Here is a 72,089-nt window from a genome sequence, read left to right on the forward strand (position 1 = left end):
ACGTGTTTCCAAATAATGCAGAGTAAGAATTCCTTTGATCACATATAGATGTCTACATTTGAGCTAGTCTCCATTTTTATGTTGTGATTTTTATAAGCAACGGAGAGAAATATGGTCTACTATATCAAGGTTAGTCTGACCAGATAGAGGCATCTGCTTCAGATGAGATGAGTCATGGTCTAGACATGCCAATTTATGACCATTGCCTAAAAAGAGAAGTAGGGTGACTAGCTCAGATATAAGTGTTGAGGTTAAAGGTTTTTCATAGAGTACATCTTTACCTTGAAGGAAATAGAGGAAATTTTAGGGATAGTTTTATGTATCTGAAAATAAAGACTATTTATAGCAACCAGAAACAAAATAAGGAACTCCTACTCAAACTTAATGGTCAAAATCACTGATTGAGGAAAAACTAAGGACAGATTCAGAGAAGATGCAGCTGCCTTTATTAAAAACCTCAAAAAAAGGACAGTAGTAGAAGGTAACAACTCTAACTTTTTCCTACCCTCCTTTTCTGCAGCTTTTATTAGAGAGCTTTCCTGAGAGCTGGGAAGGAAGCAGAGAGAGATTTTTTTCCATTATAAAAAGCCTGCAACACAAATCAATACCATGTTAATGGTGGTGGATAAAAAGACTGCAGATACCTCACACATTCCTTCTACAGTTTCAATTTATAATCCTTCATGGTTTGTATTAGACACTTCAGGTGCTGTGGCAATATCTTCAGGAATACCTTGGGCGGGAAGCCATGTTTCAGGCTCACTGGTTTTGAAGCTTGGTTGCAAGTATAAAAATAGCATATAAAAATAGAGTTCCATCAATGCCTATCTGAACAGAGAAACTCCAAGGCTTTTAAGTTTGTCTCATCATTCATACCTACTTACTCAAAATGCTCCTTGAACCATTAACAATATAAACGAACCTAGTGAAAAATTGATTGACTACAATTCTAGGGGGAAAGGGAAAACATGTCTGTAAGGAAGCCCCTGAACATCTCACAGATTAAGGTAAAACAAAATCATTCACTTAGGGATGTACTTTCATATTATACCCTGTGGGGCTATAAAAGCTAGGAAAAAAATTCTTCTGCCTCAAAAATCTCTTCTTTAGATATGATTTCATTAGCAAATACCATTTTTAGAATGCTTTAAGTGCTCTAAGTACTGTTGAAATATGTTTGGCTGGAAAATCTATCTCCATGAAACAAAATGTTTCAGCAACATGTGGAAACTAACAGGAAAACAGTAGTTTGGGTCAATTTTCAGTCCTACTTCTTTTCTGCACCTCCAAACTCCATAAAAAGGTGAAAACTGAACTTCATAATTGTCAGAAAAGAAATTTATATTTTTCCTAAACTAATAGTAAGGTGATTCTGTTCACAAATAGTTTTAAAATTCATTTTCCTAGAAGGTAAAAAGATTAAAATACACCTTCATCAAAATAAAATAATAAACAAATAAAACCCCCAATTTATTCAGTCCAATTTTTATCTTTAAGATATCATCATATTTTGAACATTTTCAAGATTGCCCTTTTCACTCTGATTCAGGATCACTAAAGAAAATGTTTAGAATCCTCAGAAACTGTGAGAAAAAACTATTTTTCATCCACCACTGAAAATGACTTTTTTTGCCTCACTGTCTAAGTGGAAATATACATTCAAAAGTGGGACATATTCAAAGCAGTTAATAATAATAAAAAAAGAATGTGGATTTTTAAGCTTTTAGAATTTAAAAAAGTTGTTCAAATAATAGTTTATTCTCACATAAAAATAGTTTTTAAATGGTAATAAAGCATGTTTAATATACCTTCTTCACTGTGTGAAAAATAAATAAAAGGATGAAATATTGTTTACCCATTCCTTTTTTGTAATTCTTATTTATTTCCTCCTCTTCCTGGAAGGAAAAAGAGTGGAAAACTGGGGGTGGGTGGGAGAAAGAAGAAGAATCCCTCCACCAAACGGACTTCTGAATTATTTTACTTTTTAAAACAAAACCATAAAACTAAACCCAAGACAAAATCCAGGTAAGACATCACAGCGTAAATCTAGATGATCTAAACTTAATTTAAGAATACTTTAAGCATGTATGTTGCCAAAAGCAAACCAAGATGCACATTTGCATGCCATCTAATCTTCCTGGCACATCCAACATAAACCTGCAAACATATGTAGTGCATATCTTAATTCAATATTCTGTATAATTCTAGTAATCTAGTAGTTAGAGTTCATATCTAGTAGATGATATGCTTGAGTCTTAGCCTGACAAAATGTGGACTTTGGAAGCTAGGAGAATTCTTTCAGCACAGGTTGTTGTAATAGGTTAAGAGCCAGCGGTGAGTGGATGGGGTGGAAGGATATTCATCTTTTTTTTTGAAAGCAGGTCACTGTTCAAGCACAAATGTGAGGCTCCAGGTGTGAAAAGGAGTGGGACAATAGCAAAAAGGTTAATAGTCTTTTGAGACAACAGCAAAAAGGTTAATAGTCTTTTGAAAGCACATATTTCTCACAGTTGATTGTGAAAGCCTAGACTGCTGTCTTAGGTTAGACAATTAATTACATCTGGAGAACTTCATGTGATGCTATGTTGCATTTGCATTCTTCATAAGAAGGATTTCACTTATAACTACTGTAATAAATGCCTGTGTCAGGAGACCATCTACCACTGACTGCTTTCTGTCTCATTTACTTTCTGTAATAGGCTGATTTCGGTAGTATATTGTGTTTGACTGGGAGTTAATTTTCTTCACAGCAGCCCGTAAGGTGCTGTGTTTTGGATTTGTGACCACAACAGTTTTGATAACACAGGGATGTTTTAGCTATTGCTGAGCAATGCTTACGCAGAGTCAAGGAATTTTCTGCTTCTTACACTGCCCTGCCAGCAAGGAGGCTGGGGGTGTGCAAGAGGTGAAGAGGGGACACAGCTGGGACAGTTGACCCCAGCTGACCAAAGGGATATCCCGCACCATATGATGTGGTGCTCAGCAATAAAACCTCAGGGGAAAGAGGAGGAAGGAGGAATATTCAGAGTTAGGGTGTTTGTCTTCCCAAGTAACCATTACATCTGATGGAGCCCTGCTTTCCTGGAGATGGCTGAACATCTGCCTGCCCATGGGAAGCGGTGAATTAATTCCTTGTTTTGCTTTGCTTGCGTGCACGCCTTTTGCTTTGCCTCTTAAACTGTCTTTATCTCAACCCATGAGTTTTCTCATTTTTACCTTTCTAATTCTCCCCTTCCTGTTCTGCTGGAAGGGGAGCAAGTGAGCGGCTGTGCGAGCTGCCTGCTTGGCTTAAACCACAAAAAGTAGCTTAACTCTACTCTATGTGATGCTACTCAAATTTCTAAGAAAGGAATTGTTCATAGTTCTAAACAGCTGCCTAAAAATAAAAGATTACCAGAGTATTCAGCTGTTTTATCCTACATTACAGGATTCTTATTTAATAACTAACTTTAGTGAGGTTGGTAAGCTAGATCTCTCAGGTCTTAAATGGCATTCAGAGGTTTTTTTTTTTATGTAAGCAAGATGCCTGATGGGGTTTAGCAGTCTGATATATCATTTATCTTTTTAAAGAAAGGCATCTACATGTCTGTGTGATGAGACATGCTGCATAAAATTGCAAACTTCCATTAATTCAGATACATTTTCTAACTTAAATGTCCTTCTTTGTCCTCCTTTGTCCTGTCTTGAGTTTGGCCTGTAAGACTTTGTTCTCTCTTCACTACATCAGTGTATATTCCCTAAAAGAGTCTTAAGTTTCTACATCGTTATTTAAGTTGATATTGTAAGATAGCATTTCATGTACTAAAGGGAAAAAAGAAAGCCAACAAAAAAACCCAAAACAAAGAACCCAACCCTCATAAAATTCATATTAAAATTCACCAGCAATAATTTGAAGGTCTTCAGCAGATATACCATCCAAGTTGATGTCATTCAAGATACTACCAATGAGCAAGTTTACCACCATGGGTGCAGCTGCAAATATAACATACACTAAAGAAATGTCTTTACAGTTTACTTTACTTCTATGCAAACAATGCATATCTAACTTAAGACAAAGTCCTCCTTTGAAATGCACTCTTTTCTAAGGAAAAAATAAAATTGGATAGCTTATGAAGAAATACATCTTTAAATTACTTCTGTTCTTTCTCTTGAACTATAATTACCAAAGGATTGCCATGAAAAGAGCTAAAGGCTATAATTAATACTGTTCTCTTTTTCTTGGATGAAACATTTAAATACAGTGCATTATTTCATTGATCTCCCTGCAGACAAAGTCATGCCAATCCTTTTTTTAGAAACAAGTTTCCTACCCAATTTCCCCTCCTCATAACTTTGAACAGCATGTTCTTTTGCAGTTCCCAAATGTTCAGAAATACTTTCAGAATAACAATGAAATGGAAGACATGAAGATTGCAATCTTGTTAACATTTTTCTCTGCATTTATTTTTCACCGTTAATGATTAATAATTATTTTCTGATTCTTCTTGCACTGATTTAATGCATCAAAATTGGCCTGCAGAGGGTTCCAGAGATTTTCTCTACAACAGCTTCAGTTCTCTAAGGATGTGGAGCCAAATTAACTAATCAACCTGCAACTCAAAGTATCCTTTTTTTTCCTTTTGCACAATTAAAATGAAGAAGAGAGAAAACAATTCTTAAAGAATAACAAGGAGTTAGAATGTTTTCAGATCAATTTTACTTAACCGTATGTCCTTCCTCTTTGTGGTAGACTCTTGATTAAGGAGCTGTTCAGTATCGTGGGGTGTTGTTTGTTTCCTAAATTTAAAAGATTTATATGGGTCAATTTTCTGAATAAATTTGCTGTTCAAGACTTTTTTTGTCTGAAACAGAAAGATAAATCTCAGGAAAATTAAGTAACATCGGAGAGTCATCACTTAAGACTGAACTGTTTTCTACAGCAGCAACCCTTTCTTTTCCTTGTGATATCCCTCCAAAATAGTGTTTTTAACTGAGAATACCTGCCTACTTAATTAGAAATAATTTTAATAAATTAATATTTTCTCTTGTTTATCTATTTCAAAATGCACCTTTGTTTCACCATGGTTTATTCACTGATCTGCAATAGCTACAACAGCTTAATATATTGTATAGGGGTTTTTTTGTGTGTATATACATGTATCATAAATATACATGAGCTCATCCAAAACTCTGAAAACTGGGAACAAAACTATTGCTAAGTATAAAAGGAGTAGGAAAGATAGGGTGACACCAATAAATAAATAAATAAGTTATCTTCATCTGACTTTTGTAAAAACATTAGTACTATAAAATTGTTTAATGTGTAATAGTTTAATGGATGATTCACCTGGAAAGAGGGGATGTATGTGTGTATGTATGTAAATATATGCATGCATACATATAAGTACTTACATTTCAAAATATCATTTATTACTTAAACAGAAGGGCTCAATATTCTTTTTTGGAAGTTTAAAAACTAGTACTTCTTTTCAGCTTGTGTTTACAGAACAGGGCCCAAAGCTTGTTAACCCAGTAAATTTCAGTTATGAGTACACAGAGTTTAAATGATCTAGTACAGTGCACTTCAAAAAATCGATTTTCTTAAGAGTTATTTTAGACTGAATTAATTACTCATGATTTCAGATTTTTTTCTTGCTACTGCAATTCACAGAAGACACAGAAACAAATTGGTAGAGCACTGCATTGAAAGAAAGAAAGAAAGAAAGGAAAGAGAAAGAGGGAAGGAAGGAAGGGAGGGAGGGAAGGAGGGAGGAAGGAAGGAAGGAAGGAAGGAAGGAAGGAAGGAAGGAAGGAAGGAATAGAAAGAAAGAAACCCCACACCAGAACAAGAATGTGCCCTATGGGCTTGACCCTGATCTCAAATAGACAAGCATACATTGCTGAGCATTTTGTTAAAACAGCTACTACACTCATACATACTGAAAATCTAATATCAGAAGTAAGCCCTAGGTTTGCTGTCCTAGTTTCCAGATTTTTTAATGATGAAAATTATATTTTCAATATCTTACATACCTGAGCAAAATACCATATATTGCAAATACAGTTAATACAGCCTGGAAAACAACCAGGCTGATTTAAGAAGCTGCTGAGCTCTTTTGACATTAATTGCTATATTCCTGAAATGTCTCTCACACTATTTTCTGTTATTAACTTCTAGAAATGAAAATGTTAAATAATCTTGTACAACCTTAACAAGACTTTGTATAAACACACAGTCATCTTAGAATTAGTAGTGCATGACTGTCATGACATTATTTTATTTTGTTCTACTTTTCCATTCAAGAAATAAAGACTTTACACTACATTTTTTTCCTTTAATGGTTTATTAACATCCTTGTAAAATTAAACAAATGAAAAATAAAATTGTCATTAAAACCCAGGACAAGGTTGATATTTTCAGGAAACAGGCCTTGTGCAAGAACAAATTCCAATCTCTGTATGATTAGTTTTCTGTAAATATTTTCTTAGACAATCAAAATAGACAACTTCATTAAAATTCAATTTCTTCTTCAGTTTGCTATTATACATTTCTAGATTAATATTCTTAGAGTGTTGGTTGAAATTCCTCATTGATATGCCTTGGCACTCTGACCTTGGGATGTTAATCTGAACACAAACATCTATCTCTGCCTTGTCACTGTTTTAGCTAGTGTCTTATGATCAAATCCCTTAGATGGGTGGGTATCCATCACTTTGCTGCCATTGGCCTGAGTTGATTTATGGATGACAACTAGAAGCAATAGTTATTTTGAACAGTTTAATGCTTCATAAAATAGAGGAAGAAATTTCATAGTACTCCTGTGCTCTGGTAACTACAACTATTCAATATTTCTCAGTACAATTTATCATACTGTGGAATAATACTCATGTTGACTTCTCTCCTCTTTTTCCATTGCTTAAGGCTTGTATTAGCCAGTAAGATGCCACGTGGTAGCTATATACTTGAAAGAGAAAAGAATCCAAATAAAATGCAAAGTTTCCTTGACAATGTGGGAAGTAAATTTTATTCATGCTGTTATGCTTTGGAAGCTGTGAATTTTTAGCACTGTTTTGTAACATTCTACCCAGCAAAGCGGAGAGATGTAAGCCTTTTCAGTTTTCAGAAAAACAGTAACTAATATCATAATAGAATAGATATAAAAATATATTTGAATATGAAGGACAGTGAATTTATTTTTGTACATATATGATTAGAGAGGATCAAAGGGAAATTATATTAATAATGTGCTGTGAAAAAGATATCTCTATTTATCCTCTAAGGAAAAAAGAAAATAGAAGAAACACTTTCTTGGAGGAAATAACAACATTGTTAAAGTAGTCTTTTTCATTAGATAAATAGTTCAAGAGAAACGTAGTGAACAGTTTTGCCTTTTCATTTTTAAGTATGTGGTTTACTCACCAGATATAATGAATCCTTTTTATATTTAATTTCAGTGTTTGAAAGTCCAATCTGTGATGTGAAAAGAATGAAGATCTAATTTATTATGTAATAAAGGTGCTGTTGCAATAAAGAAAATAATAAACAGAATTGTTTGTGTGCATATGTGTGTGTGGGTTTTTACTATTATTTTATTTTATTTTTAAATTGAGATTTCTAATATAGAGGGAGTTTTTGTTGGTGGTAGTGCTGGGTTTTTTTCCCCTGAGGATTTAAAAAATGCTAGAATTTGTAAATTTTGATAGAATGAAAATTTGAGAAGAAATTTGTGTTAAATTCTACACAGTATAAATACTATTGTCTGCATAAGATACTAGGATAGCAGGATAATTCAGATTGGAATGGACCTCTGTGTGTCTCTAATCCAACATCCTGGACAGAGTCAGCTGCGAGGTCAGACCAGGTTGCTTAAGACTGTACCTAGTATGCTCTTGAAAACCTCCCAGGATGAAGTCTGTATAACCTATCTAGGCAATTTTTTGTGTGCATTTAATTCTACATACTTTGGTTGGTCACAGTTATTAAATGTGCACTATGAAGTAAACTATTCAAACTTGACTGAGAAGCAAGAAGTTAATTTCTTTACAGTGATATTATTTCCACTAAACTTCGGAGGTATGTTTTGATCTTATTATCATTATGACTTGTATGTTGAAATATAAAGATTCAATAGAGAGTTTTTGAGAGCTTTTAATGCTCATTAAAGAGTCATTTAAAGGAAATAAGGGAAGATCATGCATATTAATTTCCTTGTTTTGTGGCTTGTTTACTTTTCTGTAGAGTGAAGCTGACATATGCAACTGTCTGCCTTACATTCTGTTCCAGGCTTCCCAAAGGCCTAGTATTGCTAAAGATTAACAATTTAAATATTTTTCCCAAAAAGATAATAAAAGAAAAACTTTTCTAAAAAAACCTATTGTTTTGAAGAAAAAAAAAAGAATTAAAAAAGGAGAGGAAACTCTTAATCATGGTATATAATAGTAACTTTGCAAGATTTTTTTTCTCCTAGTACTTCTATTTCTTCTTTTTTCATAATTTTATGCAGAGGACTACTTTTTCCCCTGTACTTAAGCAGTGTATACTATGAAAAATAAGAGTAAGTAATCTGTTTTTCTTTATAAACTTTACTCATAGAATTGTAAAGATTGGAAGGGATCTTTGTGAGTCACCTGGCCCAACTTTCTGCTCAAAGTGTGTCCACTGAGAATAGGTTGCTCAGTGCCTTGTCCGCTTGAGTTTTGAAAATCTCCAGGGATGGAGAGTCCATAGTGACTCTGGGCAACCTGTTCCTGTGTCTGACCACCCTCATGGTCAATTTCTCCTAATTTTGAGCCAGAATTTCCACTGTTCCAGGCTGTGCCTGTTGCCTCTTGTCCTATCCCTGTGTACCTGTAGGGAGCATCTGGTTTCATCATCGTTATATCCTCCCTTGACAGCAGTAAGATCCTTCTTTGTCCTCATGAACAAATCCGGTTTTCTCAGTTTTTCCTCATGTGCCCTGTGCTACAGCTTTGTTTTTCTAGTACTGAGGAGCACAGAACTGGACATGATGCTCCATGTGTGATCTCACAACTGCCCAATAGCAGAGAAAAATGACTTCCCTCAACCTGTTGACTATAGCCAAGTATTTGGATGACCTGCAGTGCACACTGTTGACTCTTGTTCACAAAACGACTTTCTGGTTAGTCAGCTTGAACGCTGTAACTGCTGTCTAGGATTATTTCATTCCAGATACAAGACTTTGCACATTCCTTTGTTGAACTTCATGACATTCCAGTCAGCCTTTTTCTCCAGCTTCTCAAGGTGCCTCTAAATAGCAGCCTTGTCCAGCACATTGACCATTTCCTCCTATTTGGTATTGTCTGCAAAACTGCTGAGAGGGCACTCTCAGGTTGCCATCATCCAGGTTGCTAATAAAGAAATTAAATGATATTGCCCAACTATTTATCTCTGAGACATGCCACCAATAACCAGGCACCAGCTGGATTTTTTACACCTGATGACAATTTTTAAATTTAGATAGATCAGTCAATTTTCAACAGCCTTATTGTCTACTTCTCCAGCCTATAACCATTTTGACTCTAAAGGGACTATGGAAGAGTAGGTAAAAGGCCTTGCTAAAGTCAAGGTAAATAACATCTACTGTTCATTCTCCTTTTGTCTAACTGAGCTAGTTATTTCATTGCAGAAGGCAATCTGGTTGGTTAAGCATGATTTGCCCTTGCGAAATCCACTCTAGCCAAGCATATTCTTGTTTTTTCAAGAAATGACTTCCAGGATTTGGTCCATAATCTTCTCAGGATCTGAGATTAAATGATCACCATGTAGTTTTCCAGATCCTCTTTCTTTCTAGTCTTGAAGATGAGTGTGATATTAGCCCTTTCCAGTGCTCAGGAACATTTTGTTTCCTATGACTTTTCAAAGATCACAGAAAACAGTCTTGGAATAGCATTGGTCATCTTTCCCACCAACCTTGGGTACATGCCACCTGTCTCCATGGACCTTTATTTGTCCTGCTGCTTTAAACATTCCCTAGCTGTATTTTTCTTCATTGTGGGTAATGCTTTATTCTTTTTATTTGGAAGGAAACAGCTTTGGAAACTGGGAAGTCAGAGGCAAGAACTGACCAGTGAAAACTGAGGGAAGGGGTGACCAACAAGACAAAGCAAACACCACTAAGTATCTTTGTCTTTTCTATGTCCTTTGTCACTAGGTACCCTGCTCTACTGAGTAGTGGGCCCAAATTTTTCTTAGGGTTTTGGGGGTTTTTGTTGGGTTTTTTTTCAGCTGATAAACTTATGGAAGCCCTTCTTGTTGACTCATGTATTCATTGCTAGCTTCAAGTCCAAGTGTGATTTGACTTCCTAATTCCATCCCTGCATTCCCAGGTGCTGACTCTGTAGTCCTCCTGTGTAGCTCATTCTCACTTCCATTTCCTGTATACTTCCTTTTTCTGTGTACTTATGTATTTCTCCATGCCTGTCTTCTGCTACTCTGGCTAGACTGAACATTGGAAAGGACTGTTCTTGTGCTTTAAAGAAATTGTTTTTCAAGATCAACCAGTTCTGCTTGGTCCCTTTGCCCTTCAAGGAAGCCTCCCAAGGGATTCTGCCAAGGATATTCTTGAAGAAGGTCGAATTTCCCTCCCGTGAAGTCCAGTGTTTCTGATTCTGCTATTTGTCTTGGTAACTTCTCTAAAGTTTTTAAAATTCACAATATTACGCTTGCTTCACATCCCCAATGAGTTTTTCCTTGTTTGCAATTGTTATGCCAAGCAGAACATCTCCCCTGTCTGCTAATTCATGTCATCGAGCTATGTCAGGACAGCCCCATCTCCTCATCTTCCCAAGCTGTCTTCCTAAGAAGCCTGTAACCATCCATTACAGCACCCAGTCAGGCAACTTATCCCACCACATATCTGCAGTCCCAATGAGATCGTAGCTCTTCAGCTGTGTATGGACTTCTAATTCCTCGTTTGCTGCTTCTCCTGTGTGAATTCATGTACAAGCAGAATGTATGGATCCAATCACTACATAACAGAAGGGAATACTCTAAGTTATGAAGCACATTATACCCTTATTCCCACAAAGATAAACTCTTCAAAACATTATGCTTTCCCCGTGGTCAGGCATCAGCTACTGCATTAAAAATGACTTTCAACTAAATGTAACAGATATTTTGTGCCTGCACATAAACTTTTATTTTTGCCCATTCCTCTGCCTTTGTATATTTGGTTCAGAAAAATATTAGATTAGACACTACAACTTCAGCTCTGTAGAGCTTGAAGGGCAAGTTGTACAGTTATGTTAAATATGGCAAATGCAGATTATTCTCAGGAGAAAGACACCCATGCTGAGCTTATAATATTTTTTTAGTTATTATTTTTACTGAAAATTATTGTAACATTTTGTGGAAATAGCAGCTGTGATGTTCATTTTTCAGTTGATTAGGTGGTGGAATGAAGGAATGTAAATACATAGTATAATGACTGGTGCATCACTAAATAATTTTCCTAACTTTTTAAATATATATTACAACTCTGACAGTTACAGAGATCTGATTTCTCATTAACATTTTTCTTTTAAATTTTAGTACTATTCTAGTAAATCTTTTCGCTAAGACTACTGAAAGTTTGTGCTGTTTTCCTCAGAAAACATCAATATTTAGAACTCTGTAGTTGGTTGACAGCAAAAATGTAAAAGGAAATCATTCTGAACTTTTCAATACTTTCAGCTGAGCTATAAGAACACTAAATTGTACTTGGGCATCGGGGCTTGTGATGAGAACAACTGATGACCTTGATTTATAGGTTATTGAAATAGCCCCTTTCACCTTAATATTTCCATCCATCTTAAGGATGACAAGTTTGTCCGTGAACAAGGTCAGTGACACATTTAAATAGGTAAAACAGGATAAGGATTGCTGTTGAGGTAGCATTTCTGATAAAACATATCAGTATGCTCCAAGCTGATGCCAAAATATCTAGGGAGATAATTGTAAACTCTGTCAGCAACTCTGTCAGTAGGGTATGGCTGCGGCAAGTCAGAGTGTTCCTATGCTTTTACTGCGTGTCATTTTTTTGTTCCACTATGGAATTACTTACACTGTCTTTAAAACTTTCATCAAAAGCTGTACAAAGCTTGCAGGTTATTTTTATTATCCATTTGTGTATTTTCTAGGTAACAGGTTGGCAGCAAAGTTAACAAGCTCCCTCATACTTCTTCCCTTCTCTTTTATCACTCTCCCTTTCTTCACTGAGTGAAACTGGATAAAGCAAACAATTTTTTCCTTTGACAAAGGGACACTTTTTCTTTAATACATACAGATTAATGGAATACAAGAGAAGTGGTTGAATAAGGCTTTTACATTATTAACACGTCAGGAACTATGCAGAGGCAACTTTAGCAGTGTGTTTTATTGCTGCTTCATTGTTTTGAGATTATTACAGTCTGACTTCACAGCAAAATGTGGAGCAATGGAGATGTCAGGCCATTGCTAGGATCTTACTGCCAACAGGGGTATAAACTGTAAGACACGTTTCAAGGCAGTTGTGATAAAACTGCATCCTGGCCAAAAGCTGTACCAGCAACAAATTACTGCATTTTTGCTGTCTGGAGGGACTTCCATAGCCCTACATATATTGAAATCCCCTAACTAAAGACTATAATTCAGGTAGTCTAAAAGGAGTCAAATATTTATTGCCCAGGCAAGTGTGCTCTTCATTATGATGCAGTGCAGGCTGGAAGACACCTACCTCCTTTCCAGCACTGTGTAGTCACAAATACAGTTTTCATGCAAACCAAGAGGAGAGATCATGAAGATGAGGAACGATTTGATATCAAAGGTATTAGAGCATTGACTTGCGAGGGATGTGTTTGCCTTCCAGTCCCAATAATAATATTGTTTCTATAATTTGCACTAAACCAGTCAGGATAGGAACCCAGCTAAGTGCCAAGTGTCCCAGCTAATTGCACTAACCACTACGTTGTACGGTCTTTTAAAAGAGAGAGGAGGACGATTTCACTGTTGTTTTTCTCCCCACACATTCTCCCTATCTCTCATTCAGAGACCACATCGCCTATGTGATTCTACGTCAAGAACCACATGTCTGAAAGTTGCAGATGGCGCATTTCTACTGAGCATGTTCTGAACATTTACTGAACTTCCAGATGTTGTGTCATGCAGGATTTGGCTCTCAATGGCTAAGCCAAACCTGTCTGGTATTACCAGGTGTTATCTGAAGCTGGACCATGGGCCATTCCACCATTAGCCCTAGGGCACGCAATAGCCTCTGGTGCAACCCCTCCCCAGAGTGACCCCTGACCCCCTCATAGGGGTGGGCAGGTACAGAATACCCCCTTCTGATTGGCTCAAATTCCCACGGTGCCTGGCGATTGGCTGTCACCATTGCCATGGTAAACACACTGCTGGTAGAGGGTAGTTGTAGGGGAGCCATCTGTGGGCAAACAATATTCAACCAGGCCCAATCCTCTGCCAAGCTACCACACTAACTCCATTTCCTTACAGTTATTGATACCATTAAATCAGCAACATTTTCATTGATGGGTTTTTGTTGTTGTTTTGGAAGTATTTGACTGTCCTTATTGCAAAGCACTATTATATAAAAATAAATATCAACTGCCTCACCTTTCTCTGCCTTACCATGGACCCTTCCTGCTAAATGGTGTAATATTGCGTTTACTTGTTTGTTGTAATTGTTGACCCGCACAGAACATCCAACACCACTCCTATCAGTGTTTGAATGCAGGTATAAGCAGGAATCCCGACTGAGAGCTCTCCTAGCTTCTTCCAGGAGATGTAAATTTATATGTAAATACTGTCTTTAATATGTCTGTGCTTCCTGCAGCCCAAGATACATACACTAGAGGCAGATTTCATCTAGCCACCTGAAAGTAAAGGCATGTATTCAGAAATACGTAATCCAGACCAGCTGGAAAGACAAATGATGGACAGCTTCAGAGCTCCTTCTTTACCTTGATGTAGGATGACATACTCTGTGACAGCATTTATCCTTCTTTATTCATCACAGGCACAGTCCAGACAATTAAATTATGCTAAAGCTAGCCATAAGAGAGAGTAAAGTCAGATGAAATTAATCCCAATATCATTTTCTGAAAAAGTAGGTAAGAATCAAGGAAAGAATAGGTGACTGCAGAGAAAATCCTACTTTATGCAAACATTCCATCTCTATTAACTTGCCTAGCAGATAGACAAATCCTTTTAAGTAGTTAAACTTTTTCAATTTTTTATTTTGCTTGAAGAGAAAGTAAGATGTTAAAGAAATAAAAATAGTAGATGCTGATTCATGGCAATAAAAAAATTAATTATAAATGCATTTTGGCTTTAACCACAGAATAAATCTGAGAAAATCCAGAAATCTTGGAAGGATAAAATTTCAAAGAAGCCTCATAAGAAATACAGGTACGTAAATCTTGGTGAAAAAAATCAGTTAGAGTCGGCCATCTGACTCGCTTTGATTTCTTCAGTAGTATGACTACAATAGATTTTCCTTTCATTAACTACCATATAGAGCAAAACTTGTCCTTTTTGGGGGCATGAAGGAACTCCTCCTTCTGAAATGCGATATATAGTGAAATCTTTACTGTTTATTGGAGATCCAAAACTGCTAGTAACTAATATAGCTGACTCCTATGCACATATTTTCATTGACTGCTGAGATTTGTTAAATGTGAAACAGCTTGCAGAAGCAGGCCTTTTGTTTGTATTTTAATTCTGTCAATATTTTAAGTTTAAGATTTTAAATATGGTGATATAGAATTATATTGCCTGAAAATTGATCTGGGTACAATCTTATTATACATCAGCATTTAACCTTCATTCTGCTAAAAAACCCCACCTTAGTACTTAAGAGAGGATCACAATCAAATATTGATACATGTATCAATATATATGTATTGTTATATATATGCCAACCTGGTGAAGAGGGCTTTAAACTAAAGTTGCCAGGGGAGAGGAACCTCAATCCATCCCACTCCTACCAGTTTGATGCCAGTGCCAGCAATACATGAGCCTGGAGAAAGACCACAGGTCAGCAGGAGAGCACCTGAAGAGCACAAAGGAATTCGAGCCAGTAAATCAGCTTCATCAAGGGCCCAACTTAAATGTCTCTATGCAAACACACATACGCGGAATAAGCAAGAGGAGTTAGACACATGCGCCTGCCAGCAGGGCTATGATCTTATTGGCATCACGAAGACATGGTGGGATGGCCTCTATGACTGGAGCATTGGAATGGAAGGATACAGGCTCTTTAGGAAGGACAGGCAGGGGAGATGACGGGGGGGTGTCACCCTTTATGTCAGTGACCAGCTGGACTGCATGGAGCTCTGCCTGGGGATGGGTGAGGAGCTGACCGAGACCTTATGGGTCAGGATTAAAGGGAGAGCAGGGACAGGTGACATTATAGTGGAGGTCTGCTACAGGCCACTCAACCAGGAAGACTGAGTGGATGAGGCCCTCTATAAACAGATAGGAGCAGCCTCATGTTCACAAGCCCTGGTCCTCATGGCGGACTTCAACCACCTCGATATCTGTTGGAGGGACAACACAGTGGGGCATAAACAATCCAGGAGATTCCTGGAAGGAGTTGATGACAATTTCCTTCTCCAAGTGATAGAGCAGCCAACGAGGAGAGGTGCTATGCTGGACCTTGTTCTCGCTGACAAGGAGGGGCTGGTGGGGAATATGAAGCTCAAGGTCAGCCTTGGCTGCAGTGACCATGAAATAGTGGAGTTCAAGACCCTTAGGGCAGTGAGGAGGGCTCACAGCAAGCTCGCTACCCTGGACTTCAGGAGACCAGACTTTGGCCTCTTCAGGGATCTGCTTGGTAGAGTATCTTGGATAAAGCCCTGGAGGGAAGAGGGGCCCAAGAAAGCTGGTTAATATTCAAGGATCACCTCATGCAAGCCTAGGAGCGATGCATCCCAACAAAGAGGAAGTCAGGCAAAAACACCAGGAGGTCTGCATGGATGAACAAGGAGCTCCTGGACAAACTCAAACACAAAAAGGAAGCCTGCAGAGCATGGAAGCAAAGACAAGTAGCCTGGGAGGAATACAGAGAAATTCTCCAAACAGCCAGGGATCAGGTTAGGAAAGCCAAAGCTCTCATAGAATTAAATCTGGCCAGGGTTGTCAAGGGCAACAAGAAAAGCTTCTATAGGTACATTGGTCATAAAAGGAACAGTAGGGAAAATGTGGGCCCTCTCTGGAAGGAAACGGGAGACCTGGTTACCTGGGACATGGAGAAGGCTGAGGTAATCAGCAACTGTTTTGCCACAGTCTTCACCGGCAAGTGCTCCAGCCATGCCACCCAAGTTGCAGAAGGCAAAGGCAGGGACTGGGAGAATGAATAACTGCCCACTGTAGAAGATCAGGTTCAAGACCCTCTAAGGAACCTGAAAGTGCACAAGTCCATGGGACCTGATAAGAAACATCCGCAGTTCTTGAGCGAACTGGCAGATGAAGTGGCTAAGCTACCATCTATCATATTTGAGAAGTCATGGCAGTCTCGGGAAGTTCCCTCTGACTGGAGAAGGGGAAACATAACCCCCATTTTTAAAAAGGTTAAAATGGAAGACCCGGGGAACTACAGGCCAGTCAGTCTCACCTCTGTGATCTGGCAAGATCATGGAGCAGATCCTCCTGGAAACTCTGCTAGCGCACATGGAAAATAAGGAGGTGATTGGTGACAGCCAACATGGCTTCACTAAGGGCAAATCATGCCTGACAAATTTGGTGGCCTTCTACGATGGGGATACAGTGTTGGTGGATAAGTGAAGAGCAACGGATGTCACCCACCTGGGGTTGTGCAAAGCATTTGACACTGTCCTGCACAATATCCTTGTCTCTAAATTGGAGTGACATGGATGTGATGCATGGACCACTTGGTGAATAAGGAATTGGCTGGATGGTCACACTCGAAGAGTTGTGGTCAACAGCTTGATGTCTGTGTGGAGACCAGTGACAAGTGGCATTCCTCAGGGGCCAGTATTGGGATCGGTGCTGATTAACATCTTTGTCAATGACATGGACAGTGGGACTGAGTGCACCCTCAGCAAGTTTGCCAAATGCCACCAAGCTGTGTGGTGTGGTCAACATGCTGGAGGGAAGGGATGCCATTCAGAGAGACCTTGACAGGCTTGACAGGTGGGCCCATGCAAATCTCATGAAGTTCAACAAGGCCAAGTGCAAGGTCCTATATATGGGTTGGGGCAATCCCAAGCACAGCTATAGGCTGCACGATGAATGGATTGAGAGCAGCCCCGCGGAGAAGGACTTGGGGGTATTAGTAGATGAAAAGCAATATGAGCCAGCAATGTGCACTCGCAGCCCAGAAAGTCAATCTGTATCATGGGCTGCATCAAAAGACAGTGTGGCTAGCAGGTCGAAGGAGGTGATTCTGACCCTCTACTCTGCTCTTGTGAGACCCCACCCGGAGTACTGCGTTCAGCTCTGGGGCCCCCAACTTAAGAAGGACATGGACCTGTTGGAGCGGGTCCAGAGGAGGGCCACAAAGATGATGAGGGGGCTGGAGCTCCTCCCCTATGAAGACAGGCTGAGAGAGTTGAGATTGTTTAACCTGGAGAAGAGAAGGCTCCAGGCAGATCTTCTAGCAGCCTTCCAGTACTTAAGGGGGCCTACAGGAAAGATAGGGAGGGACTCTTTATCAGGGAGTATAGTGATAGGACAAGGGGTAACGGTTTTAAACTGAAAGAGGGTAGATTTAGATTAGATGTTAGGAAGAAGCTCTTCACTATGAGGATGGTGAGGCACTGAAGGAGGTTGCCCGGAGAGGCTGTGGATGCCCCATCCCTGGCAGTGTTCAAGGCCAGGTTGGATGGGGCTTTGAGCAACCTGGTCTAGTGGAAGGTGTCCTTTCCTACGGTTGGAACTAGATGATCTTTAAGGTCCCTTCCAAACCAAACCTTTCGATGATTCTGTGATATAAAATGTTATATATTATAATCAAAAAGTACTTAAGAACAACCAGATGAATAAGTCAGTGTGCCTGAAAATATAATTTCTAAAAGAAGAAAAATGTGTTGAAAATAAACATAACATTTTCTTCATTTGAATTCTTCTTTTTTAGCATAAAAATGTTACTTATAGTTCTAATTTGAACATTTTTTGGCCTGTTATGTATATCTGACTTGTTAACAGTCAACTTGTTAACTTGTTAATCTCTTCTGGCGTTAGTAATTTTATATTTACAGAAAGAATAAGTTCTCCTGAAAACTATTTTAATCTTTTGGTTGAGAGTGATAAGAAGACAAGAATTCAGGAAAAAAGGAGTAATTTGTTTCACTTTAGACTAGCTGTAGTCTGCTCCTATCAACTAAACACCTGTTAGCAATTTAAGTATATTAGGTACACTTTCAAGAACTTTTCAGCCATGTTTTTTCTAAAAATAATTACACTGTTATTCTCAGAGTGGAAAGATAATGATAATGTCACAGTCTAATACTCTCTGACCAGGTTCTTCTAGAATTCCACGTGTGAAGGGTGTAATGTTTAATATCCAATTTACTTATTTGAGGATATTGGATGTTATGTGGGAATTTTTATTTGGGAGAGTTACACAAAATATACTGACAACACAATACAAATGTAAGTTACACTTAGAAAATATAGCAATTGCAATTCACAGTTCAATCACAACACCTATGTGATTCCCATTACCAGTCTCTATAAGATGCTCACTGTCATGATGCTGGGCATCCCCAGTCACTGGGAAGGAAAACGTTCATTGAAGCAGGCTCAAGGTCATTGCTCTCTGAAATATATTTGTTTGTTGTTTAGTTTTTATACTCTGTGTTGGACTCAGCCATGTATATACACTTCCCCCATGTTGGTCTGGCTAACTCAGGGAGACATTCACACTCTTTTATTGAACTAAGGGAAAAAAATTTACACCACCAGCAGATCCACTTAACTGTGATATAGTCAATTGATCCACCCAACTGACATAGCTGTTTATCTAAAACGAAGACCACCCTCTTTGGTCCCCTTTGTATTGAGATAAAGTCAGCTTTCTTTGCAACAGCTATGATCATTCACACACTGCATTATTCCCTGAGCTTCATGGGCACATAGCCCTTGCCCTTCTCCACTGAGCCTTCTTGCATAGTAGGGGTTTATTGGTAAATCACAGATAACAACTGATTATCTATCTGGGAGATTAACTTTTGAAGCTCTCATCTGATCAGAACTGAAATTTAGGTATAGATGCACCCAAAACTTAGCTGTTCAGTCTTTAAAGTGCTAAAAATGAATCTTCTATCCATGTAATAAATGGACAAAATGATACATTCAGAAAGAAATGTGCATATTTGTCAATGTAATCTAAAGACGCTAAAATCTAATCTACACAGATTCATTTCACACAATGACTTTAGAGGACCACAAGTGTGTGAGTCAGTGCTGACTCTACCTAGTTTTCAGATTTTCTTAAATTCAGTACTGATGATCTGATTAAATGCTATCCTTTAGCTCCAGCAAATTATTGACTTGTATTTTAACCACATTTTATGAGTTGAGAAGTACAAATGGTTTCTTCACTATTTTTGAAAAGCTCCTTGCTTTGCCATAAAAGGAATAGACTCATAACTAATACCTGCTGTTTATGGAAATATCAGCTTCCTATCACTACTTAGACACATCTCTAATTTGTGTATGTTCTATATACTCTTGCTCTACCAGAAAGATATTTCATTCTAGTTGTTTATATGTCACTACTTATTTGAAAACTCAAACAGCTTTGTAAACAGGTTTGTTAGCACTCACTTACAGAGCTTTGCAGATGCATTTGTCACAGCTGTGAACAGATAAAACAGGGTCATTACCCAAGCAAATGGAACATCACAGGATTTATACAGAATTCTCCTTTTTTTTGTACACACAAAATAACTGGATATATATTTTGTACACAGAAAATACTTAACTTGTTCACAAGTCTAACCTATTGATTTCATTTGAGAAACAAACAAACAAAACTTTTAATTTCTCAGAAGTTGCTTTTTGCCCTCTGAAACAGATTCTGTGCACTGCCTTTTGAGAAATTAGTGTGCAAAGTTGCAGAGAAAGCTCAACTGAAGTAATTTAGAGACAGTAATTACCTCCAGATTATTGTTATTGTAGTTCTTACCACACACCACGAAGCAGAAAATAAGAGTCTCTGACTCATAGAATACTTGAAGGATATTGTAAAGATTCCCCACAGTGAGCCTGTGTGTCACCTCATTGACAAAATTAGTAAACAGATAATGGCAATCATCTAAGCATGCTTTAGGAAGTAATGGTAATTTTAAAAGGCCATTTTTATACATAAATGCACATTTAGGCATACCTATAATTGGTGTTTTATCTATATTCCAGTTAAAACTCTTTACAGGTTAACAATGCCTATGTACTTTTGGATGAGGAAACCTGCCTAAGGAGTTGAATCACTTTAGTACCTTGTACTTTCCATATTTCAATGACAATCAGCAGTCAGAGTACAAGTTCAGCATCGTGAGAAAGAATGGGAGTTAAACACACCAAGTGAATCAAGAAAAGCACAAAAAGAGCAGCCTTATTTAAATTTGTCCAGGTTTGCAGATAAAACCCAAATCAGATCAATGTAAAAGGTCTGGAATATTTTAGTGCACTCCCTCTTTTCCTCCCATCAACAGTAATTTCCCGCCATTCTAGTTGTCCTTTCCATCTCCTGTCACTGATAGCATATTTCCATACATTCTGTATGGTATGTCTAAATATTTTGATGGTTTTAATATTTTGTACCAGCCGTGAAAACTGGTTTGCTGCTAGATGACTGTAAAAGTGAGATTTGGTAAATAATTATTAGAAATCTTACACTAACACTATGATTGAAACAATAGATAAAAGTATAGCCAAGCAATTAACTAGTAGAGGTAGTTACTCATAAGTTTTACAGTTCTTTGCTCTTATGACTAGATGTTCCGGTATGCTAGAAGAGAACAATGTTGAAACTGACCACATGTGATTGAAACTGCGTTAAGCTTCAAGATCAAGGAACAAGGACAAGAACAAAGACTTCAAGGACAGCCAACAGAATCTCAAATGGGTCAGTGGTTGTAAAAGCAGCCCTTCGACTCAAATGAATTCTTCACGATCGGATGTAGGCAGTACTATGATAATCAGTTACATTTTTTATGTATATGTATACTAATCTGATTAATATGTAATAGTTATTTTATATAACCTGTTTGTGCTAAAGCTGTGGTATGCACGCTAGGTGGAATTATTCCCCATGCATCCATCGCTGCAATAAAGAATGCCTGCTTTCTAAAACTCCAAAACGACTCTTAGAGAGTTTCTTCGACCGGCTTTTCGGTGTCATCCCCACTATCATTCATTAGGAGAATTTGACACTAAAGTCCTGCACTGCTCACAAACAGTGAAAGAAGAAATAATTTACAGTAAGCTTGTCCTATTATATTAATTTTAGTTTTTATATTTTTAATTGAAAATTAAAATTTTAATTGAAAATTTTATTTCATTTAGTGTAAAGAGAAAGATAATGCAAAGCAAGAGTATATGCAATGTAGCAGCAGCTGCAGTTTACTACTCACCATGAAGACCTTCTTTTGTTTCTTTATTCTTCCACCTTGTTAAAATAAATTGCTTTATTAATTTTTTTTGTTTGGTAAAGGAAGGATGCTATTCATAATATTTCATCAGAGCAACTAATTTCACTAAATTATCTAATTATCTTAATCACTGGATACCCGATACTTAGAGAAACAAGTTTTACACGATTTATATAAACATAAAAATAAATTGCAATTGTTATACATTAATTCTCAAACCCAGTACAACACTGGGCAGATCACCCTTTCCAGATGAATAAATTCAGAAATTTGATAACAAGTACAACACACTACAATTCTGTACTGTGTTTCACAGAGAAAGCTTCAATATTTGTTTTTGTTGGATGAAAAGCCAAAGTATCACCATTTCATTTCATTATTTTTTTCAAGAGGAATTGACAATAATATAATTTTGAAAATATGTTCAGGCATTAACCTTCTTCTCTCTGAACAACTGTGAATCTCATGGTAATTGTTTTCTTGCCACCATTTCCTATTTTCTAATTTGGATTCCCAAATAGATTGCTTTTCATATTATGTGTCATGGCTACCTGACTTGAAAGATGCATATGAGAAATTTGTAATGGAGATGTAACCTGACCAGTGAGACTATTTAGGAGAATAGGTACAATAAATACCTATGTATGTCTTCCAGCTGACGTAGTATTGGTATTGGTATTAAACTGACACAAAATTAAAAATCTGGATTTATTGTGACCAGCCAATGTCCTATTTGAAAAAAATTTTGGACTAATACAGCATGAAAACAAAAAAATTCTTAACAAGCTCTCAGTTTTATCTAAGTACAAAACATTTATTCTTTGGACATGTATTTTCTGTTCAGAAAAAGAAAAGAAAGTGCCATCAGATACTTCTTAATCAGTTCTGTTCATAAGCAAATGTATTGGGTTTGTGTGGCAAGGTTTTGGTAGCAGAAGGGTTACAGGGGTGGCTTCTGTGAGAAGCTGCTGGAAGCTTCCCCTATGTCCGCCAGAGCCAATGCCAGCCGGATCCAAGACGGACCCAACTCTGGCCCAGGCTGAGCCCATCAGTGACGGTGGTAGTGCCTCTGGGAGAACAGATTTAAGAAGGGGAAGAAAAAAACCCTGCACAACAGCAGCTGGGACAGAGGCGTGAGGACATGTGAGAGCAACAGCCCTGCAGACCCCCAGGTCAGTGCAGCAGGAGGGCAGGAGATGCTCCAGGTGCCAGAGCAGAGATTCCCCTGCAGCCCGTGGGGAAGACCATGGTGAGGCAGGCTGTCCCCCTGCAGCCCAGGGAGGTCCACGGTGGAGCAGGTGAGTGCCCAAAGGAGGCTGTGACCCTTTCCCACCCCCGTGGGAAGCCCACGCTGGAGCAGGCTCCTGGCAGGAGCTGTGGCCCCATGGAGAGAGGAGCCCACGCTGGAGCAGGTTTTCTGGCAGGAGTTGTGACCCCGCGGGGGACCCACGCTGGAGCAGGCTGTGCCTGAAGGACTGCAGCCCGTGGAAGGGACCCACGCTGGAGCTGTTCATGAAGAACTGCAGCCCGTGGGAAGGACTCACATTGGAGCAGTTTGTGGAGGACTGTCTCCTGTGGGAGGGACCCCATGGTGGAGCAGAGGAAGAGTGAGGAGTCCTCCCCCTGGCGAGGAAGGAGCAGCAGAGACAAGGTGTGATGAACTGACCGTAACCCCCATTCCCCGTCCCCCTGTGCTGCTGGGAGGGAGGATGTAGAGAAAACTGGGAGTGGAGTTAAGCCCAGGAAGAAGGGAGGGGTGGGAGAGTTTGGTTTAAGATTTGGTTTTATTTCTCATTACCCTACTCTGATTTGATTGGTAATAGATTAAATTAATTTTCCCCAAGCTGAGTTTGTTTTGCCCATGACAATAATTGGTTGAGTGATCTCTCCCTGTCCTTATCTTGACCCATGAGCCTTTTGTTGTATTTTCTCTCCCCTGTCCAGCTGAGGAGGGCAGTGATATGGAGGCTTTGGTGGGCACTGGCGTCCAGCCAGGGTCCACCCACCACAGGCTCCAAAAGGCTTATATTTGCAGAGTGTGACAGTTTGTTCAGCATTGTCTGAACAGCTATTTAAAGAACTGCAAAGGCCAAATTCAGCCAACTAAGGCCTCTGTCCTTTGTCTGTCTCCACTACTAATGGAGACAGACTCCCTAAATTCAAACCAGCCTTTCAGAATACCTGCTTACATACTTCCTGATGTTTCAGAGTCAATAAGGTTCTTTTTTTCTTTTCCAGCCTTCCTAGGTCACCCTAGTTGGACTACACTCTTCACATAAATACACATCAGAGAAGGAATGGGCACAAGATATGGCTTATTAACTAAAACACTGAGAATTGATTTAAGTTTAAAGAATAGGAATATAGTGGGATTGGGGTTTGGTGGTTTGTTTTTTGGTTTGTTTTTTTTTGTAGTAGTAGTAGTAGTAGAGCTATGTAGTTCTCAGCTGCAACCGCAGGTCTCCACTGAATATCTATGAAAGTACAATTAATTCTTAAATACTTATAAATGAGCATTTAAAGATATTTAAAGGTTTTCTTTTGAAAACAAGTTGAAGACGTTAGAATTGGTGTCACTGAGGGATTATTTTTTTCTCTGCTGTTTTGATTAATGACTTACTTAAACACATGGGCAAATACTTATAGGTTACTTTGAATGTACTGGACAACAGTAGCATTACACTACTCTCTCAGCACATGACAAACGCTAGTCTTCTGTGTAAGTGTATATATGTGAACAGTTTTGTGGCTCAGCTGACATCTGGCAAGATGTGAAAACACAGTAAGGTCATCAGAGGTCTGCAGTTCTGTGTGGAGTATCTGATCTTCCCAGCAGTGACTGGTTTCATAGACAGATAAAAAGAGATAAGAGAGTTAGTAAGATTTGCCATACAACATTGACATTTATCTATCTATCTATTTATTGTAGAGCTTATAAAATAAGATGTCAATGCACAACACACATACATATGAATCCCACCAAAATGATTTAATGGTTGTAAAATAAATGTGGCCACAGAAAAAGCAAGTTCAGCAGAAATAGATAAAAAAATAATTATAAAGTAAGAGTCTAGCATATGTAGTAACATTTAAAGCAATTTGCTAGTTGTATGTCTGGTATTCTAAATGTTCTTCACCTATGAGAGAACTTAAACAAAAAGTTGAGCTCTCTAGCATGTTCCTGAGATGTCCAGACTTAAGTTTAATGTTTCCTTCTTACTGTCTTTATTTCTAAAACCAGCATCCACACCTGGTTTTGTTCCCTTTGTTTGTTAAAATGAGAGGCCACATATTTATTTTAATTGGAATTTTAGCTTGGTGTTATGAAATTGATCATGTTCAATTTAAGATGTTTCCCCATACTTAGAAGTTCTTCCTCTACAGTAATTTAAAAATCATTCATGGGAATAGAGATAGAAATACAGCGGATCTTTAATGACATAATGAAAACATTACTGAGGTTTCAGCCTATCTTTCCTAATTCATACAAAGTCCAGTGTACATGCACATATTTAACTCTCTGTAGCTATAAAAGCTTGACAATGCATCTGCAGCTGGTTCAGAGGAAAACTTATTAAATATTTTTAATATTATTTTTTCAAATTGTAGAGGTGGAAATGTAAATATTTATTTTCATTCTTACTGTATAAAAAGCATAATGATATAATAAGCAATCCTTGCTCTATCAGTACTGTAAGAATTGGTCATACTCACACGTAAGTCATTGCCAAAATGGTGCTGATTTTGAAGGAATAACACTGCCCCAGCTAAGTAAGCGATCACCTGAATGACTCTTTGGGCAGGTCAAGGAAAACGAAATGAAACGAAATGAAACCAAACCAAACCAAACCAAACCAAAACAAAGATGTTCTCTAAATTGTTCTGCAAAATTATGTGCTGATTTAAATGAATGACCATCCCATTATCAGTTTCACAGTTGTCTTATTCTTTATGTTAAGGTGATATAATATGTAACATACTGAGATGCTAATAAAACACACATTAAGTAGAAATGTTATTAATAGGGTTAGGTTTTATAAATAAAAAAAAGATGTAAGTGATATGAGAGCTAAAATTCTAGTAATTGCAAAATGGGAATTTTAGGAATTTTCAGAAGTGCTACCACTGCAATTACTTCCCCTTTACATCTTTCTCCATAAGAGGACAAAATAACCAAGCAGTCTCCTCTATTGAATATACCCAGTCATACCATTATTGAATTAATTAGATGTTTATGAACAGCAGTTCTTTAGGGAAGAGTATGTTAATTTTGGGATGACAGTTATTTACTTTTGTTCTGTGTTTATGTACTTGGCGGGTGATAACAAATATTCCATTCTGCATTATCTCATCAGCTCAGCTTGCTGGAGAGCATTTTGATAAGGTAAACCAACAATGAAACTGAGCTTAAATTAAGATTTCTAGCATAATGAAACTCAATATTCACAGCTCCCTATTCCACAGTTGAGATCTTGCACTCACTGTAATACAATTAAACTGAGGTAGGGAAAGTATATGCTGTAGAATACTGAATATTCTCACTGAATCACTTTTAAAACTGAGAAAGCAAACCAACAACAAAACTGAGCTGACACTAGATGTTCTCTCTATCTTAAATACAAGTGCTTTCAAATATCTTGCTTTTGGTACTGCAGATAATATTGAACTTGCACACCATAAGCTTTCTTAACATGTTATTAAGAAGGTAAAATGTAAAACATAGTTGTGCTATGAATCACCTTTTATCTTGACTTCAGAAATGTACTTTCCCATAGCAGTGAGGCACCTGATGCAGACTGACACTTGCCAGTGTGTACATAGTAGCCGACAATTAACTTTGAGTATGATGGAGTTATTTGGCACTGATTATACATTGTATGGCCAATGTTCCATATGAAAATTTTTAAAATTCCAGTATGGGATTTAAGTTATTAATTTATATTTTGCACTGAGATGAATGATGTGTGATAGTCTGGGCTACTCCCTTCAGGCCCAGAACAACCAAAACAGGCACAGAAATCCACAGCTCAGTTCATGTGTAGGATTTTAGGGACAAAAATTGCACACATAAGATGTATTTTTGAATGTGTTTACACATTAGTGTTCATATGCATATATACCTAAGAGGGAGATCCACAAATCCCTACTTTTCTACTGCAGTGCATGGGCTTGAAGAATGGAGGCTTTGACAGTGAATTTGTTCTGTCACCACTTCAGGCTGAGCTAAATATCTCAGTATTTATCTGATGCTTATACTACCCAATGGCCATCTCCATACTTAAGCCACTGAAAAGTCTTAATGGACCAGCAAACTCAAATTTAATCCATCCTGTGAGTGTTAAATTTAATCCATCACGTGAGTGTTGAATTTAACACAAAACAGTACTGTGATTATTCTAAAATATGTTTTGAGATTTAAAGGCTAAAAATGTTGACAGAAAAAAAGACACATATTGATACAGCGGCATACATATCCAGTACCTGCACACCAAGCCACTTTTTTACTATTTTTGCCTTACTACTGATTTATGTTCAGAGAATTACTGTAGAGCTTATCACTGACATGATGTAGCTCCATTATTTTATTTTTCCTTACTATCTTGATGAACAGCAGATCTTCTACCTCTAAAAATGCAAATGAGAAGATTTACCAAGTTGGTACATTTTTTATATATAGGTAATAATGCATATGTCCTGTTCTGTTGTTTGGTGCATTACACTCATAAATTAGAATGTAAAGGACTGAAGGGTGAACTCCTCCTCTTAAATCTTGGTTTACTACCATGTAATTGACGATTTCACGTAGAAGCTACTATAGGCAGTTTTTCTCACACTAATTTTGTTCTTTTGAAGACTAAATATTTGTAATAGAACATGAAGATTAGGTCTCACAAATTGTATTATATGTAGAAAAAATGTGTGTCTCAGTCCCTAAGCAACACACTGATCTCAGTCTCTGTAGATGGAGATATTGCAGTATATATTGCAGTGTATTTTCTTCAGACATAGAGAGAACAGACCAAGTTGTATATTCCAAGTAGTTTTCTTTACCTTTGTTGCTGAGCATCCAGGAATTTTGTTGTCCTCTAAGTAAGGTTCTGTCTTGTCTGTATCCATTTAGTCTTTACGGGGCATTGGAGAGTTGAAACAAACAAACCATCAAACAAACAAAAAGTAGAAACACTTACATTCTAAACCAGCCCAGTTAAAGTATTGGAAGGTTTGAGTCTCATCTCCCCTGCAGGAGAAGAGAAAAGCCAGCCCTGAACAGTCTCAGAGTCTAATGTACATGAGTTGTTAGTTTCTGCTTTGGAAATACACTTTATGCTCAACAGAAACCCTGTTTTAGAAACTAAATTTTCTGTTCCACGAAGTAAGGACAGCTATATCAAGGAAACCCACATCAAGAGTTGAGCCTGGTGTGAAACATCAGTGGACCAGCAATGCAGAATTGCTGATTATGGAACAAGACTTAGCTCAGCCTGACCAGTAACAGTGTAAAGGAAGCTTTACAGATAAATCTAGCTGATTGATTAATGGATGTTTTGAACAGATTGCAAAGAGAGTCTCAGTCACCTGAAAAATAGTAGACTTCTTCATCTGTTTGACTTTGCTATTTTAGAACATGACTAAATAATGTAGTTTTCCTTGGTGTGAGGGATGGTAAAAATACATCATTCTATGCATTTATCCTTCTACTGTCTTCACACTGAAGAACATGGGAGAACATGGGCAAAAGAGGATTGTATTATGGAGACTCATCTAACTTGTAGTATTATCCACAGTCATGATTCTAAATGTGTTTTGCCCATGTTTCTTTGTGATTGCGTAAACACAAAAAAAATGAGCAAAACATTCAGAATCATGTACGTGTATGTGGTTGATGTTTCTTCTCTCATGCCCAACAAAATAAGTTTTCACTATATATTCTGAATGCTTGTTCAGCGCTCAACATATAGAACAAAACAGAACAAAAAATTTGAAAAGGTACATCTAATGTTTCATTTAATTTCTTGCATGAAGGATTGGAATTCAATATGAGAAACACAATTCTAATTATTTTCCAAGAGTCTTCAAAAAATTAATCGAAATCCTTTTGCTGCCATTGACATACTATTTGTATTTAAATAAGAAAAGGGAAAAAAGGAGCTACATTACTGTTTGATATTTTCCAAAGGATAACAGATAAAATACCATTTACCATAAACATAGTAGAAGGTTGCTGCTATTTTGAAGAAAACTGTCTTAACAAGTATTTGTTTTCAGGCATATGTATAGACAAACTGTCTTTCTTAGGATAAAGTTTGTTAAGTTTCTTTGCTGTATTATTGAACTGAAACAAGTAACCTAATTAGCTGGTTTATTCACCTCTGAGGCAGCTAACTAGTAATCATTTTAAAAAACTTGCATTTAACTCTGTGCTGCAGCTCCAATCACAAATTTACAAATCTTTCTCCAGATCTCCCACAAAGCTTTTAAAAGTAACTGTTGAATTAACAGAAAGAATAGTGCAACCTTGGACTCTCCGAGCAGCTGTCTGCAGTATAAACCTTCATATAGGAATTAATGGCCAGGATGGAGAAGCAACCTTTATCATTATTCATGTCAGAAATTTAAAGAGCAAGTCCTTGACACCTTTCTTCAGGTCACAGTGCTGTCTCAAAATCTAGCTAACGATAAGGAGGGACATCAGCAGAGTTGCACAGAACCGTCATTCTGGTGAGCAGAAGCTCATTGTACTAGTGGCAGAATTTTATGTCTGTCCAGGACAAGAAGGAACTGAGCATGCATCAGAGTTGTTGTATTTATCAGATAAACAAGTATATGTTTTTTAATGAAAGTTGTGAAGAAAAGATATTTTGGTAACAAAAGCTTTCTTGCCTTTTCAGAAGTTCAATTAATTTCACTATTTTAGTTTTCAAGTAACAGGATGAAGAAAACATCAGAAAAATATTAATACTGGAAATAAACAAACAATGAAAAAAACCCCACCATTTCAGACCACAAGACTGCAGGAACATAATCCAAGAACAAAATATATATGATAATAACTTTTTATTTTATGCTCAATTCAAAACCAAGCAGTTGCATTTAGGTTGGAATCTGACCACAAAAACACTTTCCCTCTTAACAGTGTATACACATTTATTCAAAATGAATTTGTGCCCATTCACAAGGTTATCAACGTATATTACCAACTATTCATATGTGGAAGAGGGCTGTATATTATTGACAAAGTATATGATTCTATTTAATAATATTTTCGATATTAGTTTTGCCTTCATTAAGAGACAAGCAAAATCTTAACAGTACTCTAGTTTGAGGGAAAAACAATATGCCTGATATGTACAAAACTCAACAGAATTCTACCATTATTCATGGTGAATTTTTACTTTCAAATAGTGTTGTGTGTCTTATTTTGAAGATTACTCTCTTTCTTTGTCAGTGCAGTAATGTTTGTGAGAAGTATATTCCATATCTCTTGGGACACAAGGGATGTAGCTGACACAGTATTTCATGTGTCTGTTTGCAGACATTTAAAAGAATATTCATCCAATTGGGTCTAAAACAAGTAGATATCTTTCACGTAGCCAAAGCATACGCCCATTGTGCCACTGAAACCACAAAATTGCTGTATATTTTTTGTGAAGTAAAATTAACAGTTGTTCAACAATTTGCAGGTTGTCATAAACATGAAAATCTGAAACTATTTGGAGAAAGAGAGAGAGTAGAGAAGGAGAAATATTTCTTTTCAAAATGCCTTTCTTTCATTTTTTTGTCCATCTTTACACAGCTGGATACATACCTACAGTTAGCAGGCATAGGTGTGAATATTTCTTCTGAGTATTTACATTTATTTTAAATTTGTTTTTGATAAATTGAAAAGTTATAGTCAAAAAAATATTTGGGGAACCCCAGACCATTCTACTTTATATTCTCATCAGAGCCCTATAATATTATGACTCCTTTAAACACTCCTGGATAATTTGCCCTGGCTACCTTCCCCTTCTTAGTATGATTAACTGACTATGGGAAAAAAAAAAAAGAAAAGAAAAAAAACAAATCCCACTTTATTAATTTTCTCAGTTAATCAGAATAAAGAAGATTTCTGAATCCACACTTGCAGGAAATATACAGTGTATCTCCTTGTTTCCTTGTAACTTTTCATCTTCTTTCGCTTTCTTTTCCATTTAGAGTGCAGTGCATCCTAGTTAGGGTTCCAAAGTGGAAAAGATCTTGCCCAGGACACTAAGGCATATACTTTTTTCAAACTGACTTGATCTTAATGTCAAATGACTGTCCAATGATACAGCGTTCAGCTTCTTTCAGATAGCATTCAGCGCTCATAAAATGCATAGACAAAGAGATTAAATTATTTTTTTAAATGGAAAGAATTTCATATAAGATAAAAAAATGTACATGTATATAATACAATCTTAATAGGAAAATAAGGTTCCTGTTTTTTTGAATCAAGCAATCTGGGATGTGGTGAATTTCCACCTTAAGAGGATTTTGTCCATGGTGCTTTCTTTTTTTTTTCTGTCAATGTCAAGAAGCCTATTTTTTTATCTTTATTAGAAGAAAATAGGGGACAATTTAATCATAAAACTTTCCATAACATGGATAAATTGGCTATTACCCTCCTCTGTAATAAAGGTAACAGAAGACCTTATGCTAAGCAACTGATTGCTGACAGTGTCATCCACCCATAACCATTAGCACTAACAAATTGAAATAATTGTAAAAAAAAACCAAAACCCTGAGACCCGTATTTATGACTGAATGAACAACAGATCTACCACCAGACCAGTAGAACTGAATTTTTCAGTGTTGTAACATGATGCATACAATACTACATTATTCAGCGTATTAATATTCTGTTAAAATAAGAAACACTACATATGCCTTAGTTTTCCTTAATGTCATCAATGCATGCTAAAATCAGCAATAAATTATAGCTTTTTATTCTCTTTTAGTTAAACTCATTCTGTCAGTATATTAATTGCAAATTTGACCTTTGGTATCCATCCACTTTGCAATGTGTCTGTGGCATTTTCTTTCAAGAGATTTCAAAATCAGAATTTTAAATTGTCTTCTATACAATATTTCAGAAGTTGAGTACTAATTGCAACTGAGCAAATTCAAATGGGTAAGGTTTTACCTAAAACTGTTTCTTTTTTGATAAACTCTTTCACAACACAATGGCAATATTCTAATACACTATTTATATTTTCATGGCATGCCTACTTTATTTCCATGAATGGAACACATGTGTGTATTTAGGGAAAAAAAAAAAAAATGTCGACTAGATAAATTTCATTTTCCATTAAGCATATTTAGAAAAATCTGAACAATTCTCCTATTTGCAAAGATTTTAGGAGCATTAATAAAAAGTGAACTATTGTCATGTCCTAAATAGTAGAAATATTGAGTGATTTCAACTGGAACAAAAGTTTCAATCAATGCTTGAGAAGGCAAAGGGAGGAGAGGAAAGTAAAAAAGAATGGGAATATTTTTTTTTTCTTCAAAAACTTTTAATCTTTTTCTGTAAAAGCAATTCCTAAAGGAATCTTCCTGTAGTCCTCAATAAAAATTGCACTGAGCAGTCAGTCAGTGAGAGCTGAATGTCAAAAGGCAAGATAGCAAAGAATTGGTTCTAGTGTTTTTATTCAAAAACTTTTTTTTTTTTTAAAATCATGTGCTTCTTTTTAAAGTCAGCTAAACATTTCTGGGGAGCGTTCATTACAGTGATTTAAGATACAAGCCTCTGTGGGATTCCCTTTGTGAATCTCCATTTTCACTTGCTACATAAATAGCTTGAGCTAAGCATGTGAGTACTAAAGGACTAACAGCCGAGATTAATCCCCTCATTTGGGGGTTCTTGATTTCCTCGCTGATTTGTAACAATGAAAATGGGTAAAATAGGTAAATATTGTTAGACATATTTCCTTACTTTTTTCTACATTTTCCATGGTGATATACTGAAGATTTATTTATTTAATTAATTACCTGTGAAGACTGAATAAAGGCTTTTTGGACTATTTATTAACAGAAACAATAAATAAAGTAGATCCCACCATTCCATTATTGTGGTTCTCAAATATGCCTTTGAATATGCTGCATCCAAAGAAAACCTTTAAAAGACAACGAACACCAGGGTGAAATGGATTTCAGTTTAATCGCTGAAAAACAGCCATACACAATATTTTATTTGTGACCAATATTGTTTTTTTCTGATGCATGACATAGCTTCTATCAGGTATTTTTGTGAAAATATTCATATAGCCATGCCTTATTACTTAACTGAAAAACATGGAAAACATATTTCATAATCTCTCATCAGCAGAAAACAATATTTCTTTCATCAATCATGTAAGCCAGAAACTAGACATATTGTGGTACCTGTTGGTACCTCTGCCTTCCATTTAGTTTCAGATACACTCTGGCAGAAAAAAGCTAGCCATCTTTTAAATTGGGTCCTTTTTCCTTCCCAGATATAAGTAAGGCTTAATACACAGAGGTCCTGTGAATATAAATTATTGAGCTACATGTGAAAAATAAATAAGGTTTAATTTTCATGTCTTTGCATTTTTACATAGTGAATAACAACACTGTCTATAAGAATAGAGTAATAATAATAGATTTCACGGTGGAGGAGCATTTAAAAGAAAGACCTGAATCATGAGGAAGCAGAAGTATACTTTTGTCCTGGTTTCATCTGGGAGAGAGTCAATTTTCTTCCTAGTAGCTGGTATAGTGCTGTGTTTTGGATTTAGGGTGAGAATAATATTGATAACACACTGATGGTTTAGTAGTTGCTGAGCAGGGCTTGCACTAAGTCAAGGACTTTTCAGCTTCTCATGCTGCCCTGCCAGTGAGGAGGCTGGGGGGGCACAAGGTGCTGGGAGGGGACACAGCCAGGACAGGTCACCCCAACTGGCCAGAGGAATTTTCCAGACTATATGACATCATGCTTAGCATATAAACTAGGAGGAAAGCTGTCCAGGGGGCCACTGCTTGGGAGGAGGCTGGGCATCAGTCAGTGGTGAGCAGTTGTTTTTCATTTGCATCACCTGTTTTTCTTGGGTTTTATTTCTCTCTCTTTTTGTTATTTTCCTTTTCATTACATTTATTACTATAATGATTAGTATTATTATTATATTTTATTATTTTATTTTATTTCAGTTATTAAACTATTCTTAACCCACAATTTTTACCTTTTTCCTTCCTATTCTCTCCCTCATTCCACAGGGGGAGGAGTGAGCAAGTGGCTGTGTGGTGCTTAGTTGCTGGCTGGGGTTAAACCACGATGGAGAAATTATAATACTGAGAAAATCTGTAAGGTTGTAAAGATAAAAAGAATATAAATTGCATAAAATTTAAAAGAATAAAAAGTAGTTACACACACAATGCACACAGAAAATCTAAATAAAACTTTACTATAAATGTTTGGATTTCATACCCAACTAAAAAGGGTATAAATGGGGTAGAAAAAAATGCATTGCAGATGTAATTTCTAGCCTCTATTCCTACAAATAATTTTCGGTATTCTTGAGAAACTAAATACTGTTGTGTTGCTAAGCTCTATCAACAAGTGTCTTAAGATTCAAACAGATGTTCCTGTTTTTCAGGCCCATTGGTGCCAATACTCAGTGTAACTTTGCCCAGAGGAGTACGGGAACTAATAGAGTATATCTGTAGCATTAACTTGCTGAGAAATGGTCCATCTATGCCAGAGATTTGCTTCAGAGAACACAGACTTTTATTCAGATTTTTTTTCCCCAAAGTGCTCATCATAGATATCTCAAATACCTGAGTCACTCAAGGGTATAAATAGGATAAAATAAGCAACAGGCTGGTTTGCATTGTAGCTAATTTCCCAGCGACACAAAGCAAATCTAAAAAAGTTTATATGCATAAATTTTTAATTACAAGCTTTTACAGCTTAAGCATATTGGATTGCAAGCAAATCAAGGATCACTTACTTCCCTGAGCCACCATAATCAAGGAATAAAATCCTATTTATTGCTTTTGCCACACACATTAAAGTAATATAGAAAAAGGTACTTGTTCCACAGATAAAAACTATTTTTTATGGCTTTACTTTGTTAAAACTACTCACTCTAGAAAAAAAAAAAAGTAACTTGATTTTCAACAGTAAATGGATGGAGAAAGGACTCAATGCATCAGTGATTCACTTGCAAAGTTCTGAGAAATATACAAGCTTAGGAAGAAAGATGACTGTGGAAACATAAGCAAGATCCATGGTAGAATTCATAAGAATAAAATATTTGTGTTTGCAACCTGTGGTATATAGAGGATATGGATTTTCTTCTAAATGTTCTTTTACTTCTTATTATGAACTGTGATTTAGTTTCGACCTGTAAGAGCATTAAACTTGCATAGTTTTGGAGGGTGTTTTGAGTGGGAGGAGAGAAGTTGTTTGTAAATTTCACTAGTAAAAGATTGGATCATTTCAATGTTTTAAACAAAATAGCACACATCTCCTTCATGTCCTCTAGAATTACTGTGTAAGGCCTGTACATGGATAATATATTTCTGTCATTTCTCAGGTAAAATATTGCATATAAATCATGGATAGCAAACTCGTCGTGTTCCAGATGTTGTACATCTCCTGTACATATGCTACTTAGAATGCTTGGACATAAACAGTAAACCTAATGAATAAGTATTTGTATCTTATTTACTGGAAATATACAAGGGCATCCTCACGGCAAGCTCATTACAGTATATCTGCATCAGACTCTTTCCATATGCTCAATGAAGTTGCCCTTTGTATGCCCAGGATTTCCGAATGTTTGGAATCTCTAAAGATCCTCTGAGCAGATTGGCAGATGTTCAAAAATTCAAGGTTACAGGATACTTTGAATTCAACCTACATGCAAATTCCAAGTGGCCAGTGAAGTTTTTAGAGAAATCTGAGTGAATAATACGTCCACTCACGACATTTGATTTATGAAAATGCTTGCTGTCTAAAAACTTTGATTAGCCCAAGCTTTAGGAATCGTATTTTTTTTTAAAGAATAACTACCCCGCAAAAAGGTGAGATGGAACTTTGATTAATAATTATGTATAGGGTCATGACTGGACACTTTCTTTTCCAAGTAGCATCCTACTTCTTCAGTTCTTAAAAAAACCCTTAGTCTTTAATGATACAGCTCTGGAAATTTACATATGATAGGCAAATCTACAGTTCAGAGTTCAAATAAGATTGCATACATAGCCAAAATATGGGACAACTTCCTGAATTTGTTAGAAAGGACATTCATTTTATTTTCCTGTCCAAATAGTCACTTCTGTTTATAAGCAACCCATGGTTTCTTTTGAAGGAGAACTAGTATGATGGAGATCTGTTATAATCGTAATAATTTCTCAGAGAATGGAAGTAGATAGGATCTTACTATTGTTCTTGTAAAACATTAAGATATATTAGGGGTTTGGTCCTTTTCTTCACAAATTAACAATCAAAAGAGGAACAGAGCATCTGAGAAACGAAGAGACCTTTTTTTTATGTTATTTTATTTTTTCAGAAAACTCAAATAGTGCAAATTTGTTTTGATATAAATAAATATCTGGGAAATTACCCAAATAATGAAAGTTTCAGGCCATATTTTTTAATATTTTAAGCTATTCCTAAATATTTTCTAAGACCAAGTATGAAACTAGCTCAGACAGCAGACATTAAGGGTGAGGAAGAGTCACTTTTCCTTCGCAATTACTTGCATTTAATAATAAACAGGTCTTCCTGGCAATCTTTTGTAAATGGAAGAAATCATATGCAGACAGACCTTTAAAAGGACTATCCACAATTTAAAGAACAAGTATTCAGCTGATATGTAGTATCTATTCACAAGACTTTTAACTCTAAGTCTGCATTAGTCGTAGACTTCAGAGTGGAGACAATTGGACAGGGCAATTACTGGCAAGTTTTGTAACTCGTGCTGCCTAACTAATATAAATGAAGCATGATCAGCATGTTCCTTAATTATTTTTTTACATCCACACAGTCCCAGATGAAGTTTCAGGTCTCTGATCTTCAGAAGTAGCCCTGTATTTTTAGAAGGCCAAAGCTCATACAGAAGATTTCTATTTTCTTTGACCTGGAGATGGTTATATAAAGGTGCAAGCAATCTAAAGGCACTTTTTGGAGTCTGAGTGCCGAACAGTACTAAACAACAGATGTTTCAAACTTTACCTCTTAAGGAGAGACCTAATACCTGAAAAAAGGACAAGGCCACTAAGAAGTAAATGATGTAACTACTGTATGAGAAATTTACATTTTAACCTTCACATTGAAGAATACGTAGCATTAATATTAAACATGGAAAGGAAAAGTTACTTCATACAATTCCCTGAGGGCAATGTAGACAGTCCATTTAAAACAGATGTTGTGGAACCACTAACAATTGCTTGCATACTGTTTGCAGTAACTAATGCATCAAGTAAGTATGTGGAAATGCTACTTTATGTGACTCACAGAAGGTGTAATACAAGATGATTCCATTAAGGGACGTAGAAAAAAAAGTTACACTGAAAGGTGAGAGAAGTTATAGGAAGATGCTTTTTCATCAGCACAGGTTCATTTTAGTAAGTTGAAGTGTTGTACAAAGTTAATTCAGAGGGTTTGTTGGTTTCTTAGTTAGTATTTCACTTTGAATAAATCATAAAAAGAAGTTATTCAGTCCAAAACCTATCTTTACCTCAAACAATAACATTTTTCCTTTATAAGTCTTTCTCACAGAAGATTCGATGGCACTAGCTCCTGAATAACAATATATAGTGGCTTCACTCCTTATCAGATAGTAGGTTCCTGCATTGAATTCCTTTTTTCATCTTGAGTGATTCCACATTATCCATTCCTCAGAACTATGCACTAACTCCTGAGCTTATTCTAAGGTAGACATGATTCTTCATTTCTGCTGAAGCTTGGGTTCAAAGATTTCAACCAGAAATCTTAATTTTATAAGACACGATAAAGTACAGGTAGAAAAAAAGACAGTGCTTGAATCATTAGTTAAGGCAATTAACTGATTTGGGGAAACATTAAAGCACCTCTTTGTTCTCCAGAATAGGTGAGACTATCAGGTTAGGCTGTTATAGGATTTGAAAGAAAATAAAGCAAGTACATAATGCTTGAGAGCCAGTATCACAAATAAGAAACATAAAACTTCCTCTTTTTTTTTTTTTAAGCATTTCCTATTTACTAAGCTTAGAAGTCTTTTCATTTCTTATGCTGGTTGTTGTGAATTTAACTTTTAGCTGCTTAATACCACTCTTTCAATGAAAGGGAATTTAACTTATTGACTTAGCATTGTGAAAGTAATTCCTGGAGCTGACACCTTTTATTTAGCTATGATGGAACTGAACTTTACTAAAATCTACAACACTTATTTTAATATAGTCTCCATTCTTCTTGATTTTTTTTGAAGATAAAGGTATGTGGAGCACAATTTTTTCAAATGCTCTCTAATCATTACTAATTATATTACTAGGAGTTAGTAATAAAAGATTTCTGCTGATTAACTGCAATTAATATTTCAGAAACTGAGAAGGTTTTCTGCATTTTCTATTAAATTTTACTGTACAGAGTGCCTAAAATCTTAAGAACCTGGTAACGAGATACAGAAGAAAATATCAACTAGAAGAGGAAGTATTTGTCTTCATCTGTAAGTACTTTCCACAAGAGAGGTAATAAATGCAAATTGTCAAACATCCTCTTAGATATTACATTCTGTTTAAAACAATGAAGCATTTGGGAATTAGGTTTTGTGATATGTATCCACTCCTACATTAAAGACATGAGGATGGCTCCAACTTTCTCTTTTCTTTCTAGGAGGAACTTTGGACATCTCCGACTATTGCTTAGCACTCTGGTTTGATGGCAAATACAGAAAATGCCATTTAAACATAACTAAGAACTTTTTCCATGTGAGGGTCATCAAACACTGAAACAAGTTGCCCAGAGAAGTTGTGGGATCTCCATTTTTGATGATATTCAGAACCTGACTTGACATGGCCCTGGGCAACCTGCTGCAGTCAACCCAGCTTTGGGTCAATAGAGGTTGGATTAGATGATCTCCAAAGGTGCCTTCCAATGTCAGCCATTCAGTGGTTCTTCTAAACAGCACCTTCCCTGGGACACATAAATTATGAAATTATGCACCATATGACTCATGGCAAAAAAAAAAAAAACAAAAACACTTAAAATTTGTTTTCTGCTCTAACAAAAGATGTAAGTAGCAATATTTTAAAATCCAATTGTTTTTTTAAAAAAGAACAATGAACAAGTCCTAAACTGTGCACTTTTTCAGTCTCCTTTTTTGCACCATCATACCTAAGTTCTTCAATATGACATATGTCCTCGCTTCTTGCTTAAGGCATGGCTAGCTGATGACCCTCTAAAGCACCAACTCCTCCCACAAACATTCAGACTACACAGACTGTGAAGAATGGAACAGACCTTTATTATCCTAACAGTGGTCTTTGTGCTGGTTGTAAAGGTTATCTCATAGGTACCCTCAGCATGTCATAGATTTAATCATAGATGAATGTGCTGTGGAAACTATAGATAGGCTGTAGGTACCAAGGCAGCAGAATATCTGCAGTAGCAGAACTAAGTTTAACCTATTAAGTTATAATACTCCCTCTCCAGGTCACATTTGTTCTGGCATCTTTTACCATACACAGAGACTCTGCAGGCAGGATATGTTCAGTTTAAGATTATACAGCTACTTTTTTTATTTAAGTAGACTAATATACATATAATAGAAATCTATGACTGGTGAGCTGCTAGGCTAAGCATTAATATGGTCACTAACCCCCACAAGATGCCAGACAAGTCTTTTCTGGCCAGGTTGTTAATAGGCAAGAAACAGTCTACCTTCTCTTTTTTGAAACTGATTTGGTACTTGATGCTACTGATCTGTTGCCTTTCAGTTCCCTGCTTTATTCCTAGGGCTTAATACCTTTTCACTTCAATATATTTTTTTAAGGTTCTTAGAGTCACAAACTATCTGCATCCAAGCGATATCACCTCTGTTCGTGCTTTCTGTTCTTGTACTGCTGTAGCCTATGTACATTCCCAAAGCTTTTTTTTCACAGCGTAGCAATTTTCTCACTAAACCTAAATCAAGGTCACACTGTTGTTTTACATCTAACAATGCCTCAAATTAGAGACAGCTGAGAAACGGTTGGTGTAATGTCGATAGACAGGATTCCCCAAATATCAGACACCAGAATTCTGAAACATGAAAGGATCATGCATCCAGCCAGCTTGGGAGCCAATGTGGCTTCCCTGAGGAAGCCATGTCATTCACGAGGCACATGGAACGTGATTAAATTACACATTTTCAAATTATAACAGTCAAGCACATCTTTTGGTAGGTACTAAAAGATTAGATGTCAGCTGTATTTGATTCTGGACAAAACTGCATTTTCTGAGTGTCAGAACATTATCCCAAGGTAGCAACCGCCAAGAAGAAAAACACTTTGTATGCCTTATTGATCACATCAACTACAGTATTGGTAGAATTGCTGGTTTTGAACTGATTTTGAACCAATAAAAGTCTGTCACAGACAATTTCCAGAGGTATAAACCTTATTTCTGGGACAGGGAAACAGTCTTAAAATGCATGTTGACTTTCAAGAGGTCTGACAGTTTCTGTGACAGTGCCATGTGTGTTTCCTTTGCATCTTGCATTTAACAGATCACAGTAGATCTTACCATTTCTGCATAACAAATTTCCTCACTCTGTGTGTGTGTAATAATAACAAATCACAAAGTTTTCTGTGATATGACCTATACAGGTGTATCTTTAAGCAAATGGGCCATCCTTACTGTATCCCAGGAGAAAGTTTCCCCATCTGATTTAAAAAGACAGAAATTTTAAAATCAGAGACGTGTGGCACTAACGCTTCCCTCCCTGACCTTCCTTTTGTTGAGTATCACACTTCCTTTTGGTGGCCCTCAGTTTCCTAAATATGACTGTATTGAAGCATGTTTACACTACACAAACAAAATTAATGTTAAGGGAATTAAGATATTTACATAAGTTATCTATTTTTCTTATTATCATAATTTTTGTACTTCTTTTTCCTAATTAATAAGCACCAGTTATCTTTTTTTTTCTTAATGAAAACAATCCATTTACCTCATTGTGCCATAAATTACCTTGTAAGTCTGAAGTGAGGCTTCATGCTGTTCGGTGAAGTTGCTCTGGCTTGACATAAGCATGAAGGAAGAGGAGAATCTGATCCCCCACATGGAAATATTTCAGAACATATAATTATTTTGCAGTTTTGAAGGTGGTGGGACAGATAGACAAAACCTAGAATTTTTACTCCTCCGGTAGCTGAACTTATGCAATGTTGTCATTTTTAAAATACTAGTGTTGGCAGATCAAATATTGATATTGACCAATTGGTATTGATCAGAATAGTTATTGGTCAAGATCTGCAAACTCATTCAAGATATGGAACAGAGAAATTCCAAAAACTGAAGATACTGAAGCAACCACCACAGCAGACCACTGCCTGTCACCAGACCCAATACCTGTGGACCTTGCTGACAGAACTGGAAATATCTGAATAAATCAGCACTTAATCTTTTTGAGGATAATTTCCTTCATAAAATCACAGTAATGCCATGTGTTGGGCATTTGAATTCAGCAGGCATTAATATCACTGATTCCCAATTCTATAAATACATAAAGACAATAATAAGAAAAGTGCTGATCAGGCAAAAAGCTGCTAAAATAGCAGAGAGATGTTTCAAAAAGTAGGTGTTGCTACATGTAGCATTTATACCAATGAAAATGCTGTATATGCCCTGTCCACTCCTTAGCCTTGTCTTCCTCTTTTCTGTATTTACTGTCCTTTTTTTCCTCCACCTATAGGAAATATATAAAAATTTACCCCATTGGACCCAAAACTGAGGAAGAAAAAACCCCCGCAACAATCCCATATTCTTCCTGTCAAAGAAGCCAGGGTGCTCTGCGACCCTGCTGCCGTTCTGCTTCAAGGAGACTGGAATGATACCCCAGTACTGGCTACTAACATGTAACTCTAAAGGATATATAGTACTAAAAGAAGCGGAGGGGCATGAATGCCATATTAAAACAGATCCTACTGGTGTCAGTGGGAACCATTTCTTTGAGTAAATAAGCCAGCTATTTTAATCTAAGCTTTCTGTATCACATGGTATGGCATGTTGCTTCTTACCCAGTCTGCCATCTGTGACTGAATTACTTGCAGGGAATCTTTTGTCCTTGTGTAAGGCAGGTTGGAGCAGTATCTATAGTCTGAAAACTCCAAGGACAGCAGGAAACAAAGCAGGTTTTTTAAACATGAAATCCATCAGACAGGTACATCAGGGATTCTGCGTAACATCTATTTTAAGCTCTAAGCGTGTGACTGGCAGTTGTGGAGAAGGTCTTGGAGTGCCTGACAACAAACTGGTACAAGGCATTTTGGAAGGAAGTACTATTGTTCTTTGCCTGCTCTCTTTCCTCTGAAGTCTAGCCTGGCTTTTACAAGCAGGGCCTATGCTGTGAGAGAATAGTGATCACTCCACATCCAAGGCAATGAGTAAATCCTCAGGGGAGCTAAGGAACATATGTGAAAGCAATTGCTGTGACTCCTTTTGAAAGGTTACAGAATGCATTCCCCTAACACCCTGTCACTCTCTGTTCTGCTGACTAACATAGAAACAAGCGTGGGACTCAGCTGCTCCCTTTCATACCCGCCCCTCACTCTTTGCCTTATGCTTTCCACCCTTTCTGAGCACATCAAAGCTTTGGAGTTTGTGACAGCACTTTGCTTGAGGCAATTGCTGCTAGTAGGCTCTCTCCTGTACTTGGTAGGACTATATATGTAATATCTTTACTCTGTGCAAAAACTGTTTTCTAGAGATGATCTGACAAAAAAAAAAATCTCAAATTAAGTGCACATGTAAAAATACTAGTTATGTTGAGAAAAATACAAGTTTAACAACACAGAAAATACTTTTCTGGTCTGTGACTGGAAATGTTGAGCAAGGACCCAATTGTTTGTCTTTATCTGCTTTCTCAAAATAAAATCATAAGACAAAATTCCATTATTCTAGAAAAAGCTTCAATCCATTAAATTAATGACTCGCTTCTTCTTGCTATTTTGACTAAATAGATAGTGAAAACTGGTGAAAAAGCTCTTTCCACAAATCACTTGTATTAGCGCAATTACACATACGGCAAAACCTCAGGAATGTCTAATGTTTTTAGCAACTTGAATCTAGAAGAATTGTAATTGGTCAGCCTTTTTACTTAACTCTTCTTGAAAAATTGAACTTTGTTTATGGATGTTTAACAATAGCAGAAGATATGTTTTTGACAAGAACTATAATCTCCTGGAAGAGTGAGAATTTAATTAAAAAAGGAGACTGAAAAAGCAATTTTGGAGGACAAAAAAAATCATAAAACTATTCAATTTAAAGGTACTGGTCATTTCTGAATTAAGTACTTATTTTTTCTTAAGTCTTCAACTAAAAAGTAATTCTGTTTTCCTAGTTTTCCATGAGACCTACTTTATTTAAAGCATAGGAACCTACAAATTGCAATAGTAGGGATGATGTGGGCCATAACAAGAGGTAAAATATTTGACCTGTTACTAACTTAAAAGTTTCCATATCTTCATTCTGAAACAGAATAGGAAAATAAAGGTATGTTTAGCATTTTGGAATAAAAAAAAAAAGGAATAAGAAGTTTCTGATTATCCTAATTACAAGAAGGCAGGTGTGTTAAATTAAAACAGAAAGAAAGTGTTAGTCAAGGCATTTTGATCAGTCCCCGTGTTCTGATTTCAGCTGGGATAGAGTTAATTTTTTTCCTAGTAGCTGGTATAGTGCTGTGTTTTGGGTTCAGTATGAGAAGAATGTTGATAACACTGAAGTTTCAGTTATTGCTAAGTAGTGTTTAGACTAAGTCAAGGATTTTTCAGCTTCTCATGCCCAGCCAGCAAGAAGGCTGGAGGGGCACAAGAAGTTGGCACAGGACACAGCCAGGACAGCTGACCCAAACTGGCCAAAGAGGTATTCCATACCACGTGACATCATGCCCAGTATATAAACTGGGGGCAGTTGGCCTGGGGGGATCGCTGCTTGGGAACTAACTGGGCATGGGTTGGTGAGTAATTGCATTGTGCATCAATTGCTTTGTATATTGCAATCCTTTTATTATTATTGTCATTTTATTATTGTTATTATTATCATTATTAGTTTCTTCCTTTCTGTTCTATTAAGCTGTTCTTATCTCAACCCATGAGTTTTACCTTTTTCCTTCCAATTCTCTCCCCCACCCCACTGGGTGGGGGGGAGTGAGTGAGCGGCTGCATGGTGCTGAGTTGCTGGCTGGGGTTAAACCACGATACCCAGATTTCAAAGCAGTATCCACTACTCAGTCAGTGGATATTACTCTTTGAATCTGACCGTCTTTCTGGCATCTTAGCTTGGGCCACTGAAACCAGAGCTTTGAAAGTCACTACTCATGGCTGAAAATGTAAGGCAAATAGATAAGGCAAATATGAAGATAATTCTTGTTTCCTCACTAATTGTTTTAAACAAGACTTATTTAGGATCAGCTGACTGTTTTCTTATTTACATTACTTAACCTTGTGTTCTTCTTTCATATTCATAAACCCCATGATTTTAGGCACATCATTGTGGTATGATGTTCTTTTCATAAATGTCATGACATTTGTCCTCCAGGCTGATTTATACTCTCTTCCCTCATTAGCATTCGTGCTTGGCGACTGTCCATGCTTTTCTCCTTATTCCTGTGCCAATTCATGACACCTGGCCACAGTAACCTTTCAAACGGTTTAGGACGCAGAATTCCCTAGGTTTAGGATAATTTCAATATGCAGTTAAAGTTATGTATGTTTGGACAGATGCCCAGATGTTTCATGAGGTTCCATCCTCATTTATAATTTAAAAAAGATGAACTTATTTTACCAAATAAGATAATATTTATTCAGATTTGATTCTTCAAGAGACATCTGCACAATTATGCAGGAGGAGACACACGGGCAGAGACACAAGAGAGCTGCCAGGGCAGGAGGGACACCAGAGAAGAAGAAACATTGAAGAAAAGTAAAATAGCTACCCAGAGCAGGGCAGGAGGAAAAGCAGCCACCTCAAGCAGGGACAGCGAGGAGGCTGAGGAGGAGGTATGACTACAAAGGGACGGTGGCTGGTGGAGGAACCTACACCAGAGCGACAGAGTAGAACCCACAGCGCACTGAGCTCTAACTCCTTCACTGCCTGTTGCCTTACCAAGGGAAGTGGGTATAACGTGTGGCTGGGGAATTGGAGACCAGAACGTGAGGAGAAAAGGGGGTTTGCCTAGGTGCTTGTTTATTTGTTTCTTTGTTATTTTTCAACACCAGAATCGGGAACCAAAAGTTTGCTAATTGGCAATTAATTACATTGATTGAAGTTCCCTGACTTGAAATGTGGTTTTTTTGGCTCAGGACAGGCCTTCAGACTTTTTGAAATAAAATGTGTAAAACTTTAGAGACTGATGTAATGGTTTCCTTGCTGTAAAAAGTTTTTTAGGAATTATGATAATATCCTCTTTATTGCCAATTATACAAATAACATATTGATGAACTCTGAAGAAAAGGTTAAAATGCATAAAAGTAGGATCACTAGATCATTATTTTAGATCATTTATGTAATCGATATAAATGGAGTCACTGGTCATAATACATAGTTAAACATGATTTTCATTTTTCAGCAAATTACATTTTTAATGTATAACACCCTCTCTTTGTCTCATCTCTTGGGTAGCATTTATTTCTGCAAATTGTAAACCTTCTCTTTCAATGTGGAATTATTTTTGCGTATGTAAAAATAAATCAGTTAATGAATTAACAATACTTTAAAAAAATAGACACTTTCAAAGATATTAAAATGTTCTGTTGGTTAGAGTGTACTTTTTCCACAAATATACCTTGAGGTAACATGATAGACTCCCCAAACATTTTGGCCAGTGACTCAAAAGACAGTAGGATTCTTTAACTTGTATTTATGCTGTATTTAGTCCCTTGTATTTATCCCATAAACACATGCCTTCAGATAACTTTTCTGTAATAAAATGGGTTTTAATGTGCTTGACCTGTTTATTCCTGTATATTCTTACCTTTGGATTTCTTTTAAATATGGCCCTACCTCTGTATTTTCTGGATGTGTAAGCCTCTTTCTGTACCACTATTTTAGTCGCTACTGACTAATCCAAAGTTCTAACCCTAAGAAGTATTTTTACATGTGTTTTCTGAGACAAAAGCAAAAACTATCAACAGATTATAAAAATAATGTCTGCTCTGAAAGACATTGATAAATAACAGGTGCTTCATGTGAATAAGCCCTATGATAAAGGGGTCAAGGAATCTCTTGATTAAATTCCATAAAGCAGAATGATGCCTGGGAAATGCCCTTTAAGGTCAGTGGAACTACCGCCTACATAACCAAGAGCATATTTCAACCCCAATTTTACCATGTCTTGCTGTAGGAGTTCTCCCTGCAGTTAATTTTGTATTTAGTGTCTGGAGTTGATTTATATACAGACTGTTGTTGTAGACTTTTCTAACAAAATATTTTATATTTCTGTTCTTCTTAAGAGTGATTAGAGGTGAACATCTGTGCTCTACACAATTTACGACATTATGAAAGTAACTTTCAAAAGTGTGTAAACAGATATGGTAGCTGCAACAGATTGCTTATCTGTAGCAATATGGTGACCCAGATCTCTGACAAGCTAGATTTGTTTGCCTTTCTTCTTCTTGACATGTGTGTCAAATAATACATAAGAAAGTGCATAGAGAAATATGTTAAAGTATAAGTGGTAGACACAATAAACCCCACATTTTCGTAGGTAGCCAGGTATATAAGGTGAATGTGGTACCTAATACATTAGATGTATTGCTAAGTTGTTAAGAAAACCTGACTATCTACATAGTTCTACATACATAAAAACCTAGACAATTTGAGAGTCTGACCAGATGTATAATTGAAAAATGAGAAATATGTCTACTATATTTAATCAGATGGATTAAAGCTAGGATATACTTGTCCCATTCAGCTTTGTAGTTTGACAAAACGAAAATTTGATAGTCATTTATTAACAGTTTCCCATTATAATAGAATGGCTGCACATATGTAGTATGAAACTTTATATGTAATAATATCCATCTGTATTACCTTAGATCAGGCTGATTTTACAATGTTTTGCTTAAGGGATGCTGAATAGGGAGCTATCTGAGTGAGTTAGACAGTACTGCATGATAAAGAGAGAGGTCTGTCACAACATTGCACTTTTCTAGACAGAGAAATAAAGCTAACTGTGGAATGAAGTTCAGGTAAAAATCCTTGTGAGAATATGGTCCTATTCAATGGCCACTGTAGCTATTCATAAAGTTATCATATAATAATTCAGCGGTATTTTTAGCAGCATGTGATCTTGAAATTACTATTAATCCATTATACTAAACAACTAGGAAAAGAGAAATGTCAGAATGCTTTCATACCAGAGTCTTACCAACAGAAGCCACAAAGACTGAAAACTGGTTATATATGTGATCATTTAAGTGCAGAAATTCACAAACAAACAAACTTTTTTGAAAGGAAATATGGCAAACCCTGAACCCCAGGACATTTTTAGATAGTGCTACAGATGTTCAGGTTCAAGGGAGAATCAAAACTACATAATTCAGCCTAAAACTTCTACCTAAATCTAAGGTACTGAGTCATTCAAAATGTGAGAGAAAAAGTAGTTAATATGGCCACATGTAATATACTGCATAAATATATACTTTTTTTAATCTTCTTAATTAAAACTTATCTTTTTGGTCAGAAGAGTAGAAGCACTAGTTTTCTTTCTGTTCTTTTCATAATCTGATCATATTTCCAATGAAAGCATTTGTTTCAGTGGCTGGGAAATCAAGCCCTCTGTGAACATAACATTGTTCAGTCTCAGCATGTGCTGTTCACTGTCCACATTTTCCAGCTCTGAATCTCTCTGTTTCCTTCTCCTCTTTCTCTTTTCATTTGCAACTGCCATCTTCTCCTGATTGCTGAGTATCCATTATTTCTGTTGCATCAGAACACTTTAATAATACTGATATTCTGTATTCATTCGCAAAGCACTTGTTGGATGCTAGCTTTGGAGCTCTCAACATGTTTATTGGCTTGTATGAACATGTTTCCAGCAGTTTAAAAACAAGTTCAAATCTCTTCCAAAGAACATTTGAAACCCCCTCTTTCCAAGTACCATACTACAGAGATGTTTCCTGTATGTCCTATGCCTCAAAATCAAACCCTCTTCAATACATCCAAAACTGTTGTTCCCTTATTCCTTCACCTATTGTTGTTGTAATTATTATTATTGATTATAGTTACTATTACTATAATTATTTTCTTTGCTTATTCTACCAAAAATATTAATTGGATTTGATCTGAATTTACTAATAATTTTTGGCTATTACAAAACAGTGTTTTGTGAAAGTAAGTCAGTCTTTTTTTTTTTTTTTTTTTTCAGGAAAAAAACAAAACTAAAATTGGACCATTCTTCAGTATGATATAGAATATAACATCCCCCTTGGAGACTCAGTCAGAGCATGAATAATCACCTGTTTGGGGGGTTACTTCTTAATTATTAGGATATAGGTGTGTGTGTTTCATTGACAATTCAATATGAAAATCCTTTTCCAAAGAAAAAAATAATACTACGTTTTGGCTTGTTTGTTGCTTTGTGGTTTTTTTTTTCTGGTGTATCCGTTATTTAATACCAGTGCTTTACAAATTCAGATAATATTGTCTGTTTCACAGAAAGAAAACTGAAGCAGACACAGATCTTCTCTTTGAGCCCACATTGAATTAAGACAGGGATATGGGTTAGCTGTCTTTTCCCAAGGCTGACTACTGATTCTCTGTGAGACAGCAGGGTTTAATTCTTAGTCATTGAACAGCTTGTGTAATCATTTTAATCTACAAAACATGTCTAGAACTCTACCTTTTCAAAACAGTATTTTATATTGTACTGTTCAGAGGGCAAAACAGGGGAAAAAACCCAAGCCCAACATTTTAGCCTGGCAAACCCTTGCAATATTGCTTCATAAAATTTCAGGCTTCTTTAACTGTTACTCCACTGAGACATTCATAAAGTTAGAAGGATACGTTCCAGAATCTTTGTTAGAGCTGCACTGCCTTGACAGTTATTGGAGATCTTCCAAACCGTTCTGTAACCTAGGGTAATAAGATTCAAACCCACAGCAAAGGAAGTTAGTTCATTGAAAACTCTCAATAAAATGTCTCACTGGAAGTGAATGTGAGCTCTCTTCTCACATTTACTGTATTAAGGTCTGTTGTTTTGTCACACTCTGCTGTGCTCTACTTGGAAAGATTCTTACTACAGAAGGTGGAAAAGAAAATAATGCCAGCTACATAAATATTAAATATACTTGCTGTACCCTCAAAGAAGTGGCATAAAATATATTCCAAATGGAGCTACAATGTGTGTGTGTTGGGGGCAGGGGGAGGGGGGAATAGCTAGGCAAGAAAAAGCAGAAGCTGAGAAAGAAAGAGTTCTGCTTCTGTGAATATGAGGCCATCATTGTACTATAAGCAGATGCAAAGCCTTTCTTGTTGCTACAGATCAAGGAGTAAACACTGTAGCATGCAAATGATTAAACAAACAAGGCCATTTCTCTCAAAGCTCTAAATAAAACATTGTCATGTAAGTAGCAAAGAAAATGAATCTGGAATTTGCCTAGAAATTATTGTCACATTATCAGTGGGATACGGTAGAGTTCTCTTTATGGCACAGCACGATCCAACAGCAAATTGTGCTTCCTATGCATGGGTTGTGAAACAGTCTTCAAAGGAAAACTGAGATACAAGTAGCGAAATTTCTACCAGCTGTCAAAATCCCATTCTGCAAACTGTATAAACACACAGAATAGAGATACACAGTTTGGTCCCAAAGCTAAGAGAAGATCAAATGAGTGGTGTGTAGGGCTAGGCTGTATGTGCTGCAAAGATCAGATGAGACTTACAAGCATGATACGGGCTCTTTAGGAAGGACAGGATCGGACGACGAGGAGGGGGATTGCCCTTTATGTGACACAGCAGCTGGAGTGGATGGAGCTGAGTGCATGGAGCTCTGCCTGGGGATGGATGAGGAGCCAAATGAGAGTTTATGGATTAGTATTAAAGAGCAAAGCAAAGGTGACATCATAGTAGGTGTCTGCTATAAGTCACCTGACCAGGAAGAATAAGAAGAACAGGCCCTCTACAGACAGATAGGGGCAGTCTCACTCTCACTGGCCCTGATCTGCTTCAGGGACTTCAAACATCCCAACATCTGCTGGAGGAGCAATGCCTCAGGACATAAGCAGTCCAGGAGGATCCTGGAGCGCATTGATGATAACTTCCTCCTCCAGGTGACAGAGAAGCCAATGAGGAGAGGTGCTCTGCTGAACCTCATGCCAACAAGGAGAGGTTCATTGGGGATATGAAGATCAAAGGCAGCCTTGGCTGCAGTGATCATGAGATGGTGGACTCCAGGATCCTGAGAGCAGCGAGGAGGGTGAAGAGCAAGCTCACAACCCTGGATTTCAGGAGAGCAGACTTTGACCTCTTCAAAGATCTGCTTGGAAAAGTCCCATGGGATAAGGCCCCTCAGGGAAGAGGGGCCCAAAAAATCTGGTTGATATTCAAGGATCACCTACTCTAGGCAAAGGAGAGTTCCACTCTAATGAATATGAAGCCAGGCAAAAATGTTAGGAGGCCTGTGTGGATGAACAAAGAGCTCCTGCCCAAATTCAAACACAAAAAGGAAGCGTAGAGGAGGGGAAGCAAGGATGGGTAACCTGAGAGGAATACAGAAACATTGTCTGGGGATCCAGGAATGAAGTTAGGAAAGCTAAAGCCCAAATGGAATTTAATCTGCCCAGGGACACCAAGAAGGGCTTCTGTAAGTACCTAGGTGACAAAAGGAAGACTATGGAAAATGTGGGCCCATTGCTCAATGAGATAGAGAACCTGGTTACACAGAACATGAAAAAGGCTGAGGTACTGACTGCCACCTTTGTCTCAGTCTTTATTAGCAAAATCAGCCTTCAAGAATCCTAGGTCCTGGAAACCAAGGGGAAAGGCTGGAGGAAGGAAAATGTACCCTTGGTAGAAGAGGATCAGATAAGGGAATACTTGAGCCAACTGGACATCCATAAATCCATAGGCCCTGGTGGGATGCACCCGAGTGCTGAGGGAGCTGGCATATGTCATTGCAAGGCCATTTTTTATAATCTTTGGTCAATTAGGGCAACTGGGAGAAATGTCCAAAGACTGGAGGAAAGTAAATGTCACCTCCATCTTCAAGAAGGGCAAGAAGGAGGACCCAGGGAGCTACAGACTGGTCAGCCTCACCTTGAACCCCAGGAAGTTGGTGTAGCATCTAATCCTGGAAAGTATTTCCAGGCACATTAAGAAGAAGAAAATAATCAGGAGACAGCATGGCTTCATCAAGCAGAAGTCATGATTAACTAATTTGATAACCTTCTGTTATAAAAGGACTGGTTTGGTAGATGAAGGGACAGTAGTGAATATTGTCTGTCTGGATGTCAGTAAGGTCTTTTGAAACTGTCTCCCATAAGTTCCTCATGGAGAAGTTGTTGATGTATGGGCTGGATGAGCAGACAGGAAGGGGGCTTGAGAACGGGCTGACTGACCAGGCCCAGAGGAAAGTGATCAGCAGCATAAGGTCTAGCCAGAGGCCAGTACCTAGCAATGCACCCCAGGGTGTACTCAAAGTCCTGCACCTTGGGAGGAACAACCCCAGGCACCAATATATTATGAGGGCTGTCCAACTGGAAAGCAGCTTCCCAGAAAAGGACCTGCTGGTCCTGGTGGACACAAAGTTTAATATGTGCCAACCATGTGCCCTTGCTGTAAAAAAGGCTAATGGTATCCTGGGCTGCATCAGACAAACTATTGCTAGCAGGTTGAGGGAGGTGTTCCTTCCCCTTTATTCAGTGCTGGTGAGCCCACACCTGGAGTGCTGTGTCCAGTTCTGGGCTCCTCAGTACAAGAGAGACATGGACATACTGGAGAAAGTCCAGCAAAGGGCCACAAAGATGATGAAGGGACTGGAGCATCTCTCCTTTGAGGCAATGCTGAGAGCTGGGATCGTTCAGCCTGGAGAAGAGAAGGCTCAGGAAGGATCTTATGAATGTATGTGAATATTTGAAGGAAAAGTGCAAAGAAGATGGAGCCAGACTCTTTTCAGTGGTGCCCAGTGACAGGACAAGAGGCAATGGGCACAAACTGAAACACAGGAGGCTCCCTCTGAACATCAGGAAATGCTTTTTTCCTGTGAGGGTGACTGAGCACTGGCACAGGTTGCTCAGAGAGGTTGTGGGGTCTCCATCCTTGGCAGATATTTAAAAGCTGTCTGGACGTGGTCCTGGGCAACCAGCTATAGATGGCCCTGCTTGAGCCAGGGAGCTGGACAAGATGACCTCCAGAGGTCTCTTCCAACCTCATCCGTTCTGTGATTCTGTGATATGATGGATGTTTAAGATAGGCTGTGAAGGGAAAAGAAGCGCAGGAGGTAATGTGGAAGCTGAAAGACAATAAATCATTGCTAAGCTTTGCTGCATCACACTCCAGTTTCCTAAGATCCAACATGTCACATGTTTGATAGTTGTTTAAAACAGTGTAAGCATCAGTAAATCATAAGTAAGCTCCTTTGGTGGGGGGCGAGGGCAGCTGTTTTAATGTTAGACTTTCCTTTTCCTTCTGTTTTCCTCACTCCTCATTTGCATTTCTATTTTAATAATATTTTTAAAAAATCTGAATTTTTTGTCAAATCTTCCTCATAGTATTAATACTAGGTAATGGATGGACTGGAGTTACAAAGTGACGGAAATAAAAACCAAACACAAAATAAAACTGCTTTTCTGAATATGGAGTGAAATGTTAGAAACATTTGAGGTCTGCTGTCTTCTGCTGAGCATCCCAAGACCACTACTAACACCACGATTTGAAGGACTTAGTTGCATCCCTAGGACTATCTGAAGGCAAAGTCTTTGTCACTCTTCTGGGCAAACAACAGATAAACTAAATTGCAGGCTAAATAGACATGAGTGAATTAAACAAATGCAGACTACATAACAGTGTAGCAGGTCACCATTACATCTAATGCAATTGCCCAAATTGTTTGTTCCTAAAGCCAGCTCTGCCTGCATGCCTCACATCAACTGTAGAAAAAAATCGGGAATATGTCTTTTAGGAAACAATTTTTTTTTTATCTAACACTTTGTGTTAAAAGATTGATCTTATTGAAAATTCATTATTTTGTAATTCAGCAAATGAAAGTCTGAAATGCCAGGTTCTCTTCAACCTTCTAATACATAACTGTGCACTTCTGCTTAAAATCCTTGCAAGTACAATGCAAATAGTAATTTTGAAAAAAATATGAAGGAAATTAATTTAGCAACAACATTTATAGGGGCTTAGTAGCTTATTTATTCTATTATAATTGCAGATGTAATTGTTATCCATTTTATTTTGGCTAAATAAATTAATAGTCAAATGATGAATGTTGTCAACACTGTTTATCTTCATCAGTCAGTCACAATTACCCAACTCATACAAAGAAGATATTTTATACTGTTTTAAAATTATTGAGACATATTCTTACCTCATACCTGTCAGTATAGCATTACTGGGTTCAGAGCTGAACTCAACACTGCAAAGTTTGACCAGTAAAGTTTTACCTGGAGTGCAAACCTACATATTTTTCTTGTAGAGCTTGTTAGCTTTTCTTCTGTCATCTCTGACAACTGATCATTTTTCTTCCATAAACGTTGTGAAAGCCTTTTGTAGCCCTACAGACAGTTTTACTCTCTCTTAGATTGGACCGTGCTATCCTAGTCTTTCCTCAGAGTCTTCCAAACTTTCTATCACTTTGTTTGTCTTCTGAATTTTCAGCAATTTTACTGTCTTTTAGCAGTTTAAAATGTGATGGGCAAAATGAAAACTATTTTACTGATGCATTTATTTATACATAAACATAGAAACATTGAAACATAATCACATAAACTATGATTTACACTTAAACCAGCATTAAATTTCAGTTAGAAACAACTTAAAATGAAGGCACATATCATTAGCTCCATTGAATTCCACATAGTGTTAAAAATTATAGAAATTTCAGATTTGTTCTGTAGCTATAGATATTGATATAAAATCACCTGTTGTATTCATGTTTCTACTGGTAATGATTTTAGAGTGAGAACAAATTGAACATATGGCTATGCTTAAAATCATCAATCTCATGCTGTGGATCATTTCTCTGCAGTTAAACTTTTTTAAGAGTTCTGATGTGTAATGACTACCTGTCCTGTTATCTGTGCTTGAATGGACAGAAAGTGATATAACATCAGAAATATATATCTATATACAAAGCTTTGACGTTCTAGCAGGAGTATTTCCACACAAATAAATTTCTAGTATTTGTACTTATATTTATCCATAAAAAAAATTAATCTGAAGATAAACAGTTCACCTGGGTATCTGTAGATTGGATAAATGGCAACCACTTTGTATAAAAGTTATTTTTAAATAAGATATTAAATTCAGCTGGTTTTTGACTGTTCTATTGCTGTCATGAGTGAGCATCAAGTGGCTCAGCATTTTCATATCATGATACTGTGCTAAGGCAAAATGGCTGGTCTAGAAAGAGGCTGTGGTTTCAGTTTCCTGGTCAAATGCACAATTAAAAAGTTCCATTTATAATTTGAGAATCCGATGAAACACAGAATTCTTTGAAATAACAATATACAAAATGGTAGTGATGATAGGAAAAAAACCTACACTTGAAGGGATCACTAATGACTGAAATAACACTCTGGAGCACAGTAAGGAACTATCTGCACACATATTGATAACATAGTTAAAGGTCTTCTGGCTGTCACTGTTTTGCTTAACATGACACATCACATATGTAAGGTAATTGAAAAGTGATTATACATTTTTTTCTGTGTCAAATATTTGCCTCTGTGGATAACAGCTACAGTATCTCTCAATGTGATCTGATATCTGTCTTCATTAGGATAGCACCAACTGGTAATCAAAGTTTTATCTTCATGAAGATTTCTGACCTCATTCTTCAAGAGAAACTTTTGATTAGCTACCAAGTTTCCTTGGACTCTCCCTGGGAACTATGTCAGAATTTATATCATAATCTAACTATATTTTTATGAAACTGATTTATACATTTGTGCTTATGGTGGAAATAACAAACATGAATCACATATTTAATATCTTCCACAACAAATAATCAACAGCTGCTTTGCATAGGCATACAGGTATCTAAATGGATTGATGAAGTCTTGTATTGATCACAAAAGATTCTGTTTGTTCAGCAGAAGTGTCTTATTGATTTTATGCACTACACTGTGGATGCTCAGCAATTACCTGCAGTCATTACTTTTAGCAGTATGAGTTAGAAAATGTATTTTTGTTACATATTTCTACACTGCCTTACACTATGGGACTCTAGCCCAGTCTGGTTTATTTTATGAAGGCCATGGGATACTATTGTGAAGCTAATTTATTAATAAGAACTCATAGGAGTCCTCACAGGTGGTCAGGTGGTGGCAGATAACGCTATAACCCGAGAAAAGCATGAACAGAATGGTATCAAAGATGGGATCATGGCTTTATTTATTTACACCTGAATGTAGTATATACCCAGGCAGAAACCTTAGTTAAGAAAAAGTGAAGCAACAGAACTCTGGAAAAATATTCTTGAATGAAAATTCTATTTCATAGTTTTTTTTCTTTCTTTCAGCTACTGATCTTTGTTTACAAAAGTGCTATTGTAAATAAATTGAGAATGAGTCATCTTGAAGAAATTGAGCAGGAGTCATCTCACTAAATGAGCCAATTCACCTGAGCTAGTTAGCATAGGCTTCTTCTTTAACCAGTGATAAGGAAAAAAACAATGATGACAACAACAAAAAATATGCCAGAACCCCCAAATTAAAAAAAAAAAAAAAACCACAAAAACCAAAACCACGTATTTTTTTGTCTCTTTTAGTCATTTATATGAATGAGGTAGTCTTTTTTTTTTTTTCCCTGTTGTATCCATTGCAGAGATAGAGTGCAGTCAGAACAAAAGGAACACTAAGATATGCTTTGAGACTGTTTGAACTCAGAAATAGTTTTAATCTGATTAATACAGACAAACCAGAACATTTTTTTTTTCACATGCAGTGTGATCAATTAAAATTTTCAGTAACTTTCAATAATTTTAGGGAGAAAATATTTCACAAACATTTTGGTTTTAACTTGCATGAATATTTGTGCCATCACATTTCATATACATACATATGTATATGTGTGTGTATATATATATCTATTTATATATACACATGTATTTAGTTTCTAAGGCAGGAATGATAAAATGTATACCAATTCCATACAGCTGCTCATATTTCCAAATATTATGAATTACACAGTCAATAATATATATTAACTTTTACAGGACAAGAATATTCTTCCAGACATTTGTTTTTAATTTACTGTTAATATTTTGGTTTGAAAGTACAAAGTAACTCTTTCTGCAACATATTAATATTATGGAAACAGTTTCCTAATGTTAAAATATCAAGAAATATTTTAAAATACATATCTCAAAATAATTACAACATAATAATTTGATTCAAATGCAAGCTAGATTTTTTTTCTGCCACCCACCCCCACAGGTAGAATTTGTTCCATTCATTCCATATTTTGTTGTATTTGTTATTTTATTATTCCCCAAAGTTAAATACTGACTTTAGTTTATGCAAAATGCAAATGCATTTTAGAAAATGCAATCTTCCTCTAGATATCTTGATATTTGTCACAGTCAGTATCAGTTTTAAAAGTATAAACTTTGAACAGAAATGGTGTCTCAGCTTCAGCAATACCATGCAGAACATTGTTATATATCGTCTCTTAGATATATTACCAAATAGGAAATTTTATGTCCTAAGAAAAATCAAACCTGTTAACTACCCATAAGCAACACACTGCAAAGCCTTTACATTAGAGACCATAATTCAACTTTTGCAGAATTATATTTTAAGTAGTTTGTATTTGCGTATGTTAAATCCTTCCCCAATCTACTATAATTGTCAAATAAGATGAGATGATCCACAATAATGAATAATCATAATTAACTAGCTAAGAAGCACGCCTCACTTCACTTTCCTTACACCGTTATCGATGTCACTATCAGCTCTCTGCACATGGAGACTATTATTGCAGCTGTCATAGAATTAAATAAAATCTATCCGGCAACATCTGGCTCCTCGGAAGAAAATATGAATAATTTCACCAGCTTTCCCCATCTCTGCCTGCTGTATTCTAATTATGATGTAATGGAGGACATCAGCATGCTGTGGACTTGGTGATTAACCCAGGGCAGCTGAGAAATAGGCCTAGTGAGATGAGCAAGGCACATAGATCAGCTCAATCAATTATCTTTTTTCTCAAGGCTCTTGAATACAGCAGTGACCTTGTGATGGGAAACAGTAAGTTACACTTGAACCCATTTAGGAGGTCAGATATTTCACAATACATTACAGGAGCTAAATGCTTGTTTTTCAATTCACTTATGTGAAAAAGGAGTATTGTATATGTAATATACAAAGTGTGTATATATAGACACACACACACTTTGCAAGCCTTTATTTTTCTAATACAGGTGTATGCCCTTAGCTTGTTCACTTTCTCTTTTTATCGATTAGCATATGCAGCCTTTCCTCTCTTGTTTGGTTCCTATTCTGATTAAGCATCTGTCTACAGGTATTGAAGTAAGATGAAAAATGCTATATCAGTATAGTGACTCGGAAAATTAAAACACGCTAAAAAGTTTCAAATATTATTTCTAGTCTTCACACATAAGTGGGAACACATCAGCAAAATCTCAGTTTTAAAGTATACTCGCCTGTACTGCCTTGCGTTCTGGAGACTGTGGAGCTCATTTAATTCAGATTGCAGACGCATCCAGTTCCTTGCCTGAAATATTCATTCAAGCAGTTATCACTATACAGCAATTGGACTAATGATCCTAGATTTATTCTGGTAGCATTCTTTGGTGCCTACACTAAATTAAGCAATTCATTGCAGTCAGACGCTCATCCACATTGTCCTATTTGGCATCATTTGAAGACACTTTGTGCTATCAAAGCAGTTATAACAGAATGGGGAATCTACATCCTAACATAGTTTCCTATTCTACTTTATTTTAAAGACAAAGTAAGAACCATTGATCACAATAAAGAGAAAGAATAAACAAGAAGAATGAATCAAAGGCATTAAAATGAATCATTTTAAAGGTAGGCAGATTATTTTCGCAAGGGAAGTAAAAAAACCCGGTGCGACCTTCAGTGAATCGTTGGTGGGAAAAAAACACTCAAGTGTTTCTACTATGAGCAGGACTCTTTCTGCTACTTCAGGACAAAATATAATCTTTCACTCTAATTGTTAGAGAGGAATAAATGTCATAGGATTTAAGAATTTTCTAGTGCCAGATGTGGCTGCAACCAGTTTTGCTAATTTAAATATTGAATTACAACTTCAAGTCTTTGTAAATACAATGACTGAATTTACTTTTATTTATTTATTTATATTGACTTGATTTATGAGACTTTTTTGTCACCCGTATGGAAAGGTAGCCTTTAATGGAACCAAAATTTTCTCCTCACTATTTAGTGGGCATAATGAACATGTTCAGCATTAAAGCCATGCTTTTTTATTTGGTCCTGTATGTCATGAGATATATACCATTGTTATGCCCTTTGCAGACAGGCTAGATTAAGAAAGAGACTTTCTTACCTGCAAGTGAGGAACTACCACAACCATATTCTGAACTCCTGGCAAGGAATCCAAAATCCAGAGTAGCTGACAAAATTAAAAGTATAATTCAGTAAACCCACCAACTGAGTACTGACATAGAGTTACCCAACAGCAATATGCTAAGGACAGGGATATATTTTTAAATTCTGTCTTCCTCAAGAATGTAAAAGATACTTAAGTCCAGGCTGCATATCCATCCCAGTCTTTTTCCCCATGTATTTTCTTAGCTATGAGTACAACTGAAAAACTAAAAAGAAAAAAAGACTCAGACCTAAAACTTGATCACTATTAAACAAAAAGGATTTGAACAATGAGAGCCCTTTCAAATGTCACTGAATTTGGTGAAAAATTAATTTTCACTACTAGCTATCACTTCCAAGTGATCAAATTACCTCAGAAATCTGAGCAGACCATAGATAGCTAAAGTCCTTCTTTCACCCTACTACCTCTTAACTACAATGAATTTTGATAATTCAAGGGTCTGAGAAAGTGCAGTTATTTAAGAACTCAGATAAATTACTATTAGCTTCCATGAGTGGCTACTAGCCTCCATATCACTGAAGCCATTTACATCTAATTCACTTAGGCTAAATTGAGAACAGAAGTAGCCTGAGAAAGGCTATTGGATCTAGTCTGTTATAGACAGATGACCTTCTGAGTTTTTCCCTGCTGACACTGTTTAAAACATGGGGAAATGGAATTCCTGAAGAGATATACTAAGTTGTGTTATAAAAATGCACTGTTTTTTTCTTGACAAGTTAATATCTGAAATCAGGAATATGAATCTGCCTTGGACTGTCATTTTGTAACAATTTCCCCAATTTGAGAGACAAATGTAAATTACAGTTATGTTTCACCTGAAAAGCTTTACTTAAGAATTCCTATTTTCTTACTCAGTGAAAGAGGATACCAACATAACTTATTGTCAAGTCAACATTTGTTCAATAAAAAGGGCCTAGTAGCTGCCTGGAAGAATGAATGCAAAAGTATGTGTGAAATTATTTTCTAGAAAATCAGCTTCTGGAACATTCCACTTATTACAACGTAAGTCTTGGGTGGGAGAATAACACTCCTTTGGTGGGTTGACTCAGAAGATAATTTCAAAAATAAATAAAAAAGTAATGAATAGGTAAAAATATGATTTTACCATACCCAGAAATCACATCCGAAAAAAATCTGTTTTGTTAATTTAGGAGTCATGAGGATACCCTCCAAATAATATTACAATTTGAATTCAGATTTGTTAAGAGGGGTTGAAATTTTGAAGGTTTCCATTTTCTGTTCTGTTAATTTAAGTAATATAATACAGAATGAATCAGCTAATCATAGTTTTGTGTTTCAGTTAAAGTGAAAAACATGGCAAAAGTTTTGCCATGAAGAGAGTCTCTGGGAAAAGAACAACAAATTTTGTTTTTCTCAGTTCTTCCTAGCTATGCAACAAAAAACAGTCTCACAAAAATTAATATGAGATTTTAGTTGGGAAAGGCACAGCTTGAGTTTGTGGAAAAGCTCTTATATTTATATCTGATCAACAATATGGTTTTCTGGTTTGTGATCACAAGTTTTTTCTCTGTCTCATTTTTTAGTGAAAAGCCCTGCTGTTTACTTCCCACATATAGCAAGTGTTATGTCCCCCTAGGCTATAATATTAAACATCCTGACACACACTTGTTTCAGTTCCCTTGATGGTGCTTTAGACTGAAATGGGTTTGTTGGGTTTCCTCCAAGCTTTGGTAACATAATATCTTTGAGCTTTTTCCACATGTGGTATAATTAACATCTAAATTTTTTAAAGAACAAGTAGGAGGCCAAAAGTGGATGTTTTTTATCAAAAATAATAAAGCATTCTTTAAGATTTAATGAAACAGTATCACCAGTGTCAACACATCCCTTATTAAATGAACTTTACTATTTATTCTGCTGAAGAGACTAGTATTTTAATGAGGCAGTGATCTTTTCAGGAATGACACAAGTCCTTCAAAAAACTGGAGTAGTGTATTTGTTTTATTTCATATATATTTTTTGTAGTGTATTGCCTTATTCAATACAATAAGTCTGAGTTGAATCCACCAAGAACAAAAGCTCAGGAGAAAAAAAAAAAAAAAAAAAAAAACAAACAAAAAAGAAGCAGCATTAAGTTGAAAGATACAGAACCATATTTAATGGAAAGTTGTAATTTTATGAACTTAAGAGAAGGATGATGCATCCCTCCTCCCCAGCTGCCTCTTATAACATACAACATCATAAGAGATGAAAGGAAAACAAGATGTATCTTATAAGGAGTAGTGTGAGGCTGGTGTTATTTAGCCAGCCTAAGTGCTATTTGCTATCCCTAGTTTTCAGTGGCCCTGAGTGTCAAGACAAGTCACCTGAAGTCAGATGAATTCTCTGTATTTGCATAATACTGCAGCTATCAGCCAGCCCTTATTGAGGTCAGGTGAAATTATTTTGCCAACTAAAGCTGGTCCTTTGACTTAGAGCTGGGCGTCATTTATAACTTACACATACTCTTACTGTGGTCTCCTCCCATTCCTGGTATCTATTTCCACAGCCTCCCATAAAATTCAGTAACAGAGTATCTCTGCAGCAGCTTTGTAGTCTTCAGGAATAAGTTACAGAAAATAAGTATATTATCAATAAATATGCAACTTTTGATAGTTTCCAGAGATCTGAATATTGGGATCTTGCTGGGTTATGTTTGATATAAACAGTGGTAGATATTTTCTCAATAAGTTTAAAGAGTTGACCACTTTTGTACAATCACAGCTTTATCTAAGTCCACATTTGCATACGGAGGTCACTTCTAAATAAATGAATATGGACTTGAGAAAATTTCCAGTGCTTCTACAGGAGCAACCATAACAGATGGTAACTACTTATTTGAAACTTATGTACTGCATGTTATCTCCCTTTAACAAGGTGTTGACTGCAGGAGAAAGTAAGTTTTCTTTTTCACCTGTGTGGTCTGCTGCAATGGTAGTAGTAGCATTTTCTGGAAGAAGGAGTCAATGGTTCAGAGAAAGAGTATGCTTAGTGAGAGAAAATGCTGGAGGGCAGAGAGGTGGAAACTGAAAACAAGAAAGAGCAAGAAAGGAATCTAAGCAAGTGCAAAAACTGATAGATTTCTAAGAAGAGCAGAAACACAGACAGACCTCCAGTGTAACTTGAAGAGATGAATTTGCTTATAAGCTCTTTTATGTCTGTTCTGTTCTTATGCTGAATTTGCTCTGTTATCTTAGTTTGTGTTTTAAACTAAAAATAGCTGTAGATTTGTTTGTTTGTTCTGTGTATATGTGAGGTGAACTCTCTAAGGAAAAGGTAAAGAAAGTTCTACTTAACAACCTGGCCAACTCAGAGTTAATCTAATAATGAAACTATTATAATTTACTCCCTCACAATTGATTTGTTCACGTGATACTTAGAGACTTCAGAAATTTTTAAGGCAGTTGTAAACTTGCAAAAAACATACTCATCAAATATGCAAGAAAAAATAAACATATAAGGAAAAGATGTGTTGTCATACTATTTCCAGCAGTAGGCAGTCAGGTGTTAGTAAAAACTCGGCCATTTATGTATAGCTGTAATAATCTTTAAAACAGATGAGTTAGAATAGTCCTCATTCAGCTGTCATTGTTTGCTAGAACACTCCTTCCGTGTATCTGATCTACTTCAGTACAGGGATGTAACTGTGGTATTTACAAACCCAGATCTTTTCCTTGGTGATTTCCTCAACTCAGCTTAGGGGTCCTCTAAAATTGAGCTGCAAGTAAACGGTGTTACTAGGCTGCTGTGTGCATAGATGTGCACTTGGGCATTATCTTTCTAGGTTACCATCCCAGAGCACTCTTGTAGCTAGACATCACTTACTCACAATTCTGTCTTTGTCTTCCATTGTCAGAGCCCTGCTAATGTTTACTGAAAACATTGCATCTCCATCTCAGTGCCTGTGCCTTGGTCTGCTATAATAGAAGGATAAACAATAAAGATTTTCACTGGGTATTAGGGCATAATAGCAATCTTTCAAAGAGGAGTGTTAATTCTAGTGTTAGTGCCTTAATTTTAGGGTTTTATTAACTTATTTTTTCTGTTTTCCAGAGAAATCAGTATTACTTCTTAAAAAGAAAAAATAAAGGCATGCCCCCATTACTATTTCTAAGTCATCTGCACGCTCACTGCTCATTTTCCCCATGTTCTGCTGCTTCTGTCACTCATTTATCACTTTGTTGCTACCTCTTTAAAAATTGCTGTCTGCTGCTCTTGGTCTACATCTTTAATACAGATTTGTGGGGTTTTAATGCAACTGCTGTCTTCAAGGATATGAATATTCATATATGGCTCTGGAATCTCAAGGAGATAAATGAAGTTTAGTAAAAATCAAATTTTGACCTTGCTGTAACCTCATCTATATGTTGGAGATATCTCTGAATAACTTAACCTGGCACCCCTGGATTAGTTGGGGAATTCTGTTATCACATAAAAGCTCCAGCTGAGATCACTGTATGATGCTATCATACAATTTGTGATCTGCTTCTGATTTGCGTATCTGTTTTATTACTAAGAAAGGCTATTGTTAAGTACTGAAAAAGCAGGACTGAAAAAGGATAAGCTGGACTAGTGTTTTGTCAACTAGTTATGCAGTTCCTACAGTTGTCACAGACAAAATGGTTAATTTGTATTTCACTGTTGAGAACATTCAGTACTAATAGTTGAAATATCTAATTATCTTACTTGATTACTGAGTTATTGAGTATTGTAAAATCATCACAGAACTGAAACACGACCAAGCTGCATGGGAAGGTGCATGGGTAACAGCGTGCAGTTTAAGGCCTTGAGCTTGCCAACACATAATGAACATGCTCTTAGCAAGAATTGTTATGTGAAGGATCTGTAGTTGGTGCTTTAAATAAAGACAAAAGACTGTAATTGAGCATGGCAAGCCACAGCAAGATTATAGAACAATGTAAAATGCAGAGAGCAATGATGTAATGGATCAGATATTAAGATAATTTAAGAAGGATGTGAAGGTCCTTGAATGTGTCCAGAGGAGGGCAACAAAGCTGCTGAAAGGGCTGGAAGGCATGTCCTATGAGGAGCAGCTGGGGACTTTGGGCTTGTCTAGTTTGGAGAAAAGGAGGCTGAGGAGCCACCTCATTGCTCTCTGCAGCTTCCTGAGGAGGGGAAATGGAGAGGCAGGTGCTGAGCTCTTCTCCCTGGGATCCAGTGATAGAACATGCAGGAATGGTTCAAAGCTGTGCTAGGGGAGGTTTAGACTGGGCATTAGGAAGCATTTCTTTACCATGAGGGTGGTCAAACACTGGCACAGGCTTCCTAGAGAGGTGGTTGATGCCCCAAGCCTGTCAGTGTTAAAGAGGCATTTGGACAATGCCCTTAACAACATGCTTTAACTTTTGGTCAGCCCTGAACTGGTCAGGCAGTTGGACTAGATGATCATCGGAGGTCCCTTCCAGCTGAAGTATTGTATTGTATTCTATTCTATTCTGTTCTGTTCTATTCTATTCAATAGCTTGTGCCACAGTTCTGGTTTGTTGGTGGGGTTTTTTTAGGGCGGCAGGGGTCTTTTAAGACCCTGTGATGATTCTAGAAAAACTGAATCCGAAAAGAGTAAGAGGGCAACGCAGGATGAGGGTTTTAGAATCTGGTAAATAAATGTTAAGGAAAAAAAGGAATTAATTTTAAGTTATCATAATTAGCAAGATTTATTTAACAATTAACAAGAAATGGAGCTGTAAAAGTTTATGAAAAATTACACGACACACAGACTTGTCTGTTGTGTATTGGGACACACTGAATTACTGCAAAATTCAGAAGTTATGGAACAGAATTAATATGCAAAGAAGGTGTCTTCAGTGTTATATTTTGAAAATTGGATATCTGGAATTATGTCATATACCTTACGAAGGACCATGTTGAAATAATAAAGATATGAGGAGTCAAAAGTGGAAGAAAATTTCATTGTAAGAAAATAATTGCATCTTGGAAATGTTAAGAAATGGAAAAAAAGAAAAATTTGAATGAAGTTTTCTATTTGGACATATTTTCTTTTTCCTTTCATTCTTCCAAGATAATCTGGTTGTGGGAGTAATTTGTTTTGCTTTCTAAAGGTATGAGGATATTTGATTTCTTAACCAAACTAGATTTTAAATCAAGGGAGTTTTTCAGTAAAATGTCTTCATAGTTTCATTATGTCCAATTTGTGCTAGGTGAATTTTTATTCTGAGAGAGTGTTGCTCCAATAAATTGAGACAGATGGAGACAATAAACCTAACATGCATTCACAGGAAAAAAATTATGTTGTTTTCAATCTGGGATGTTTTGTACTGTGAAAAGTTTTATTCTGTTCCCTTATCTGAAACCTATGTCAATAATTATATTATCTTCAATATGTCAGAACAGTTTCAGGGCATTTCTGATTATATTTATGGACTTTAAGATATTCTCTAAATCTGATTCTCCTAAATAGGCAGTTCTCATATAAAGTCACAGTTTCCAATGCAATACATTGAAAAAGTTGAGCTGAAATAGGACATATTTTCAAACATTAACATTCCAAAAATGAGGTATATTATAAGCAATAATTAAATTTACAGGGAAGAAAAATATTCAGTTTTCTAGAATTGTTCTTCTTTAGCCTGTTTTTCAGGCTGCTAACTTTTCTAAGCTTTTCAGCAAAAGCTTTTATAACAAAACCTAAAAGTTTACATTTCATTTACATTTCTTAGCAACAAGCTCTGGTTCTATTTACTTTTAAATGAGGTGAAAACAATTCTTAAGTATAATGTTTCTGCTAAAATTTTGCTTATACCAAAGCAAAAGCTAGGTCCAGTCCTAAAAATAAGTAAGTTAATAATATTAAGTCACTTACAGTTCCACATAATTTAAACCATAATCAAGTTTTGTTTACCATCTGAAACAAATATTAAGTACAAAGAATTTTATAAAATATTTCTTGAAAATGGACTGAAAAATGGATTTTTACATTTCTGAATTTTTGTTGGGATATGTTTGTACATAACAGGTTTTAGAGATCTGGAGAATATTTCTACTTATTTATTTTTTAACAAAATCACTAAGGTTAGGGCTACACACAATTTTTCAGATTGAATTTTGCTTTCAAGAAGAAAGTTTCTTCATGTTTATTTTCACTCAAAGACCATATTCCAAAATACTGTTGGAAAGACTACAATTAATATCAAATGAAAAGGAAACATTTTTTAAAAGTTAACTGCAAACTTCTCAGTAAAGAGAATTTCTGTTTTAGACTACAGTCCTTGCTGACCTGAAGTTCAGTATTCTGAACCACACTAGGTCACTAGTAAGTAGAGCAACTCACAGTAACCCAAAACTTAACACAGATAAGTATTGGCCACCAGAAATCAGCTGACAACAGTCAGAAGTTTTGCTGTGCAAAATGACTACTTTCAGCCAAGGGGTGATTGCCTTTACCAAATACAATGAACTACAAAAGAAAAGGTGGCAAAAAAGGGAAGAGGGAAGCCTTCTGAAGGCAACCTTGATGTGGATTAAATTAACAAAGATCAGAATGTGTATTTGGAGAAAAGCTTGTTTAAGCATTTTGCTTGACTGATAGTCTTAACCAAATCTCTAATTTGTGTTCTCTTTTTAAAATTATTTTTTATGAAGGTATGTAAGCATGCTTTATGTTGGTTGAACAATACAATGATAGTAAAGTTTTATGTGTTTCAAATGTTAAAGCACATCATTCTTCATAAACACAAGACTGTACTGCAAATGATTGAGGTAAGTAACTGCAGTGGCATCTACTAGACTTTTATAATTAATTGCTAGGTCAATCATCAGAAATCAGAGCTACTTTACTGTTTCTGGCTCTCGGTATCAAAGTGAGACAAGACTTTCAGCTATGCCACCTTCCACAGTTGCTACAAACTGGTTCTTGAATGCAGAGTTTATTAATTAGTGATCACTGGGCTGACTGGAAAGCCAGGACCCTGGAGTGCATTGTGTCGTGCAGGTAAGTTTTATAGTAGACGTTGAGACTTAGAACTCTACTGAAAGTCTTTGTATTTTAATCTCCTAACAACTCAGGCATTTTAAAAATCGTATTTATATGGCTTTACAATACTTTGAATGTACTAAATGGATAAAAATAATACATACACATAACAGTAGATTCTGTATTTGTGTAAATGCACTGATTCCTTTCATAATTAGACTTTATCTTGAACTGTGTAACACCTCTCTCTACTTGAACCTTCAATGATTCATGCAAGATTCTGTAAAAGTGAAGAATCTGTTATGAAATATTGAACTAAACTGTAGCCCCGGGGATTTGGTTTATTTGTTTCACTGTCTTATGAGGAAGACATAGCATAATTCCAAAATCTTGCTGTTAATAAAAAAAATGAAATAACATTTTGATTTAATTTATTATTATATATATTTTTTCTTTTCTTTTATTATTCCCATAGATTATGAGGTTTTGCTTATTTTTCATTTAACACCATTTAAGTCTTCTAACTTAATTTACTTTCTCTGCTTCATATTTCTGTGTGATGCAACATTTAATGCTGTTCAGCAGACCAAAAGCTTGACTATTTTTCCAAAATTCCTTGAATAAGAAATTTTTAAAACACGTTCCCCATATCATGAAATTGATGAATGTTAGCACTCTGTTCTATGATACAAAAATAGAGGCACCACAAAAACTTCAGTAACTGACAATCTTTCCTAGCAGTGGAATGTCACATACAATCATCATGTTCTGAAAATATTTCTGTGCATAGAAAATTTAACATGTTTTCTGGAATATAAAAAAATGAATAAAATAAAATGAATAAAATGTTGGTTTCCTTATGCAAAGTATTATGTTTTATTTCCATTGAAACAATTCAGCATTGTTAAATGAAACATTGTAAACAAAACGTGTCAAGTGAACTCCTTGAGAAACATTACTGCTCATTTACAGCCAAGCTCAAATTACAACCATTTTGCATCTTTCTCATTCCAATGAGAGTCAACTCTAAAACAGTTTTTTTCCCAGTACTGCATTGCTGAAATGTTTGTGACATAAAACCTCTACCAGCCAACCTGTTTGAGTCTTCTAAGTCACACAAATGACTGGCACAAGACAATTCTTACTGTTAAATGAAATTGTAAGTCTGTTATTGATGAATGTGGCTTACCAAAGATATTTCCCTTTTAAGTTGTTCAACATAAAGACAAAAATAACCAAAGCAAGTAACTTTTCTTGTCAATCTGTTAATGAGGCTGTATTATATGAAGTGAATCTTAATTTCCTAAATCCAAATTTACTAAACAATTTTAATCTTAAGCCATCTTTGAATATTGCATATTCAGTAATTCTTAATTTTTAGTGGCTTCTATTACCACAAAAAAAAAAAATAGTTAAAACGTATTTTTACATAGTATGTGACTGATCTGTGGCTTGTGAAACTCATAGGGAAGTTTCTTCTTTAGCAAAGCCTTTGACATCATTTCCCACAGCGTTCTCCTGGAGAAACTGGCTGCTTGTGGCTTGGCTGGGTGTACTCTTTGCTGGGTTCAAAACTGGCTGGATGGCCGGGCCCAGAGAGTTGTGGTGAATGGAGTTAAATCCAGTTGGTGGCCGGTCACAAGTGGTGTTCCCCAGGGCTCAGTACTGGGGCAAGTTCTGTTTAATATCTTTATCAATGATCTGGATGAGGGGATCAAGTGCAGCCTCAGTAAGTTTGCAGAAAACACCAAGTTTGGTGGGAGTGTTGATCTGCTCGAGGGTAGGCAGGCTCTCCAGAGGGATGTGGACAGGCTGGATCGATGGGCCCAGGCCAATTGTATGAGGTTCAACAAGGCCAAGTGCCGGGTCCTGCACTTGGGTCACAACAACCCCATGCAGCGCTACAGGCTTGGGGAAGAGTGGCTGGAAAGCTGCCCGGCGGAAAAGGACCTGGGGGGGTTGGTCGACAGCCGGCTGGATATGAGCCGGCAGTGTGCCCAGGTGGCCAAGAAGGCCAACGGCATCCTGGCCTGTATCAGCAATAGTGTGGCCAGCAGGAGCAGGGAGGTGATCGTCCCCCTGTGCTTGGCACTGGTGAGGCCGCACCTCGAGTCCTGTGTTCAGTTTTGGGCCCCTCGCTCCGGGAAAGACATTGATGTGCTGGAGCGTGTCCAGAGAAGGGCAACCGAGTTGGCGAGGGGCCTGGAGCACAAGTCTTGTGAGGAACGGCTGAGGGAGCTGGGGTTGTTCAGCCTGGAGAAAAGGAGGCTGAGGGAGACCTTATCGCTCTCTACAACCACCTGAAAAGAGGTTGTAGCGAGGTGGGGGTCAATGTCTTTTCCCAAGTAACAAGCACTAGGACAAGAGGAAATGGCCTCAAGTTGTGCCAGGGAGGTTTAGATTGGATATTAGGAAAAAATTCTTCACTGAAGGGGTTATCAACCATTGGCACAGGCTGCCCAGGAAAGTGGTGGAGTCACCACCCCTGGAGGTGTTCAAGAGATGTGTAGATGTGGTGCTTAGGCACATGGTTCAGTGGTGGACTTGGCAGTGTTAGGTTTAGGGATGGACTTGACGATCTTAAAGGTCTTTTCCATTCTAAATGATTCTATGATCATGATAGTTATATGAACAACAGATAATGATTAGCGGAGAGTTTGCTAATCAGTTTCTCTGAGAACAAAGTAGATATCAGATCTTGTTCATGAGGGTACACATGCATATGTGCAAACATAGAGATCATTAGGAATCAAAACTATGAAACGCAAAAAGTCTTTTATGGACTATCTTAAGTGAGTATTGCCTATGGTTTATGCTGACCTGAACTGATTAGATTACTTAGGAAGCTAAAGACATCCTTAGAAAGCACAAAATGGTACATAAAAAAAGCCTTTAAATAACGCCAGTATAATCTAGTTGTTGGGAACGCTTCATAATTATTTTGTTTTCATTTTTTAAGAATAGTATTGACTTATTAAAAAAAGAAGTGAAAACAAACGAATAAAAACAGGGAAGAAAAAAGGAACCATGTGACCCTACTGTAGCATGTTATGCTATAACATTTGAAAGAAAACTTGAAAAAAAGATCCATAAAATGATCAAATTTTACAAATGTTGAGGATTTCCATCCCGTGCATTATCTTTGGTGTGTCCTGGCAAGCGAAGAGTTCCTCCAGCTCCTGAATTTTAAAAAACTCTTGAGATTTTTTTGATTGAGTTCCATAAAAAAAAATTAATTTGCAATATTAAATGCTAGAAAGAATGTGGAAACTGTAGCCAACCCAGCAACTCACTCCAAGGAATTTTCAAGTTTGACTTAAATACTGTAACAAATGAGCAATACTTACACAAACACATGTGTATATATATTTATATGTCCATTGCAATTGCACTACTTAGCTATGCCTGTTCAGATGAAATTTATTTTCCACATATCATATTACAGTGTTTTAGTGCTAATTTCTTCTTCCATAACCACTTTTATTAGTTCTAAATAACAGTCCTTCACTGGAGCTGTAGTTCTGAGCCATAATACTGCAGGTGCCTATTCTTAATTTTGCCAATTAATTTTTTTTTAAAAGTTAATCACAACAGAATTGCAACATAACATTAATATTTTCCTCAATTTCTTATGTGATAAGATCACTGCTGTGTATCTTTAAAATCTATATCACACATAACTGCCAATTCATTAATTAATGCTTATCAATTACAATTTATGTAATTCATTAATTTATTAAATATTATTGCATAAGCAAGGCTACAGTTCTGTTTTTAATCAGAAACCTTATTTTAAAATTGCTTTAGTTCTAGTGGCTTTACTTTATAATAATTTTCAGATGTTTAAGCATCAATTGATGTTTCCTAGAATTTGTGTGACCTCAAAATACCTCCTTTGTGAGGGAATACAAACACTTTGTCAATGTCACATATACTGCAATTTTTCATAGAATTCATCTTTCTCCTGTATATTCCAGGGAGAATGAGAAGCATAAAGTTATTAATTAAAAAAATGCACATTATGTTCTTAGGTGATATTTCAGATGACAGGCATTTCAATCATTTCCAACAATTTTTGGGTAAAGGCCCAATACTTCTTTTGCTGTGATCAGTGAAAAGGTAACCATTCATTTCCATAAGAGCATGATTAACCTAATATTTGTATTACCAGAAGAGAAAATGTTTCTGTATCAACAATTAGGACATTATATCATCCACTATTTCTAAAGTTAGCAATATTTTTGTATAATAATTCAGAATTGTCCTGTGTTGTTTCACGATCTTATATGTTACAGTATGTGAGATTGTCATCATCTTCAAATACTGTTCAAAAATGAGAAAAAGAGAAATTAAAGTTTCAGGTTTCATTAAAAAAAAAGTAAAATTAGACATCTATCAAAAACTGAAACTCAAGCATTCATAGAACATTGCATAAAATTCACCCTGTTTCATAAATAAATAAATACCAAAAGTGTGAACACAAACATAGTCTGATTTTCATTACTACACAAATTCTTACTAACTTTACATGTAAGCATTTTGCTTTGTTGAATGCTTTGCCATGTGTGTCATGTGTAACACATTTCTTCATGCGTTGTTAATTTCAAGAGCTATCAAGACATTATAGGTCCCAGTGATTAACATATTACATGAAAGCTTTCTTTTCTCATTAAAAAAAAAGATATTTAAATTGCAAATAAGAGATAATAATAAACCTATGATTGAATTTTTTTTTTTTTTAATTCTCACAGTGTTTTGTATTTCCTGAAGGAATATATATATATATACACACTTGGAAAAAGAGTTCTAAACAAATAAAACACATAATTCAGGCTTTAAATGTGGTGGAAGGTAATGTCACAATTACCCTGTAATTCTTGGCATTAAACTCTCTTCAGAAAACCATGGGGATCATTACAGATACAATAACTCCAGGATGTGCCTTGTTAAGTGGGAAGCTTAATTGGCTCTGAGCAAGGAAGAACCTGGAGGGATATGAAGATGAAAACATATGATGGATACTTCTTGAAAATAGTCTCTTACAGCTCTCAGTCAGAGATAGAAGGAAATGATTGCTTCTTCATGCTCTTGTCTCAATAAAATACTTGGCTTTAAGGCCCCTGTTTCCTATGGCTTCTTTATATTCCCTTTTTCTGATGATAGTGTAAATGCGTGTGGGGGGGGTGAGGATATTTCTAACTCAGAGACCATAATTTTGAATCATAGAATCATAGAATATCTCAAGTTGGAAGGGACCCATAAAGATCATCGAGTTCAAATCCCTGCTCCTTGTGGGACTACCTAACACTAAACCACATGACTAAGAGTGTTGTCCAGGTGCTCCTTGAGCTCTGACAGCCTTGGTGCCATGGCCACTTCCCTGGGGAGCCCATTCCAGTAATTTTAGGTGATGATGAAACCACATATGTCCTATGGAAACATCATTTTAAGTCCAGACAGTTTATTTCCTACTTCCTTAAATATAAGTTCTTGTCCTGGTTTCAGCTGGGATAGAGTTAATTGTCTTCCTAGTAGCTGGTACAGTGC

The sequence above is a fragment of the Aquila chrysaetos genome, chromosome 14 (genome assembly GCF_900496995.4).
Source record: "Aquila chrysaetos chrysaetos chromosome 14, bAquChr1.4, whole genome shotgun sequence".
Lineage (NCBI taxonomy): Eukaryota > Metazoa > Chordata > Aves > Accipitriformes > Accipitridae > Aquila > Aquila chrysaetos.